Source organism: Pecten maximus, chromosome 15, assembly GCF_902652985.1.
Source record: "Pecten maximus chromosome 15, xPecMax1.1, whole genome shotgun sequence".
NCBI classification, from domain to species: Eukaryota; Metazoa; Mollusca; class Bivalvia; order Pectinida; family Pectinidae; genus Pecten; species Pecten maximus.
In genome coordinates, this window is record NC_047029.1 from 12,863,154 (window position 1) to 12,929,031 (window position 65,878).

Sequence of the window (65,878 nt, forward strand, 5' to 3'; positions counted from 1 at the left end):
TGTTTTATTTCATTTTTCCTACCAAATGATTTAATAAGCATTACCTCGCGTTTGGCATTTGCGTTGAACAACCGGTCGAACGACGGAAGCGTTGACAGTTTTCCCCGCAAAAACAACAAAAAAACAAAACAAAACGAAGCAAACAAAAACAAAAAATAAACAACCGCAATGAGTATCCATATACAAATATTTTATCTTTAAAGAAATAAAAAATATAAAAACAAACAACCTTTTCAGTAAATTTAAGCGCATTCTGCTTCTTCGACAACACCTGCCATACAAATCTTGGTTAAGACACATTTTCAAAATTGCCATGTTGTGCGCTCTGTTTTTATCCATCTTCAGATGTGGCCGAGTGGAGAGTAAGGTCACCGTTAACAGGAATGACATCTCATTGTCAGTATAATGTGTGGAGAGTCAGGTTACCGTTAACAGGAATGACATCTCAGTGTCAGTATAATGTGTGGAGAGTCAGGTTACCGTTAACAGGATTGACATCTCATTGTCAGTATAATGTGTGGAGAGTCAGGTTACCGTTAACAGGAATGACATCTCATTGTCAGTATAACGTGTGGAGAGTCAGGTTACCGTTAACAGGAATGACATCTCATTGTCAGTATAATGTGTGGAGAGTCAGGGTACCGTTAACAGCAATGACATCTCATTGTCAGTATAATGTGTGGATTGTCAGGTTACCGTTAACAGGAATGACATCTCATTGTCAGTATAATGTATGGAGAGTCAGGTTATCGTTAACAGGAATGACATCTCATTGTCAGTATAACGTGCGGAGAGTCAGGTTACCGGTAACAGGAATGACATCTCATTGTCAGTATAATGTGTGGAGAGTCAGGTTACCGTTAACAGGAATGACATCTCATTGTCAGTATAATGTGTGGAGAGTCATTTTACCGTTAACAGGAATGACATCTCATTGTCAGTATAATGTGTGGAGAGTCAGGTTACCGTTAACAGGAATGACATCTCATTGTCAGTATAATGTGTGGAGAGTCAGGTTACCGTTAACAGGAATGACATCTCATTGTCAGTATAATGTGTGGAGAGTCAGGTTACCGTTAACAGGAATGACATCTCATTGTCCGTATAATGTGTGGAGAGTCAGGTTACCGTTAACAGGAATGACATCTCATTGTCAGTATAACGTGTGGAGAGTCAGGTTACCGTTAACAGGAATGACATCTCATTGTCAGTATAACGTGTTGAGAGTCAGGTTACCGTTAACAGGAATGACATCTCATTGTCAGTATAATGTGTGGAGAGTCAGGTTACCGTTAACAGGAATGACATCTTATTGCCAGTATAACGTGTGGAGAGTCAGGTTACAGTTAACAGCAATGACATCTCATTGTCAGTATAATGTGTGGAGAGTCAGGTTACCGTTAACAGGATTGACATCTCATTGTCAGTATAACGTGTGGAGAGTCAGGTTACCGTTAACAGCAATGACATCTCATTGTCAGTATAACGTGTGGAGAGTCAGGTTACCGTTAACAGGAATGACATCTCATTGTCAGTATAATGTGTGGAGAGTCAGGTTACCGTGAACAGGAATGACATCTCATTGTCAGTATAATGTGTGGAGAGTCAGGTTACCGTTAACAGGAATGACATCTCATTGTCAGTATAATGTGTGGAGAGTCAGTTTACCTTTAACAGGAATGACATCTTATTGTCAGTATAACGTGTGGAGAGTCAGGTTACCGTTAACAGGAATGACATCTTATTGTCAGTATAACGTGTGAAGAGTCAGGTTACCGTTAACAGCAATGACATCTCATTGTCAGTATAATGTGTGGAGAGTCAGGTTACCGTTAACAGCAATGACATCTCATTGTCAGTATAACGTGTGGAGAGTCAGGTTACCGTTAACAGCAATGACATCTCATTGTCAGTATAACGTGTGGAGAGTCAGGTTACCGTTAACAGGAATGACATCTCATTGTCAGTATAATGTGTGGAGAGTCAGGTTACCGTGAACAGGAATGACATCTCATTGTCAGTATAACGTGTGGAGAGTCAGGTTACCGTGAACAGGAATGACATCTCATTGTCAGTATAATGTGTGGAGAGTCAGGGTACCGTTAACAGGAATGACATCCCATTGTCAGTATAATGTGTGGAGAGTCAGGTTACCGTTAACAGGAATGACATCTCATTGTCAGTATAACGTGTGGAGAGTCAGGTTACCGTTAACAGGAATGACATCTCATTGTCAGTATAACGTGTGGAGAGTCAGGTTACCGTTAACAGGAATGACATCTCATTGTCAGTATAATGTGTGGAGAGTCAGTTTACCGTTAACAGGAATGACATCTTATTGTAAGTATAACGTGTGGAGAGTCAGGTTACCGTTAACAGGAATGCCATCTCATTGTCAGTATAATGTGTGGAGAGTCAGGTTACCGTTAACAGGAATGACATCTCATTGTCAGTATAACGTGTGGAGAGTCAGGTTACCGTTAACAGGAATGCCATCTCATTGTCAGTATAATGTGTGGAGAGTCAGGTTACCGTTAACAGGATTGACATCTCATTGTCAGTATAATGTGTGGAGAGTCAGGTTACCGTTAACAGCAATGACATCTCATTGTCAGTATAACGTGTGGAGAGTCAGGTTACCGTTAACAGCAATGACATCTCATTGTCAGTATAATGTGTGGAGAGTCAGTTTACCGTTAACAGCAATGACATCTCATTGTCAGTATAACGTGTGGAGAGTCAGGTTACCGTTAACAGGAATGACATCTCATTGTCAGTATAACGTGTGGAGAGTCAGGTTACCGTTAACAGGAATGACATCTCATTGTCAGTATAATGTGTGGAGAGTCAGTTTACCGTTAACAGGAATGACATCTCATTGTCAGTATAACGTGTGGAGAGTCAGGTTACCGTTAACAGGAATGACATCTCATTGTCAGTATAATGTGTGGAGAGTCAGGTTACCGTTAACAGGAATGACATCTCATTGTCAGTATAACGTGTGGAGAGTCAGGTTACCGTTAACAGGAATGACATCTCATTGTCAGTATAATGTGTGGAGAGTCAGGGTACCGTTAACAGGAATGCCATCTCATTGTCAGTATAATGTGTGGAGAGTCAGGTTATCGTTAACAGGAATGACATTCATTGTCAGTATAATGTGTCAAGGTGGAGAGTCAGGTTACCGTTAACAGGAATGACATCTCATTGTCAGTATAATGTGTGGAGAGTCAGGTTACCGTTAACAGGATTGACATCTCATTGTCAGTATAACGTGTGGAGAGTCAGGTTACCGTTAACAGCAATGACATCTCATTGTCAGTATAATGTGTGGAGAGTCAGGTTACCGTTAACAGGAATGACATCTCATTGTCAGTATAACGTGCGGAGAGTCAGGTTACCGTTAACAGCAATGACATCTCATTGTCAGTATAACGTGTGGAGAGTCAGGTTACCGTTAACAGGAATGACATCTCATTGTCAGTATAATGTGACGGAGTGGAGAGTCAGGTTATCGTTAACAGGAATGACATCTCATTGCAAGTATAATGTGTGGAGAGTCAGGTTACCGTTAACAGGAATGACATCTCATTGTCAGTATAACGTGTGGAGAGTCAGGGTACCGTTAACAGGAATGACATCTCATTGTCAGTATAATGTGTGGAGAGTCAGGTTACCGTTAACAGGAATGACATCTCATTGCCAGTATAATGTGTTGAGAGTCAGGTTACCGTTAACAGGAATGACATCTCATTGTCAGTATAACGTGTGGAGAGTCAGGTTACCGTTAACAGCAATGACATATCATTGTCAGTATAATGTGTGGAGAGTCAGGTAACCGTTAACAGGAATGACATCTCATTGTCAGTATAATGTGACGGAGTGGAGAGTCAGGTTACCGTTAACAGGAATGACATCTCATTGTCAGTATAACGTGTGGAGAGTCAGGTTACCGTTAACAGGAATGACATCTCATTGTCAGTATAATGTGTGGAGAGTCAGGTTACCGTTAAAAGGAATGACATCTCATTGTCAGTATAACGTGTGGAGAGTCAGGTTACCGTTAACAGGAATGACATCTCATTGTCAGTATAATGTGTGGAGAGTCATTTTACCGTTAACAGGAATGACATCTCATTGTCAGTATAATGTGTGGAGAGTCAGGTTACCGTTAACAGGAATGACATCTCATTGTCAGTATAATGTGTGGAGAGTCAGGTTACCGTTAACAGGAATGACATCTCATTGTCAGTATAACGTGTGGAGAGTCAGGTTACCGTTAACAGGAATGACATCTCATTGTCAGTATAATGTGTGGAGAGTCAGGGTACCGTTAACAGGAATGCCATCTCATTGTCAGTATAATGTGTGGAGAGTCAGGTTACCGTTAACAGGAATGACATTCATTGTCAGTATAATGTGTCAAGGTGGAGAGTCAGGTTACCGTTAACAGGAATGACATCTCATTGTCAGTATAATGTGTGGAGAGTCAGGTTACCGTTAACAGGATTGACATCTCATTGTCAGTATAACGTGTGGAGAGTCAGGTTACCGTTAACAGCAATGACATCTCATTGTCAGTATAATGTGTGGAAAGTCAGGTTACCGTTAACAGGAATGACATCTCATTGTCAGTATAATGTGTGGAGAGTCAGGTTACCGTTAACAGCAATGACATCTCATTGTCAGTATAACGTGTGGAGAGTCATTTTACCGTTAACAGGAATGACATCTCATTGTCAATATAACGTGTGGAGAGTCAGGTTACCGTTAACAGGAATGACATCTCATTGTCAGTATAATGTGTGAAGAGTCAGGTTACTGTTAACAGGAATGACATATCATTGTCAGTATAACGTGTGGAGAGTCAGGGTACCGTTAACAGGAATGACATCTCATTGTCAGTATAATGTGTGGAGAGTCAGGTTACCGTTAACAGGAATGACATCTCATTGTCAGTATAACGTGTGGAGAGTCAGGGTACCGTTAACAGGAATGACATCTCATTGTCAGTATAATGTGTGGAGAGTCAGGTTACCGTTAACAGGAATGACATCTCATTGTCAGTATAACGTGTGGAGAGTCAGGTTACCGTTAACAGGAATGACATCTCATTGTCAGTATAACGTGTGGAGAGTCAGGTTACCGGTAACAGGAATGAGATACCAGAGCTGTTGTTGGGTAATTTTACAATATCTAGGTACTTTAACTAGTCACACTCACAGAAATATTACCTGACAATATTAACTTACAATGTTACCTGACAATGTTAACTGACAATGTTACCTGACAATGTTAACTGACAATGTTACCAGACACTGAAACCAATGTAACTGTAATTAGATATGGTAACCAAACATTGTAACCAAACTCTGTAACCAAACTCTGTAACCAGACATTGTAACCAGACTATGTAACCAACTACTGTAACCAGACTATGTAACCAACTACTGTAACCAACTACTGTAACCAACTACTGTAACCAACTACTGTAACCAGACTCTGTAACCAACTACTGTAACCAGGCTCTGTAACCAACTACTGTAACCAACTACTGTAACCAGACTTTGTAACCAACTACTGTAACCAACTACTGTAACCTGACTCTGTAACCAACTACTGTAACCAGGCTCTGTAACCAACTACTGTAACCAGACTCTGTAACCAACTACTGTAACCAACTACTGTAACCTGACTCTGTAACCAACTACTGTAACCAGGCTCTGTAACCAACTACTGTAACCAACTACTGTAACCAGACTTTGTAACCAACTACTGTAACCAGACTATGTAACCAACTACTGTAACCAACTACTGTAACCAACTACTGTAACCAACTACTGTAACCAGACTATGTAACCAACTACTGTAACCAGACTCTGTAACCAACTACTGTAACCAGACTCTGTAACCAACTAATGTAACCAACTACTGTAACCAACTACTGTAACCAGACTCTGTAACCAACTACTGTAACCAACTACTGTAACCAACTACTGTAACCAACTACTGTAACCAACTACTGTATCCAGACTCTGTAACCAACTACTGTAACCAACTATTGTAACCAACTACTGTAACCAACTACTGTAACCAACTACAGTAACCAACTACTGTAACCAACTACTGTAACCAGACTCTGTAACCAACTACTGTAACCAGACTCTGTAACCAACTACTGTAACCAGACTCTGTAACCAGACTCTGTAACCAACTACTGTAACCAGACTCTGTAACCAACTACTGTAACGAACTACTGTAACCAACTACTGTAACCAGACTCTGTAACCAACTACTGTAACCAGCTACTGTAACCAGACTCTGTAACCAACTACTGTAACCAGACTCTGTAACCAACTACTGTACCCAGACTCTGTAACCAACTACTGTAACCAACTACTGTAACCAACTACTGTAACCAGACTCTGTTACCAACTACTGTAACCAGACTGTGTAACCAACTACTGTAACCAGACACTGTAACCAACTACTGTAACCAACTACTGTAACCAGACTCTGTAACCAACTACTGTAACCAGACTATGTAACCAACTACTGTAACCAGACTCTGTAACCAACTACTGCAACCAGACTCTGTAACCAACTACTGTAACCAACTATTGTAACCAACTACTGTAACCAACTACTGTAACCAACTACAGTAACCAACTACTGTAACCAACTACTGTAACCAGACTCTGTAACCAACTACTGTAACCAGACTCTGTAACCAACTACTGTAACCAGACTCTGTAACCAGACTCTGTAATAACTACTGTAACCAGACTCTGTAACCAACTACTGTAACCAACTACTGTAACCAACTACTGTAACCAACTACTGTAACCAACTACTGTAACTAACTACTGTAACCAGACTCTGTAACCAACTACTGTAACCAGCTACTGTAACCAGACTCTGTAACCAACTACTGTAACCAGACTCTGTAACCAGCTACTGTAACCAACTACTGTAACCAGCTACTGTAACCAACTACTGTAACCAGCTACTGTAACCAACTACTGTAACCAGCTACTGTAACCAACTACTGTAACCAACTATTGTAACCAGACTCTGTAACCAACTACTGTAACCAGACTCTGTAACCAACTACTGTAACCAACTACTGTAACCAGACTCTGTAACCAACTACTGTAACCAACTACTGTAACCAGACTCTGTAACCAACTACTGTAACCAGACACTGTAACCAACTACTGTAACCAACTACTGTAACCAGACTTTGTAACCAACTACTGTAACCAACTACTGTAACCAACTACTGTAACCAGACTCTGTAACCAACTACTGTGACCAGACACTGTAACCAACTACTGTAACCAACTACTGTAACCAACTACTGTAACCAGACTCTGTAACCAACTACTGTAACCAACTACTGTAACCAGACTATGTAACCAACTACTGTAACCTGACTCTGTAACCAACTACTGTAACTAACTACTGTAACCAACTACTGTAACCAGACTCTGTAACCAACTACTGTAACCAACTACTGCAACCAGACTCTGTAACCAACTACTGTAACCAACTACTGTAACCAACTACTGTAACCAACTACTGTAACCAGACTCTGTAACCAACTACTGTAACCAACTACTGTAACCAGACTCTGTAACCAACTACTGTAACCAGACTATGTAACCAACTACTGTAACCAGACTCTGTAACCAACTACTGTAACCAGACTCTGTAACCAACTACTGTAACCAACTATTGTAACCAACTACTGTAACCAACTACTGTAACCAACTACAGTAACCAACTACTGTAACCAACTACTGTAACCAGACTCTGTAACCAACTACTGTAACCAGACTCTGTAACCAACTACTGTAACCAGACTCTGTAACCAGACTCTGTAATAACTACTGTAACCAGACTCTGTAACCAACTACTGTAACCAACTACTGTAACCAACTACTGTAACCAACTACTGTAACCAACTACTGTAACCAACTACTGTAACTAACTACTGTAACCAGACTCTGTAACCAACTACTGTAACCAGCTACTGTAACCAGACTCTGTAACCAACTACTGTAACCAGACTCTGTAACCAACTACTGTAACCAACTACTGTAACCAACTACTGTAACCAGACTCTGTAACCAACTACTGTAACCAGACTCTGTAACCAACTACTGTAACCAACTACTGTAACCAACTACTGTAACCAGACTCTGTAACCAACTACTGTAACCAACTACTGTAACCAGACTCTGTAACCAACTACTGTAACCAGACACTGTAACCAACTACTGTAACCAGACTCTGTTACCAACTACTGTAACCAACTACTGTAACCAACTACTGTAACCAACTACTGTAACCAGACTCTGTAACCAACTACTGTAACCAGACACTGTAACCAACTACTGTAACCAACTACTGTAACCAACTACTGTAACCAGACTCTGTAACCAACTACTGTAACCAACTACTGTAACCAGACTATGTAACCAACTACTGTAACCAGACTCTGTAACCAACTACTGTAACTAACTACTGTAACCAACTACTGTAACCAGACTCTGTAACCAACTACTGTAACCAACTACTGCAACCAGACTCTGTAACCAACTACTGTAACCAACTACTGTAACCAACTACTGTAACCAACTACTGTAACCAGACTCTGTAACCAACTACTGTAACCAGACTCTGTAACCAACTACTGTAACCAGACTCTGTAACCAACTAATGTAACCAACTACTGTAACCAACTACTGTAACCAGACTCTGTAACCAACTACTGTAACCAACTACTGTAACTAGACTCTGTAACCAACTACTGTAACCAACTACTGTAACCAACTACTGTAACCAACTACTGTAACCAACTACTGCAACCAGACTCTGTAACCAACTACTGCAACCAGACTCTGTAACCAACTACTGCAACCAGACTCTGTAACCAACTACTGTAACCAAATAATGTAACCAGACTATGTAACCAACTACTGTAACCAACTACTGTAACCAGACTCTGTAACCAACTACTGTAACCAACTACTGTAACCAAATACTGTAACCAAATACTGTAACCAGACTATGTAACCAACTACTGTAACCAACTACTGTAACCAGACTCTGTAACCAACTACTGTAACCAACTACTGTAACCAAATACTGTAACCAAATACTGTAACCAGACTATGTAACCAAATACTGTAACCAAATACTGTAACCAGACTATGTAACCAACTACTGTAACCAACTACTGTAACCAAACTCTGTAACCAACTACTGTAACGAACTACTGTAACCAAGTACTGTAACCAGACTCTGTAACCAACTACTGTAACCAACTACTGTAACCAGACTCTGTAACCAACTACTGTAACGAACTACTGTAACCAAGTACTGTAACCAGGCTCTGTAACCAACTACTGTAACCAGACTCTGTAACCAACTACTGTAACCAGGCTCTGTAACCAACTACTGTAACCAGATACTGTGATTTTCTGATAAATTGTTGACATATGAAAATATAAAAAAAAATCGTAAAACTTTGCTGTAAGTACTTTACCGGTGAATAGTACCATGATAAATGCTGTCAGTCACAAGCAGTGAATAGTATACATAAACTGCTGTATACAATTGTGTAGTTCTGTGTGCAGTCTCTTGATGTGTTGTGTAAACTACAGAACAAACACCTATATGATGGTTGAAAAACTTTTATTTGAAAAAAAGAAAGAAAAAAAAATCCCACAAAAGACGTTTCTCACGCTATTATTCGTATGCATACAATCAGATTGTAAAATATCGCAAAATTACCATAAAATATCATGTCGGTGACAGAAGATAGGCTCTTCTGAATGCAAAGTCCTCATTCCCGTCAGTAATGACAAAGCTAATATTTTACAAATGTAAAAAAAACTTATCCATATTTAACAAAGCAAAAACATAGTTTATGTATTGACATATCTTTCCGTATTTAATGGCAATATACACGCTAGCTAATGTACTCGTATACAAGTACACCTGTACGAACGACTACCCTTCGTCAGCGAGGTAAATCCGGGTATCTAAAAAAATAAGCTAGAGCCATTGATCGGCAATTCTTTCATCTTATCCAAGGGTTATTTGTTAACTTGGTTTATCGTCCCATGATCAGCCGGGGTACCTAAATTATGGTAATTTTGATTTTATCACGTCACTTTTAACATTCATATGTGTTTATTTCCATGTAACACAAAAGTAACATAAAAAATCTAAACTCTAATACCAGTAGAGAGATAATACTTGTCATTTTCTGAACGTCAAATACACCATTGAATTAACTGTCTTATTTAATTCATTCATACTATTAACGCTTAACAAAGGTACTAGTATGGAGACTATTAGCTTCCTAGATAATATGTCGTTGGATATTTCTGACGTAAAATAGAATACTCTTGATTACTGTTAAACTAAAACATGCACATACGCTATTTTGTTAAGGAATAGTATGTTTCCTACAATTCCTATTCATTTCTGTAATTTTTCAGTTGTTTTATGAAAATACTTCATTAGGCTCAATTAGATAAAATTGAAAAACAAAACTTTTAACTAATTTGGAGTTTAAATACAGCTAATTAATTATCAAATGTGAAAATATTTTCTTTATATTTAAACAACGACTTTTTAACTTAAATAATCTTACCTGTCTGGATTAGTAACATGAATGTGTGCGTTGTTATATTTTACCTCGACTACCCTCCCAGGGAATTAAACTCCTCAAACACTTAATTCTATAGCTTTTGTTTTTAAACCACTTTTCATTGTCACGGTTGTCTTCCTCCGCCACAACAACAAGTTTCAACTGTGATAATTAAATATACACAGCACATCTAACATATATAATTACATATAAACAACACATCCAACATTTGTTATTACATATAAACAACACATCTAACATATGTTGATATACATAAACAACACATCTAATATATGTTGATATACATAAACAACACATCTAATATGTTGATATACATAAACAACACATCTAATATATGTTGATATACATAAACAACACATCTAATATATGTTGATATACATAAACAACACATCTAATATATGTTGATATACATATCTAATATATGTTGATATACATAAACAACACATCTAATATATGTTGATATACATAAACAACACATCTAATATATGTTGATATACATAAACAACACATCTAATATATGTTAAAACATATAAACAACACAAACACATCTAACATGGTATTACATATTAACAACATATCTAACATATGTCATCACACAAAAACAAAACATCTAACATATGTTATAACATATAAACAACACATCTTACATATATTATTACATATATAAGACATTTTACATATGTTAGAAAAACTGCAATGATACTGCAATCAAATCAGTACCATCTATATATATAATGATAATATACTAATCAAACTCCATTGATGAGCATTTCTCTCTAACAAAGCACATTCCAGACATATTGTCATAATGATCTAAAATTGAGACAGTATTTCAGTTTTTAATTATCCGGTCGTGTTGGAGAAATATCCTTACAAAAATCGGTGATTTCTGATATACAAAAAAAATGTATGTTATCAACATTTCCAAATCAAAACCCTGTTTGATGAGGTTTGACCAAAACAACTTGTATCAATTGAATATGATTTATGAAAAATGCATCATTAACAGCAGTGTTTATCGGCATTGATGAATGTTTTTCATAAACAAGAGGCTTAGAATGCCTGTATCGCACTCCTGCAAAAATTACAATTCCACAGAAGGAGAAAACGATTTCAACGAATATTTGCTATATTTCCCATATTGTGACCCCGTCCCTCAGGTCCCACGAAGGTCAGGCCTATCTTTGATATAAAATTGGTTCCTCTTTTTCAAAAGATTTTCCAGACCAAATATTGACCAGGTACAGGTAAAATCTATATTAAAAAAACAACACAAACCTAAAAAAGATATATTAGTACATACCTGTCATGAAGATAAAAATGAATCTTCGTGTGAGCGACATCGTACCTGTCATTGTCCACATCAGGTAGTGTTCGAAGTTAAACGGACCAAGGTAAATCTCATACCCATTCCAATAGTCGTCAAACATGTATAATTAACTGGAAACGGAGATTTGCTTGTCCTCGGTTGAGATCCTCCATGAATTTTACATTGTATTTACTGGTTCATTGAATACTATCCTTGGTATACGTCTTATCTATAAATCAACAATGCATTATAGATCATTTGTCTTTCGCGAACGGAATGAGTGAACTCCAAGCAAATCATTTGTCAGAAATTGAAAAGATATTGAGGCTAATGAGAGCATTATAAAAATGAAAAAATGATGAAATTTAGAGTTTTGTTCCACAGACAGCACAACGTTCGGCCAATTTAAACATTCGACTTTTAAAAAAAAAATGTTTTGCCAACTCCGTATTATTATTATAGAGAGAAGCATGACACAATAACAATGTTTAAAACACATATTTGTTAAAGAAAATGCATGACATATGATAATATATATATATATATATATATATACTTGGTAAACATAAATGGTATGATTTTTAGTTTAAATTTGAAAATGAGCAAAATTATAGATTATTTTGAAGAAATTAGTTTTGAATATTATCGTACAGGTCAAGCCTGAACTGTTCTAGTATATTTGTTTCTAATGGATAAGCCATAGGGCCTCCCAGTAAAATGTGAACTAATATATATTCTGATAAAGAATGCAAATATGAAATAAATTCAATATCTGAAATAGATACGATTGCACACCACAATTTGTCACGAATAGATTATGTTAGTGAACACTTTAAAATTACATAGTTCACAATATCGGTATAAAAATATCCACAATAATGACATAAGAGTTTAGAATCTACGTTTCTAAGGGAAACGATAATTTTGATAATATAACTTATATTGTCGAGACAGTTTGGGTAATGCAGTGCTAGTTTCCATAGATAGTGTGGATTTAATGAGTCGTGCAGTAATGAAAATCTTGAAAAATCTACATCCTCAGACATTCTCTGAGACCAAGCCATTGTTTCATAATTGGTAACAGATTTACAAACAATTTTCTCCCAATATACTTTGTTAGGAAATGTACCATCATCTAATAACAGTTTTAAAAACTCAAATAATTGATACTTTTTAAGTATTCTAACCATATCTGGTATATAACCATTTTGAACACATTCGTTTGTTTCATACAAAAAAAATATCAAAATAAAAATTTTGCTGGTTAGATTACTTCTTTTCATTCTGCACAACCTACCTAGAAACAAAAGTTTTTTTTATATCTATATATGCTTCAATAGATGTTCATCCAAGTAAGGAGGTACACATATCTGTTCTGGTTCTTTTATCAAGACCTTGGATTGACTTTACAATAAAACGTTGGATTTTTTTCTAGCATCAATATCTCAGTATTTGAAAGTAACCAGATTTCGGACACCAAGATGAATAATGTCAGTGACAACTGGTAATACATTATTATACAGATAAATTGCAATTTATATCTACAATTCTTTTGTTTGAAAATACGACAATTTTGCGTTGTGAAGCTGAATACATGAATGAATCTCTATTTTCGACTGTATGATTCACAAATATGTAACAAATTTTGAAGGCTCGTAACACTAGTTCTCACCAAACAAACATTCTAACTCAGAATATTCCACACTTTACCGTGGTGGCCGAGTAGTTAAGGTGTATCGACACTTTATCACTAGCCCTCCACCTCTTTTATTAAAAAAATAAATAAAAATACATCAAATACATAAACAATATCAACATCTACCTTCAAACTCACTCACTCCCAGTGCCTTTCGGACTAGCCGCGAGTCTCAGTTGATGTAATTATACAACAGGCTATTTTTGTTATCAATCAATTTAACAACGAGATTTTTTTTCTGTTCGTCACCATTGAATAAACCTAAACAAAGTTTGTTAACTTGGTAATGCAACTTAAAAGTACATATTACGTGTAAATCAGATATCAAAATCATTACAGGATATTAAAAAAGAGACCCATGTCACCTTGACCTTTGATCAGTAGATTTATTGTTAAATTTTGACCAACTTTGCTTCATAATGTCATAACAAAATTTTAATCAAAATTTGACCTTAACCTCTGTTTCAGTGACCTTGACCTTTGAGCTGTTGACTCTCTCTTTCTTTAATTTCGACCAACTTTGCTCCATAAATGTTCACCTGTGAAAAATTTGACCCTAGCCATGATCTTTAACCTTGACCTCTTGGTCAGTTGACTTGCTGTTAAATTCCAACCCAAGATTTGAAAAAAAAATCCTTTTCATCTTAGGATGACTCGGTCTAAATTTAGAACAAACCTTTTCATTCCAACATGATTAGAAAGATACTAAGGACATTTATATATTGCCCCTATTGGGCCTCGCCCATCATGCCCTTAAAGATCTAGGCCTACCTTTTTGAAGAAATTGGTTCCCCTTCAACCATGGATGGTTCAGACCAAATAACAGCCAAAATATTTCATTCCTACAGAAGAAGGAATTTAAAAAATCTATACTGAGTAAGATAAAAAGAGGCTAGGAAATCAATACGGCTGCAACGAATGGTAAGCTCTATTCATTTCTCTTTTCACTCTTTTTTGTTTTATTTCAGAGATTGTTTACATGTACAAATTGATATTGAAAACACGGAGAAATTAACAAACATTCCTTTCTTTGTTTGTACTTCTTAAGCACTACTTTGGCGATTTTTGGTTGTCACGCAGACGCCAACACCTGTGGAACGAGATTGGTTCAAGGTTGTTCTTATATGTAACCGGTGAGATAAATACTGAATCATCTGATACTGAACACATAGCCCCTTGTATCCTGTTGATGCCGAGACATATTTTAGTGAGGATTCTTTGAAGACGTTAATGTCTGCAGACAGCATAAGGAATAACTACGGAAGCATTATACGCCAGCCGGATGTACATGTATATAAACACATTAAAATGAAAATGAAAATTCTAATAAATTATTCTCCTTATTTAAAAATGAATTAAAAATACGGTTATAAAACAAAGCTTTTCACAATAAGTGCATACCTTGGCTTAATTGTAAGAATCCTGTAAATATTTTTTTATTTGCAAATCAATAACGAATGTAAGCTGATACATATACGTGGTGTATACACATCCAAGTTTGGTTGGCTTGGTTGGTTTAATTGGCTAAGTTAGCACAAATAAAGAATGATTTTCAAATTCTTTCAAATGAAAATATTAATGGCATTTTCTATGATTAGAATAAGTAATATTTCGAATAATCTACATTTAAGATTCAATATAGACCACAAAACAGATCTATTTATTTAACAGTGAGATAGTAATTATTTGTAGTGCGTAAGACTAGAAGAGGAATTGGTAATTACTAAGGACCAGAACATGTACAGCAATAACTATGCTCTAGTTGGATTCGGGAACATTACGACTTACAAGAATGTATATAAATCCGTCTCCAGTCGTGAACATAATGGTTGTTCGTTAGAGATACATATTCACAATTAAAATTTTCGACACAAATCACCAAGTCTTGGCAAAATATTCGAAACAACCACAGTATTCGAATCAACAATGTTCGAGACATCTGTGTTTATTTTACTATGATAAAGAAAGGAGAAATCTTAAAAAAAAAAAAACCCATACAAAACAACAACAACAACAACAACATTCGATATAGTCCATTTAAACATATTGGAACAAGTAAGTTTTACTCTAAAAGAAATTCGAAATTTTGAGATAGCATGTCGAAATATTTAGATCATAACTCGAAAATGTGAGATACAAAGTGGAAATTTTGAGATAGAAAAGTGGTTGCGATATATACTCTGATAATATTTATTGGTGCAAAATAGTCATATACAATGCGTACCCTTACACTGTACAATATATCACAACTAAAACATACAATTAAGATCACAGTGCAGCTTGTAATTAGAAAAATATCTTATACTAAATCTTCTTCTATTGTTTCTGGGATCTTACTTGATATGCTTCATGAACATAATAGGAAGTGGTGTTTTTTTTCTGTAAGAGTTATTGCCCTTTGAAATTTCATTGCCTGAGCCATTCGGAACTCCTCGGGTATTCTTGAAAGGCCCGAGGTTATCCGATTGTGCCTGAGCTACATGTACAATCACCAATCGCAACATCTCGGGGGTGATTTCCGGCAACTCTCGGAAATCAAGTGGATTTCCGAGAGTTGCCGGAAATTTTCCCGAAATGTTGCGATTGGCATTCGAGGGAGTTGACTTCCGAGAGTTGCCGGAAATTTCCCCGAGATGTTGCGATTGCTACATGTAGACTCGAATTTGGTCAAAGTCTTGGATATATCAGTACTAATACAACGATGAAGATGAAAGAAAGTACCCATGAATCAATTCATCTATTTCTTTATTAAATACCTCAATGTCCATTGTCATATCCTCATATACCATTCTCTCTTATTCAACTTATCATTCTCCGCTGATTCTGTTTTTCTACTTTTCCTTAATTTCTTATATCTCTCATTCTTCCTTTCTTAACAGTTCTATAGCAGTTGCACGATAGATCAGTAATATAATATAATATTTAATTAGGTGTTGAATTTTAGCTAATGATAAGGAATGGAATGATTGTGTGCCATATGGAAAAAAATCTGTTTATGTATAATGTATTGTTACAAATCTTCAGAAATTAAAAACAATGAACAACAAAAATAACAACAACAACAACAAAAACAACAACATTTCAAAGCAACCTATTTTCCAAACTGTCCTGATTCCCTTTTATTTCTATCTACATGCGTACACACATACAAAAACCTACATGTATATTGAATTAAATTTCTTTTTATTGACATTTTCAATATAGGCGTACGGTCAATACACTAGTATCATGTACAAGGGACTATCTTATAGAATGGTCTAAGGGAGGCGACTCTATCATATTATTTAGCATAGCTAAGTTATTTTGTAAAAAGTTGAAACACTCTTTCAAGTATTAACACAGTTATCTGGTATATAAGTCACCGGATTAATTTTTGTTTTGATTGCCAAAATTCAGGCTAAATTGCAAGCCTGCAGATGTTTCTCACATCATAGTGAGGTCATCATCGAAGAAAATGTAGTTTTAGTTTGTCGAGACCGATTTGGTTGGAAATGTATTCTTACAACTGAAATAGTCTTCAATTTCACCAATAAATATATTGAAAAAGTCTCTGACTGAGATTATCTCCTTGCTGTACACCCAAGTTTGCAAGAAAGGGCTCCCTAAATGATTCGAATCCTTACAAGAGTACTTAGTATTAAAGCAAATACCACAAAGGAGGTTAAAATGTTCCCACCGATGCCTTTATTAAAAAGTTTATGAAATAAAGCCGGTCTCGTTACAGAATCATATGCCGTTGAAAAATCTACATACCATATAGATTTCGAGGAAGTTTGTTTAAATATTTATTTATGAATGTTTTCAAAATCTGGAGCCAAATTGGCATGAACTTCAGTAATTTGTTTCAAAGTAATTAATAATTAAGACGTTGATTTAGCAAACTATCAAATCATTTTCCTTGACAGCTGATAATACTAAGACCACGATGATTTTCCGGATCATTAGAGTTGCCACTCCAGAGCAGTGATTGGTGATAGGTTCCGCTAATCTGGTATTTTGTCATTTGATAATAATTTATTAAATTCCTCTCTAAGCAACAGTACAAGAATATTTTATCGTTTAGAATTAATTCAGTGCCAGCACTCATATCGTTTTAAGTTTTGAGATACCAGTTTTTCTTTTTTTTCTTTACGTGTGAACGGAAAATCCGAGGGATTGGCTTTAATAAGTTCAAAGTTATCGATATTCATAGACATGTTTTAGTTATAGTACATCATATTTTGAGGTAAAAATGATTAATAACGTTTTAAAATATCTGTAATACCAAGTTCTGTTGATCCTTCAGACTTTGTTACTTTATATCTTTTTAATACTATTCCAAAATTGTTTAGAATTTGCTAGGTTAAGCGAGTTTATTTTGTTATTTATCGTGTCATGAAAGACTGTTTTCGGTTTCTTTCGTAATTTGTTGTATTCACGTTTTGCCGCAGTAATTTAAAAAAAAAGTGCCTTAATGTTGAATTATTTCGGAATTAGAAGATTTTCCTTCCCAGATTTTTTTACTTCTTTCTTATACGCAAACAGTCATTATATCCATCCAGGGTTTTCGTTCTATTCTCCTCTTTTGGGAGTTACAGTTTTATTTGAAAGGGACATATTTATTCGCAGCCTTTGTTTAGATATCAGTCAATTTGTCAATGATGACAATGATATACGTGTATCTTGTCAGAGACCTATATACTAATTTAGTATAGAAGTCTCTGATCTAGTGAATTATTATGCGAGTTATCAACTTAAGTGTTTAGTTCAATAATTTCATTTGTAGAGTCATTATAATTGTCCTTTCATATATTTAATGTGATTCATTAGACCGTAAATATTTTCCCCTCACAGGGGCTGATTTTATATACACGCCCACTGAAATAATTGGGTGGGATACAAAAGGAAGTATTTCCGTATTTAATATCTGTATCAAAATATATGATCATGAAGTTCCATCAGGATATTATCCCTACTTCTACTTTGAACTATGTATACCAAATCGGGTCGCCCCATTTAAATTGTATTCATTCATGTGTGTACATCCTCTATATTTAGACCTTACGGTCTTTGCAGCTGACAAGACTAACACATGTACTATTCCCACGTATCCCGTTCGATTCAAGACCGTGACTCCTCATGCTAAGTAACATATCCTGCATAGTGACATGAAATCGAGGCTATAAACAACATGGCGTCCTAACGTGCACTTGCTGAAAGTTTAAATCAGAGAGGTAAGTGCAAACATGGTCATTCTACATTTTTTTTGAAATATAAGGTACACACAGGCGTTAAAATCTCAGACTAGGATATGTCATCAGAATTTTTTCTGTAAAACCGATATGTTCTCTCAGAAATCACATTCCGATGAGACAATGTTGGATATCGTCACTCTTGATTTTTTATCCGATCTCTGTTTACTGTCGATGCTAGATATGTAACGCTATACATTTTGTAACAGATTCTTTTAAGATATGTATATAATATGTATTTATCAGCGTTTTCACCCCAGACGACCATTTTCGTAGCATGGAAATTGATAAATGTTGCAGTACTCCATGATTTTCTTGGAACCTATGTTTTTGCCAGTCGCACTGTTAAACTAAGTGTACCGTACCAAATGGCAATGTTTCGGAATCTAATGTAGCCTCTAAGGTTAGTTTCAGGACAAATCAACACCAGAATAGGCTCATTTTAGTCATCCGTGAAACCTACAACACATACCACCTGGACATGTAACCCAGGTTTCCTCTGGCCCTTGTGTCAGGGCCAGACGAAACTTGGGCTTCTGGACATGATACATTTGACAGTGTATACGAAATGTTAACATGACACACGTTATATATATCCATGGATTGTAGACATAATCATTATAAATTAATATATATATATATAATGTCACAGACCTATCAGGGTTTTAAGTGTTGTGTTTAATCGTATGATGGCATAAATATTAATTGCATGGTGGAGAATGACCTGGGAGTGGGAATAGTGATGATACATGTAGGGTATAGGACAAAAGAAAGTCTGTGCAACAGTCGTATCCAGTTAAACCTCTCACACATGCATTTTAAGATACCAATTTAACCCCTGTGCAACTTGGGTTGTAGGCCTATGCATGATGATCGGCACACACAATAACCAAGTGCACAATGGCTATACACAAAAACACTGATACAGTGTAATGGGGATTCCACTGCAACTTTCTGTCAGATATCAACTGACCGTACAAATTTTATGACAAAGGGACCTCAAAACAACCAGTAGGACAAGTGCACCTTGATTTCTTCATGTACTTGTAGTAGGAAGGAGTGATAAAATATGCCCTATCCATACTGGGCCGCATACTAGGATTAACCTCTCACTCTCAAGGGAGATTTTGCTAGCCTGGCCTAGTAAGGTGGCCTATATTCTCTCCACCTTTACACTACTCGATCTTTCACAAAGACAACCACAACCTAGGTTCTTTAGCTTCATATTATAATGGTAACATGAATGAAGTGAAGAGGTTCCTTAGAAGGAACCAATGCTATCATTAAATCTCATCAAGTTTAGTTCCAAATAGGCCTCTCAATCTCCTATAGCTTCTCAAGTTACTCTTGCAGTGGTTAAAGGCACCAAATTTGTTAAAGGAAGGAGTAATGAAAATTAAAATGCCCTAGCTGCCTATGCCAATTCTTTAAACTATAGCTACCTATCACTCTCCTAGCAGACATCCTACCACTAGGATTAAGGGCAGTTCCCTGAGCTGGTAATGTGACATATAGATGCTCTCCACTTTTTCATTCACATAAAATAATATTCTGAACTAAGAGCTTGGACAGGAAAAATTAATGCATTGAAGACAAGACCATGACCAGTCAAACCAGTTCCCATCACCAGGTGTTCAGCTCAGTTCATGATCAGTTCCCGTCACCAGGTGTTCAGCTCAGTTCATGATCAGTTCCCGTCACCAGGTGTTCAGCTCAGTTCATGATCAGTACCTGTCACTAGGTGTTCAGCTCAGTTCATGATCAGTTCCCGTCACCAGGTGTTCAGCTCAGTTCATGATCAGCTCTGCTTCACTAATCCCTCCTTCAGCAGTCTCCAATCCTAAAGCCACAGATGAAAATCTCTGGGAGAGAGAGTTGCTGATCAGGGAGACTCAGAAAGAGAGTTATTACATGAGATTTAAGTTTTTCAGGCAATCAGTATATTATCAACATGCATTCCTTACAACTTTTCTTATATTATGCAGATTTCTATTTATTATTTAATAAATTAAACTCAATTAAGTTACCTAGTAATCCTTTACTGTATTACTTTACATTAAAAAGTCATTATAACTGATCTGTCCCCATCCCCATGGACACACTGTTGTCATGGATATCCAATATTGGCAACCCTTTAAATCACACTTTTTTCTATGTATTTACTATAAATGTACATATTTTAGTGGTCATTGTATTTCAGAGCTTTTTGCATATTAAAAGCTTTCCCTAATATTGATTGTGTTTATGCATTTCAGTTTCTGTATATCATTTCCACATTAAGTACTATGGACTTGAATCACCAATTTCGCCAATTTGAATGTCCCAATATAGGTTATATTTAAAGTATACATTGTATATGCTGTGGCATTGCCTTAAAAGTTATCATACAACCAAAATTTCATTATAGAAATGTCAATTAATTCTCAAGATCAACATGCAGTATTGAGTTTAACATTATAAGTAGCTAATAATATACTGATGTTGGTATTAAAATTGTATGTCGAAATGTTTTCAGGCAGGATGTCGCGGAGTGTGGCATGGCGACGGACCTGTAATGATCTTGTGAACTGGCGTCAAACTGAAGCCCTCAATGCCACCATGTATATCCTGCGAGAGACTGGCCCAACAGGATTTCTGCTTCAGGAGGAGGGCGAGCCAAAACCTTTTAAGGTATTCAAGTCTCAACTTTACACTGACAAATACAGAATACGAGGAGTGAATTATTGTCTTGCTGAGTGCGGGTTATAGCCAAACCCTTGCATGAGGGTTGAGATATCCCTGTCCATGATACAGGCCCATGTTTGATTACATTTCCCTCCTACTCAAAAAAATAGTAACAAATTCTTAGATGTTGTGAAAATTTTTATCGCGTCATTAATGTGTGTCAAAATTGAAGATGTTATCAATGTGTGGAATGGCTAAACTCTACATAAAATGATGGTGTTGCTCTAATGTGAGTAGTGTACTTAATAACACATACCTCACTGTTGTCTTTTGATCCCTACCCCATGTGAGATGGTTTAATCCCATCACTAGCAACCACAAGATTATCTTGTGAAGTACAGGTATTTGAGAAAAAGGGGAACTCATTCCTTAGGAAAAGATTCTTTAGTGGTCGAAAAATCTACAAACTTGTCAACTTAAAAATCTACCCTCAGTTGGGCATGCATTTGTAATATCTAAGGAAACTATTTGATCTACATCAAAAGATGGTTGGCCATGACTGGCCAAAATGAATAAAATTACCTCCCACGTGTAAATTAAAGTCACAAGTGTATGTTCTCCTTACTGATCATAGAGATTTTTTCCGTATTCTTTTGTTTTCCTCTTACATTAAGACCTTGTCTGCTCTTACAGCCAGGCCAACTTGTTTGATGTAAGTCGATATAACATTTTCACAATAATTGTTGTAAAACAGGGCTGCGGTGGCTGGGTGTTTAAATTAAGCGTCTCGACACTTTATCACTAGCCCTCCACCTCTGGGTTGGGAGTTCAAAACCTACGTGGGGCAGTTGCCAAGTTCTGACCGTAGGCCAGTGGTTTTTCTCCGGGTAGTCCGGCTTTCCTCCACTTCAAAAACCTGGCACATCCTTAAGTGACCCTGGCTGTTAATAGGACGTTAAACAAAACAAACCAAACAAACCAAAAATTGTTCTAAAACTTCACAAGTTTATGTTGATTTTATACTTTAAATGCAGGCATACTTGGGAGACCCACACACGTGTACCTGCCCTCAGTTTAAGAAGGATCGAGACTTGTGTAAACACATCTGTTGGCTGTTGCTGAAGAAGTTTAGAGTGCCACAGAACGATTCCAGTAAGTGTTACAGGACCGTTTGTGGTGTATGTGTGTTGTAATTCTCAACAGGTTTTTGATATTTTCAAAAAAAAAATTATAATGATCATAAGGAAATCTTTATCTGGCAAAGTTTACTTGTGACCATGTGATAGTTATCAGGTCAAAGAGTAATAAATCAGAAACAAAAAAATATATATTCAGTGTCTTTGAAGCTTATTCAGATGAAAAGCTCTAGAAATACAACTTCTATAGACAAAAACAACCAGAATAAGGTAGCTTGGATAATGCAAAACTATTAAATGGCATTAAGATAGCTACCAGCTGCTACAAGGCAAGGAGTCATGCCACAAATTAAGTGACTCTGGCTGTTCATTGTGCGATAAACCCAATAAACAAACAAATTGATTGATGAATAATTATATACACCTCATGACATTTCAGTTACTGGTAGTAGTTATAAAATATAGTCCATAGAATCAAAACATTCTTGTTCACTTTAATCAGATAATAATAATATATAATAATAGTAATTTAAATACCTCCATATCAGAGCAACATAGCTGTCTCAAAGGCCGGGTTCACAAATTTTCATCCATGCATGTGACTGTCAAAAATTCTCTTGAATTCATCTTTGTTTTTTTCGTGATCTCCTATCATGCCTGTGGCTGATCGTTGTAAACATAATTTTTTTCTCCTGTTTCAGTAACCTGGCAGCTTGGTCTGGTGGAGCGAGAAATCAACGGTATCCTTCATGGCCACGCCGCAAAGCAGCAGCGGCAGCAACCACAGGGGCCACGGTGGCAGAGGGCGCAGTCTGGTGGCAATGGTGCCACAGGAGGTGGAAAGGAGGCACTACAACAGCGACCAATCGGTGACGATGATGTTTGTCCTATATGCCAGGATGAACTCCTGTCTAAACATCTACCTGTAACATTCTGCAAGTGAGTGAATGTGATCGTAGTATAGATGTCTGATGTTTGTGTGTAGGTGTGATTTAAAAAATCAAATGAGAAATATTAGGTAATGTTTTAAGCTGGACTTTTTTCTGCATGTCGTGTTACTATATTATACTAAAGGTATGGTGATTGATGATGTGTACGACTTACATAAGAACATAAGTAGTCATTCTTTTATAAAAATTGTCATATAAAATCCTTACTTGTAAACAAAATGTGTTTTTTTTTTTTTTTTTTTTTTAAATATATTTAAATAAGGCTGTTCAATTACACATACTGTATAGGACTGAAAAAGCTGTATGTTGTTCTCAATTCTATTGTGATCTTGAAGTTCCTTTGCCTGGAGTTAAAAACTCAATTGTTTTCAACGATTGTAACAGTAAGTACTGGGTTACCCTTAAGTTTATTTTTGTAAGATACCTTTGGCTGGTTTCACTAAGTCAACCATTTACGAAAAGTTTACAAGAATATTATGATATTTAATTTTAAGCATGTTTCACAAAACCAATCATTCACCTTAATAATATATGCTAATTAACTTTATACAATCACAGATTTGGGTGTGGAAACAGTATCCATATCAAATGTATGAAGGTCTGGGCTGATCATCAGAAGTCCTCGGGTGATACCGTCATCAAATGCCCTTTTTGTCGCGAGGATTTTGGACCCTTGGAACTGCTCAAACAGGAAAGCCGGAATGCCATTGGGGCTCCCCAGGGAGGCAGAATGGACCGCCATCTTGGGACAGATTGTCAGAGTTGTCATATATCACCAATAGAAGGGAAATGTTACAGGTTTGTATGCTTCCATTACATATCCTATATATTTTATTCTGTAATTTAGGAAAATACATGAATAATTAAGATGTCTTTGGAATTAATACTGCAGTTGTATATTACCTACACTATATAAATGTATACAGGTGTTTGTGGAGGAGGATTTGTATTTAAATTGTCTACACTACAGGTTTTTGTGTGTATATGTTACAGGTGTGTAGTATATGTTAGAGGTGTGTAGTATATGTGATACAGGTGTGTAGTATATGTGATACAGATGTGTAGTATAATGTAACAGGTGTGTAGTATATGTGATACAGGTGTGTAGTATATATGATACAGGTGTGTAGTATATATGATACAGGTGTGTAGAGTTTACCTGTTACAGGTGTATAGTTTGTATGTTACAGGTGCCGTGTGTGTGTCAACTTTCATCTGTGCCAGACCTGCTTTAATACTGCAACTCACACTCAGCATCCATTTGAGTACCGCCATGTGAGTATGTTGGTCTTTACCATATTTTGATTGCTTATATTAAATGTATTAAAAGTATAATGATGTATTTTTGTATAATAATGTAAAATGATGTATTAAATGTATGATGATGTATTACTGCATATCAATGTAAAATGATGTATAATTATATAATAATGTATAATGATGTATCAAATGTATAATAATATAAAATAATGGATTATTGTATAATAATAAATTAAATGTATACAGTAAAACCTGTCTATTACGAACCTGTTTGATACGAAAATTCGCTTATTACGAACAAAATAATTACCCCCGGCAATCTCCTTCTTTGTTCTTACCAAATAAATATGCTTGATAAGAAATTGCCTGTAGCGAAAATTTGTTTTTAACGAACATATTTTGTGGTCCCACAAGTGATTTTTCACCGGATGTTACGTACTCGGCACTTCTCGGGTGTGTTCGTAAGGCAATGATCGGAAAAGTAGGAGGCCCGTGACGGGTGATTTAATAAGTACCCATAAGTATACACAACTCGTCAACACTTATCTTCTGAACAGTGTTCATATTTATTTCATTAAACACACATTGTAAACGGGTATCTGGTAGTCAGTGTTGTTTTTTACCGACATGGATACACCTCGGAAGCGGAAAGCTATCACATTAGAGACAAAGATTCAAATTCTGAATGCTGTTGATACCAAACGAAAGAAAAAGGATATTTGTATTGAATTTGACATATTCCGCCGAGTACATTGAGTACAATAATAAAAACATGTACACGGATAAGCAGCACTATATGCTACGATTACACACCTCTGAATGTTGAAATGTATATTACGAAATTTGCATATAGCGAAAAAAATTGCATGATCCCTGTGAGTTCGTTATATGGAGGTTTTACTGTAGTGATGTATTAAATGTGTAATGTTTAGAATATCCTCTAATTATAGTGTACATCTATTTACTGTTACATAATGTAATAGACACTTTATATCATTCTGGTGATTGACATTCCTTTGTTCATTTAATTACTTAAGATAATTCTTCTCTTTAACAGAAGCGTAACCAGCATTGGAAGTCAGCACAGAGGATGTATGGAGCAGTGCTTCCCCAGGCTGTAGCGCAGAGTCTAGCGAACCGTGAAATCTCCGAAAATGATTATGACCTCCTCATGCAGCTTGACAAGTAAATATAAAATGTGATATAGTAACACTCACTGACTACAAGTCTTAGTCAAAGACACTACAAACAAAAATGTATTACAGTGGAACACTGACTACAAGTCTTAGTCAAAGATACTGTAGCTACATTTATCCTGCAACTGCCACCGCATTGTCGGAATACACCCACCATATACATTTTTGCTGTATGCGACAGTGACTGAAAACAGCTGTACATGTATTTTGGAATCATAGCACGTGCGTCGGTTCGACTGACCTACTTCAAAGTGAAACTACGTTGAAAAGGGGAACATATTTCTGTCATTTTTGACACTGTTTCACTTCAAAATGATTATTTCTGATGATTATTTTTATGTCTGTTGCAGGATAAATAGAATACATGGTCAGTGTCTTAAAATTTAAGCTGTATTTTTGGCTCAGGACAGAAAGACAAAAGTGGCTCGCCAAGGCTCGCCACTTTTGTCTTTCTTCACCCTCCCCAAATTACAGCTTATATTTTAAGACACTGACCATGTATTCTCTATGTATACGGGGGCTGCGGTGGCCGAGTGGGTAAGGTGTCCTGATACTTTAACACTAGCCCTCCACTCATGGGTTGCGAGTTCGAAACCTACGTGGGGCAGTTGCCAGGTACTGACAGTAGGCCGGTGGTTTTTCTCCAGCTTTCCTCCACCTCCAAAACCTGGCACGTCCTTTAATGACCCTGGCTGTTAATAGGACGTTAAACAAAAACAAACCAAACTCTATGTATACAGTGGAACACTGACTACAAGTCTTAGTCAAAGACACTATAGCTATACAGTATAACACTGACTACAAGTCTTAGTCAAAGACACTATAGCTATACATAGAACACTGACTACAAGTCTTAGTCAAATACACTGTAGCTATACAGTGGAACACTGACTACAAGTCTTAGTCAAAGACACTATAGCTATACATAGAACACTGACTACAAGTCTTAGTCAAATACACTGTAGCTATACAGTGGAACACTGACTACAAGTCTTAGTCAAAGACACTATAGCTATACAGTATAACACTGACTACAAGTCTTAGTCAAAGACACTGTAGCTATACATAGAACACTGACTACAAGTCTTAGTCAAAGACACTGTAGCTACACAGTGGAACACTGACTACAAGTCTTAGTCAAAGACACTGTAGCTATACTGTGGAACACTGACTACAAGTCTTAGTCAAAGACACTGTAGCTACACAGTGGAACACTGACTACAAGTCTTAGTCAAAGACACTGTAGCTATACAGTGGAACACTGACTAAAAGTCTTAGTCAAAAACACTGTTTTTACAGTACAACAGTGATACTTATAGTAATTCCGATTGAAACAGAGGTATATTTTTTGTTCAGCAACACCTCCACCCAACAGAGTGACATTCCTGAGAGTGTAATTAACTCGTTTCCCCTAGAGAAAGTTAGAGAGAATGGTGCGCTGCTGGCCCCGGGGATACAGTGTAGGGTGTGTCTGCGAGGATACCAGGTCGGACAATTCGTGAGGAAGCTACCTCGCTGTAAACACAAGGTAATATTTACTCCCAGGTGCAGTAATACACATACTTCGAGGATGTTACACTTGTGGCTAAGTCATATGGAATTAATTAAACAAGTTCAATAATTTAATAATTATGCCATGAGCCTTTTGGCAAGTGGCATATCAAATTATTCATCTAGTTCAATAATTTTCATATGATATAGCCACGATTGTAAGATTCTATTTATCACATGAAAATACAATAATGTATAAGCAAAAAATTTCAAATTTTCGTATCTATATATGCCCGGCGAAATCCAGATTGGATTGGACATTTACAACTAACCAGACAATCAAACGACGTCACATATTAAATATGACATCACAATGGAGTTCTTACAATATTTATGATACGGCCAGTTATGTGATAAACAAATATCTATAATAATCATACAGGAATATTAGAAGGGATTAAACTGTATATACCATAAGTTCCTATAAGTACTTAAGCATTATATAAAATCATCATATTGCTTGTGATTGCTACAGTTCCACCGGGACTGTATAGACAACTGGCTGCTCCACTCTCATTCCACATGTCCTGTGGATGGCCAATCTGTCTGGGACCCAATTTCTGCCCAGATGGATGAGACAGAACAGCGGACCAGGTACCTATCTAGTAATGTGCATGTTTGAAAATTTATAATACATAGATATTGATAGCATACTCATTGTATACATGTAGCATTCAATTTATATTTTGATGATGTAAGCTTCTTTCAGTAACTATGTAAAAAATTCTGTAACTACATATACATGTATGTATAATATATTGTGTAACTATGTAATAGATTGTGTAACTATGGAATATATTTTGTAACTATTTAATAGGTAATGTAACTATGTAAAAATTATGTAACTATGTAATACATAATGTAAGTAACTACATGTAGTAATATATTCTGTAATTATGTAATACATTATGTAACTATGTAATATATTCTGTAATTATGTAATACATTATGTAACTATGTTATATATTCTGTAACTATGTAATAGATTCCGTTAGAGTTTCTAGCTACTGATAGTATTGATGACGTGTTAACTAATCCATATTACTTGTCATAAGTACCGCATTCAACTATTCTTAGAGCACCCAGACATCCCAAAGAAAATGGCCAGTCATCAAAAAATGAACTAGTCCTAGAGGTGCCTGGAGTTGGAATTGTTCGACAGACGGAAGAATCAGCTGCTCGGGAAAGTGCTCTCCGTGGGTTTGGACGCCGCCTCCCTGGTACACAACCACAGCATAAACCTATACATGGCTCCGACAATAGAAATGTGAACCCTCTACGATCCAGCTTCACACTAAGCGGTGTGAGCCTTGGTAACAGGTACACATAGGGGCAATGGTCAGTGTGGATACAGGGGAGCTAGGGCACGGCTTAAAAGAGTACTGAAGGTTTGAGGGAGAGTTATTAAAGGGATAACGTCAGTGTGAGGGGTAGAATGAGTTATTAAAGGGATAACATCAGTGGGAGGGGGAGAATGAAAGATTAAAGGGATAACGTCAGTGTGAGGGGGAGAATGAGTGATTAAAGGGATAACGTCAGTGGGAGGGGGAGAATGAACGATTAAAGGGATAACGTCAAGGGGAGGGGGAGAATGAAGGATTAAAGGGATAACGTCAGTGGGAGGGGGAGAATGAGTTATTAAAGGGATAACGTCAGTGGGAGGGGGAGAATGAGTGATTAAAGGGATAACGTCAAGGGGAGGGGGAGAATGAATGATTAAAGGGATAACGTCAGTGGGAGGGGGAGAATGAGTTATTAAAGGGATAACGTCAAGGGGAGGGGGAGAATGAATGATTAAAGGGATAACGTCAGTGGGAGGGGGAGAATGAAGGATTAAAGGGATAACGTCAGTGGGAGGGGGAGAATGAAGGATTAAAGGGATAACGTCAGTGGGAGGGGGAGCATGAGTGATTAAAGGGATAATGTCAGTGGGAGGGGGAGAATGAACGATTAAAGGGATAACGTCAGTGGGAGGGGGAGAATGAAGGATTAAAGGGATAACGTCAAGGGGAGGGGGAGAATGAAGGATTAAAGGGATAACGTCAGTGGGAGGGGGAGAATGAAGGATTAAAGGGATAACGTCAAGGGGAGGGGGAGAATGAACGATTAAAGGGATAACGTCAGTGGGAGGGGGAGAATGAAGGATTAAAGGGATAACGTCAGTGGGAGTGGGAGAATGAACGATTAAAGGGATAACGTCAGTGGGAGGGGGAGAATGAAGGATTAAAGGGATAACGTCAGTGGGAGGGGGAGAATGAAGGATTAAAGGGATAACGTCAAGGGGAGGGGGAGAATGAAGGATTTAAAGGGATAACGTCAGTGGGAGGGGGAGAATGAGTGATTAAAGGGATAACGTCAGTGGGAGGGGGAGAATGAACGATTAAAGGGATAACGTCAAGGGGAGGGGGAGAATGAATGATTAAAGGGATAACGTCAAGGGGAGGGGGAGAATGAATGATTAAAGGGATAATGTCAGTGGGAGTGGGAGAATGAAGGATTAAAGGGATAACGTCAAGGGGAGGGAGAGAATGAAGGATTAAAGGGATAACGTCAAGGGGAGGGGGAGAATGAAGGATTAAAGGGATAACGTCAAGGGGAGGGGGAGAATGAGTGATTAAAGGGATAATGTCAGTGGGAGGGGGAGAATGAACGATTAAAGGGATAACGTCAAGGGGAGGGGGAGAATGAAGGATTAAAGGAATAACGTCAGTGGGAGGGGGAGAATGAAGGATTAAAGGGATAATGTCAGTGGGAGGGGGAGAATGAAGGATTAAAGGGATAACGTCAAGGGGAGGGGGAGAATGAAGGATTAAAGGGATAACATCAGTGGGAGGGGGAGAATGAAGGATTAAAGGGATAACGTCAAGGGGAGGGGGAGAATGAAGGATTAAAGGGATAACATCAGTGGGAGGGGGAGAATGAAGGATTAAAGGGATAACGTCAAGGGGAGGGGGAGAATGAAGGATTAAAGGGATAATGTCAGTGGGAGGGGGAGAATGAGTGATTAAAGGGATAACGTCAGTGGGAGGGGGAGAATGAACGATTAAAGGGATAACGTCAAGGGGAGGGGGAGAATGAAGGATTAAAGGGATAACGTCAAGGGGAGGGGAGAATGAAGGATTAAAGGGATAATGTCAGTGGGAGGGGGAGAATGAACGATTAAAGGGATAACGTCAGTGGGAGGGGGAGAATGAAGGATTAAAGAGATAATGTCAGTGGGAGGGGGGAGAATGAACGATTAAAGGGATAACATCAGTGGGAGGGGGAGAATGAACGATTAAAGGGATAATGTCAGTGGGAGGGGGAGAATGAATGATTAAAGGGATAATGTCAGTGGGAGGGGGAGAATGAACGATTAAAGGGATAGCGTCAAGGGAAGGGGGAGAATGAACGATTAAAGGGATAACGTCAAGGGGAGGGGGAGAATGAACGATTAAAGGGATAGCGTCAAGGGAAGGGGGAGAATGAACAATTAAAGGGATAGCGTCAAGGGGAGGGGGAGAATGAACGATTAAAGGGATAATGTCAGTGGGAGGGGGAGAATGAACGATTAAAGGGATAACGTCAAGGGGAGGGGGAGAATGAATGATTAAAGGGATAACGTCAGTGGGAGGGGGAGAATGAACGATTAAAGGGATAACGTCAAGGGGAGGGGGGAGAATGAACGATTAAAGGGATAACGTCAAGGGGAGGGGGAGAATGAAGGATTAAAGAGATAATGTCAGTGGGAGGGGGAGAATGAACGATTAAAGGGATAACGTCAGTGGGAGGGGGCGAATGAACGATTAAAGTGATAACGTCAGTGGGAGGGGGAGAATGAGTGATTAAAGGGATAATGTCAGTGGGAGGGGGAGAATGAACGATTAAAGGGATAACGTCAGTGGGAGGGGGAGAATGAACGATTAAAGGGATAACGTCAGTGGGAGGGGGAGAATGAAGGATTAAAGGGATAATGTCAGTGGGAGGGGGAGAATGAAAGATTAAAGGGATAACATCAGGGGGAGGGGGAGAATGATTTTGGATGATGTCACTAAGCTGTTTGGGAATGTCTTTGAAACTGATAATACATTATAACTATTACAGAATCTGTCATTTCATGCTTGAGACTGGCAGAACATAATAGATATGTCATTTGTCATCACAAGTTTAATCCATGGGAAAAATGGAAGTTGTCCTGTAAGGTAATAAAATTTATTGAATTAAAAGTTGCAATTATACTTAATGATATTTATTTTTCAGTGTGTAAATATTATTTGTACAAATTAAGTCTTATCACGTATAGTTTATATTTTTCTACCATTAAGTGTTTTATAATGACCCTGGCTGTTAATAGGACGTTAAACAAAAACAAACCAAATTTATAATGATCCTAAAACATTTCAGTTCTGAAGGGGCCTCTGGTGGCAGTCATAGTGATACAACTCCAGCTGAGGATCTCCCTGGCAACCGTCTCCTCGGACGTGCCCAGGCCCGACGCTCAACCCTGAATAAAAAACTTGCAATCAAAAGTCAAAGGCCAAAACAGAAGGAGACCAGAACAGTGAAGGAAAAGAAAAGTCCTCAATTTGACATTCATTCTATGCCAGTGGTACCCCAGGAACAGTATGTTGACGATGCCATGGGTCCTATGACCCCTACTCAGAGGACAATTATGAACCACCTTGCCATGCTGAACACTCCAGACGAAGACGAGATCATGGGAGACCTGAATCGCAGTCTTCCATCCACACCACAGCGAGTCCATAGTATCCGTAACTGTATGCTCAGTAGTACGGACCTCAGGTCGCCGTTTGTGCGAGATTTACCTCCCCTGATTGAGTCGGATCAGGAACATGAGTTACCAGACTATCCTACCATTGGAGAGTCTGATCAAGAGACAGTTTCCCTCAACAGTTCTATCTCTCTAAATCATCACAGACCGTTCCAGAGGCATCGACACCAAGAGGCTGAAGCACAGGCTGACTCAGGTTCCATTGTCATGACCTCTGTGAGGTCAACACCAGATGTCAGATCAGTATCGGGGTCACAGAGGTCATTCATAAATGGTACATCTTCCCCCAATGGTGAGAGTAGTGCTGGAGGAAGTGTGGTCAGCGAAGGTCAGCCAAGCATTAGATCCCGGGGCAGACAAGCAGGTATGGACCATGGCCATGATGATAGTACAATTATTAATGACCAACTAAAATAGAACATACAATTAAATATCTTAAGTACATGTAGTATAAGACTCTATGAATGCCCCCCAGGGGAGAGAAAGAACATTGTCTTAATATATGGCTGGTCTTTATATAACAGTTCAGATAAAGAAAACATCAAAGATTCAGAAGTTAGTTAGGTATATTATAAGATCTAGCTGAGTTTTACATCTGTGTACTCCAATGATATGTTCTGATCGGCCATTGCCCTCTCTTTGCCTTGTACTTTTTGTCAATCCTTTCTCATTATTTTATATTTCTGGTCCATATATACTCTCTAAACTACTTTGTGTCTCTGGTCACTATATACTCTCTAAACTACTTTGTGTCTCTGGTCACTATATACTCTCTTAACTACTTTGTGTCTCTGGTCACTATATACTCTCTAAACTACTTTGTGTCTCTGGTCACTATATACTCTCTAAACTACTTTGTGTCTCTGGTCACTATATACTCTCTAAACTACTTTGTGTTTCTGGTCACTATATACTCTCTAAACTACTTTGTGTTTCTGGTCACTATATACTCTCTAAACTACTTTGTGTCTCTGGTCACTATATACTCTCTAAACTACTTTGTGTCTCTGGTCACTATATACTCTCTAAACTACTTTGTGTCTCTGGTCACTATATACTCTCTAAACTACTTTGTGTCTCTGGTCACTATATACTCTCTAAACTACTTTGTGTCTCTGGTCACTATATACTCTCTAAACTACTTTGTGTCTCTGGTCACTATATACTCTCTAAACTACTTTGTGTCTCTGGTCACTATATACTCTCTAAACTACTTTGTGTCTCTGGTCCATATATACTCTCTAAACTACTTTGTGTCTCTGGTCACTATATACTCTCTGAACTACTCTGTGTTTCTGGTCACTATATACTCTCTAAACTACTCTGTGTTTCTGGTCACTATATACTCTCTAAACTACTTTGTGTCTCTGGTCACTATATACTCTCTAAACTACTTTGTGTCTCTGGTCACTATATACTCTCTAAACTACTTTGTGTCTCTGGTCACTATATACTCTCTAAACTACTTTGTGTCTCTGGTCCATATATACTCTCTAAACTACTTTGTGTCTCTGGTCCATATATACTCTCTAAACTACTCTGTGTCTCTGGTCACTATATACTCTCTAAACTACTTTGTGTCTCTGGTCCATATATACTCTCTAAACTACTTTGTGTCTCTGGTCACTATATACTCTCTAAACTACTTTGTGTCTCTGGTCACTATATACTCTCTAAACTACTCTGTGTCTCTGGTCACTATATACTCTCTAAACTACTCTGTGTCTCTGGTCACTATATACTCTCTGAACTACTTTATATCCTAGCCTAGATGAATTGTGGTTTATATCTTGCAATTGACTGTGTGGTGCTGTATTCATTGCTGAGAGAAATTTTGTTATCCTAACCTAATTGCATAGTACAATACAGTATATCTTAACCTAACTACATTTATATGTACACTGCATGCTAGATTACATATACTTTATGTACAAGAACTGTAATATCTCAGATGAGGTCCTGTTTCAGATATCTGACCCCAAGGTCAAGATGTCATGATCATTTGCTAAAATAAAATTTGATCAGTGATTGCTTTACTTGTTAATTCATACATATATCATATGATGAAAAAATGTAAAAGTCACATAAATAAATATCTAGGTCACCAGGTGAAGGATTCACTGAGGTCTGAAGCACAGTGGTTTAGGATTGAACAGGAAACCACTTGACCAATGGTCATAGTCATCAGATAAAAGATCAAGGCCACAGTGGTCAAATTCCATAGCTTTCTGAACTTATTGATTTTTTGTTTGGAGTTTATTCAGACTTGAAACAGAAACTACATGACAAATGGCTAGTCACCAGCATCAGATATATGTTGGTCAAAAGTCAAAGTGGTGATTTGTTTTGTTTTATTTTTCAAGTTGTTCATATTTTGCTATGATATTATGAAGCAAAGCTGTTCAGAGTTTAGCAAGAGACCTTTTAATAAAGGTCAAGGTGGTTAGGTCAAATGTAAAGGTCAAGGTTACATCATCATCAATAGAAAAAGACCATTTAAACATGGATTGACACATAAAATAGCCTTACATTTCGTTGCAATAACCTGGGTTTCTTCAGTTCATTTTAGTCTGACTGCATGATGCTTTTCATTTTAGTCTAAGTGCATGATTCTTTTCGCTTTAGTCTAACTGCATGATTCTTTTCATTTTAGTCTGACTGCATGATGCTTTTCATTTTAGTCTAACTGCATGATGCTTTTTACCAGTATTTTAGTCGAACTGCATGATGCTTTTTATTTTAGTCTAACTGCATGATGCTTTTTATTTTAGTCTAACTGCATGATGCTTTTAATTTTAGTCTAACTGCATGATACTTTTTATTCTAGTCTAACTGCATGGTGCTTTTATTTTAGTCTAACTGCATGGTGCTTTTAATTTTAGTCTAACTGCATGATACTTTTTATTCTAGTCTAACTGCATGGTGCTTTTTATTTTAGTCTAACTGCATGGTGCTTTTTATTTTAGTCTAACTGCTAGATGCTTTTTCGCTGAGTCTAACTGCATGCTTTTGTTTCTTTCTCTTTTTTCCTTTTCCTTGTTTGGTGTTCAGACATAGAATACATGTTGAGCTTTATCTCGGAAGATCGTGGACAAAGCGCAGCATCAGGCAGTAATCGTTCACGGAGCCGAGATCGAGCGGAGCCAGGTCCTACAGACGACGAGACGGCTATCCTAAATCGACTGCAGGTATGTAGGAGTGTGGTGACTCTTGGTAATGTAAACACACCTTTAAGATCTCAAATACAACTTCTCATTTATACTCAGATTTATTTCAACTCAAGTTTAATGTTGTATTTACAGCATTATAAAGACTTGTATGTCGGCAACAGTCCAGACGGTCAATCCCCAGAAGATCGGAGTGCTGGCACAAGGGGGCGCCCTCCACGCAACCCAAGACGACAGTTTGGCGAACATCTAGCTCTACGTCAAACTAAAACTCGCAAGAAGAAGGCGGACCTCAGACGACAAAATAACGACCTTGCTTTAGAGGGAAATGCATTTAGTAATCTGACACTCAGAGATCTCATGTAATTAATGTGGAACATGTCACTGCATACTGAAAATTGTATGAAACTAATTAAAACAGTTGTTAATTAACTTAATATTTTATTGTACTGAAGGCATTGAGATAAGGAAATATATTGCCAATATTAGAAATTTCATTTTTTCTTTTAAAATGTTGATCATTATAGAATTAGAATCAGAAACTAAACTTCTGTTCATTCCTTTTCATTTTTTGCCGAGCAGTATACTTGTATGATAGCGCTTATTCATATACATGTAATTCAATTTGAATTCAAATAAATCAATAATGATATTACTTATTCAAATAATGATATCAGTATATATGATGGTTATTAATTAAATCCAACAAATTCTGGAGAAATGAGAGAGGAGCAGTGGTATTCTATAGAATCAATTTTCAATATTTTGATAAAACCATATTTCTAATTAACTTAATATATGAAATTTTATTAGCATAAATTGTTCATATATGTTACAGACTCCAGCTTACTTTATGTTGTGAAGTCCAAAACAGGAAGGTGTGAAACATTTTTAAATTGTAAATAAATTGGAGAATTTATATTCAGAAAAACTTGTATGATTAATGTTAATTGTGAATTGCTTCATTGTTAACAAGTTTGGTTGTTTGGATGTTTTTTTCACATGAACTATTATACTGAATTTGGATTTGAAGAAGTTTCAATAATTAAAGTCCAAACAGTGTCTGTTGAAAGTGAATTTAAATTGAGTTAATTCTTTGAAGATATCACTAGTTTGGAATACTTTATCTGTTAAGTACATAATGTAGAGTACATGCATGTTAAGTTATATCATAAATTCATTCAAAAAAGTGATATAAATAAAAAATTAATGATATCACTAATTCAATTTAATATGATCATAGAGTTAATTTTTTTTATGTGACTTTTTTCGGGGAATAAGTGATATCATTAATTGATTAAGTCAAAATTCATTTAATGATGTCATTTACTTTAATGATATCATTTTATGAATAATTAATATAATTTATTATACACCTCAAAACATTTTAAGCCTGTGATTTTACATATTACCATGGCAACACACTCCTGGACTCTTGTTGGTCAAAATACATTTTGGTTTAAAAAACTGTGTAACTTGGTCGCTATAAACTGGTTTTTAGTACAAAGGGCCATAACTCTTCAATCCCTTTGATGGATTTTTTTTTTCAAATTTGAAAAAGGGAAATTTGCCAACTAAGTCGAAGATAATTGGTATTTAAAGAATTTAAGGGATGGCAGTTACTATGGTACCATTTTTGAAAGAAATGGGTTGCCATCTACATGTATATACTTGCAATATATATTGTAATCAAATAAAAGCCTCTGATTTGATAAACCTTAAATTGTCTTCCTGGGACATCGATTAAAGGGTTACAATCCATTTAAAAACATTAAAAGCTACCATGGGATGGGAGATGGGGGTGTATTAGTTATCCTCAAGATTATAGTTCTAGTTCAAATTAAAGATATTTGTAGATAAGTACTATAATGAGGCCGTATAGATTGTACTTGTCGACCTACATAGTACACAAGTGTTAAAGGTATATATCATCTGATTCCTATAGTGTGTTCAATGACTGAAGTGGACTATACAGGGTAAATGTAGTGATTTAGTGTTTGGTTTGCATAATTATATTCATATAAATATGGTGCATTGTGATAGATCTATTTGTATATATAAATTATCAATATATTCTTGACTGTTTTTGTTTAAATTATTATTGAAATATAATTTTGTAGTATATTTTTTTCTAATGTCTTTTTACCATAGTTCAACTTCAAAGCTCAAAGGTATTTCTGCTTGTAGGCCTTAGTTTGAATGGCAGAGTGGGAATCTAGGTTTTAACTGTTTGTTGTAGAATGTAAACCTGTACAATCTAATTAAAATCTAGATGGTCATTATCACTACGTTACATGAACATCTAACAACATCCCACAAGAGGTCACGTTCTGATGGCCTTTGAGATGTGTGTATTTCACTTTCAGGGCGAATTGGCATTTTGTCGATGTCATCGAAGCAAACTATTTCGTCACAGCATACATCTGAAGCAAACCATTTCGGCACAGTATATAGCTATATGCTGTATGGGATGAAATGACTTGAAACAAATTGACAGATTATACAAGCTATGCACTCTAGTTATGCTAACTCGGACATATAAAATTCACTTCCAAGATTCTGGAAGTAGTCATTTGATTGGCTAATCCAAAAGGTCACCCTGACGTGACCCCTGATGGGATGTTGTTAGATGTTCATGTAACGTAGTGATAATGACCATCTAGATTTTAATTAGATTGTAAACCTGTACCATGTGCAATCTATTTATTATATCAGTAGTAATATAATACTGGGCAATGAAGGCTCTGGTGTATCTTATCTTTATGTTAGCATCATGTGGAGACATGTTTAGACATCATGTGGAGACAGGTTTAGACATTATGTGGAGACAGGTTTAGACAATATGTGAAGACATGTTTAGACATTATATGGAGATATTTAGACATTGTTTTGGGAGCTGACTTATTCTTCCTTTAACTTTTCTGAAATATTTGACAAAAATTATATCATTCAAAATATCTCTTTTTACTTCCTTTTACTTAAGAATGACTTATGCATTGTTTGCACTTAAGACACAGTGTGTGTGATATACAGTCTTTAAAACAGTATTTAAGATATGTGATATATAATTTCTAAAACAGTATTTAAGATATGTGATATATAATTTCTAAAACAGTATTTAAGATATGTGATATAAAATTTCTAAAACAGTATTTAAGATATGTGATATAAAATTTCTAAAACAGTATTTAAGACATGTGATAAATAATCTCTAAAACAGTATGTATCCTGTGAAAATGTTTCCGTGCGTATTAATGACAATCATTGTTATTCGTGGTACATATATGTATATCAAGCTTAATATTCTCAATTGAATGATTCTAATATGAAATCTATGATAGCTCACTCAACACATTTGTGATAAATTCATCACCTACCTGATCTGGTGTGTTACAGCTGAGATTGCTCAAACAATCAACTCCTCTGTGATAGATCTGGCAGTTAGCATGTGTGTCCTCGTCAAAATCTTATGAAATCTAGTCAATTTCAACAGTATAGATTGGTATAGTGTTAATGTCTACTGTACAGATTGGTACAGTGTTAATGTCTACTGTACAGATTGGTACAGTGTCAATGTCTACTGTACAGATTGGTACAGTGTCAATGTCTACTGTACAGATTGGTATAGTGTTAATGTCTACTGTACAGATTGGTACAGTGTTAATGTCTACTGTACAGATTGGTATAGTGTTAATGTCTACTGTACAGATTGGTACAGTGTCAATGTCTACTGTACAGATTGGTATAGTGTCAATGTCTACTGTACAGATTGGTATAGTGTCAATGTCTACTGTACAGATTGGTATAGTGTTAATGCCTACTGTACAGATTGGTATAGTGTTAATGTCTACTGTACAGATTGGTACAGTGTTAATGTCTACTGTACAGATTGGTATAGTGTTAATGTCTACTGTACAGATTGGTATAGTGTTAATGTCTACTGTACAGATTGGTACAGTGTTAATGTCTACTGTACAGATTGGTATAGTGTTAATGCCTACTGTACAGATTGGTATAGTGTTGTGTTAATGTCTACTGTACAGATTGGTATAGTGTTAATGTCTACTGTACAGATTGGTATAGTGTTAATGTCTACTGTACAGATTGGTACAGTATCAATGTCTACTGTACAGATTGGTACAGTGTTAATGTCTACTGTACAGATTGGTACAGTGTTAATGTCTACTGTACAGATTGGTATAGTGTCAATGTCTACTGTACAGATTGGTACAGTGTCAGTGTCTACTGTACAGATTGGTACAGTGTCAATGTCTACTGTACAGATTGGTATAGTGTTAATGTCTACTGTACAGATTGGTATAGTGTTAATGTCTACTGTACAGATTGGTATGGTGTTAATGTCTACTGTACAGATTGGTACAGTGTCAATGCCTACTGTACAGATTGGTATAGTGTTAATGTCTACTGTACAGATTGGTACAGTGTCAATGTCTACTGTACAGATTGGTATAGTGTTAATGTCTACTGTACAGATTGGTACAGTGTCAATGTCTACTGTACAGATTGGTATAGTGTTAATGTCTACTGTACAGATTGGTACAGTGTCAATGTCTACTGTACAGATTGGTATAGTGTTAATGTCTACTGTACAGATTGGTATAGTGTTAATGTCTACTGTACAGATTGGTATAGTGTTAATGTCTACTGTACAGATTGGTACAGTGTCAATGTCTACTGTACAGATTGGTACAGTGTTAATGTCTACTGTACAGATTGGTACAGTGTCAATGTCTACTGTACAGATTGGTATAGTGTTAATGTCTACTGTACAGATTGGTATAGTGTTAATGTCTACTGTACAGATTGGTATAGTGTTAATGTCTACTGTACAGATTGGTACAGTGTTAATGTCTACTGTACAGATTGGTACAGTGTTAATGTCTACTGTACAGATTGGTACAGTGTTAATGTCTACTGTACAGATTGGTATAGTGTTAATGTCTACTGTACAGATTGGTATAGTGTTAATGTCTACTGTACAGATTGGTATAGTGTTAATGTCTACTGTACAGATTGGTATAGTGTTAATGTCTACTGTACAGATTGGTACAGTGTCAATGTCTACTGTACAGATTGGTATAGTGTTAATGTCTACTGTACAGATTGGTATAGTGTTGTGTTAATGTCTACTGTACAGATTGGTATAGTGTTAATGTCTACTGTATAGATTGGTATAGTGTTGTTGTCTACTGTACAGATTGGTATAGTGTTAATGTCTACTGTACAGATTGGTACAGTGTTAATGTCTACTGTACAGATTGGTACAGTGTCAATGTCTACTGTACAGATTGGTATAGTGTTAATGTCTACTGTACAGATTGGTATAGTGTTGTGTTAATGTCTACTGTACAGATTGGTATAGTGTCAATGTCTACTGTACAGATTGGTATAGTGTTAATGCCTACTGTACAGATTGGTATAGTGTTGTGTTAATGTCTACTGTACAGATTGGTATAGTGTTAATGTCTACTGTACAGATTGGTATAGTGTTAATGTCTACTGTACAGATTGGTACAGTGTTAATGTCTACTGTACAGATTGGTATAGTGTTAATGTCTACTGTACAGATTGGTATAGTGTCAATGTCTACTGTACAGATTGGTACAGTGTTAATGTCTACTGTACAGATTGGTACAGTGTTAATGTCTACTGTACAGATTGGTACAGTGTCAATGTCTACTGTACAGATTGGTATAGTGTTAATGTCTACTGTACAGATTGGTATAGTGTTAATGTCTACTGTACAGATTGGTACAGTGTTAATGTCTACTGTACAGATTGGTATAGTGTCAATGTCTACTGTACAGATTGGTACAGTGTTAATGTCTACTGTACAGATTGGTACAGTGTCAATGTCTACTGTACAGATTGGTATAGTGTTAATGTCTACTGTACAGATTGGTACAGTGTCAATGTCTACTGTACAGATTGGTATAGTGTTAATGTCTACTGTACAGATTGGTACAGTGTTAATGTCTACTGTACAGATTGGTACAGTGTTAATGTCTACTGTACAGATTGGTATAGTGTTAATGTCTACTGTACAGATTGGTACAGTGTTAATGTCTACTGTACAGATTGGTATAGTGTTAATGTCTACTGTACAGATTGGTACAGTTTTAATGTCTACTGTACAGATTGGTACAGTGTTAATGTCTACTGTACAGATTGGTATAGTGTTAATGTCTACTGTACAGATTGGTACAGTGTCAATGTCTACTGTACAGATTGGTATAGTGTTGTGTTAATGTCTACTGTACAGATTGGTATAGTGTTGTGTTAATGTCTACTGTACAGATTGGTACAGTGTCAATGTCTACTGTACAGATTGGTACAGTGTTAATGTCTACTGTACAGATTGGTACAGTGTTAATGTCTACTGTACAGATTGGTATAGTGTTAATGTCTACTGTACAGATTGGTACAGTGTTAATGTCTACTATACAGATTGGTATAGTGTTAATGTCTACTGTACAGATTGGTATAGTGTTAATGTTAATTGTTTGGTGACTTGCCTCTTTATGACAAAGATGTATACTTGTAAAATCTCTTCACTAGTCTTCTTGCTCTTTTTTTCCGTATTATTGTAGTTTTAAGATAAATATACTTGTTGTTCTGTAGTATTGGGCCTACTGTTTCCAATGTGTTCTGTTTCCCTTCTCATAGATCTTAATACAATTATATTGATGATTTTTACCTGTATAAACATGCTCAATGTAACTAGTTTATTAAATGTAGAGCCCAATTCCTTTATTTCTTAAAGCACCAATATCCAGTTTATTAAAGTTACTGGGATTAATGTTAGCTGTTTTTAATTTATTTACAGAAATTTGTGTATACACATATCAATATCTCCATTGTGTATTAAGTCAAAAATGTTTATATTGAAAAATATGATTTCTGTGTTGTAGTCAGTTCAATGAATTATCTGTCTGTGTTAATTAGTACTTATAAAATGCCAGATTGAGTTTGTATAGGAAATATGTGAATGTTTGTAAGTACATTTTCAGAGGATCCAAGTTTAGTGAGATAAAGCTGGAAAAGTGATACCAAACATACAATAGAGAGCTTGTTTTTTGTAATGATTGTGGAGGCTATAGAGAGCTGGGGCATTTGTTTTATTGTTTTATGATGGGGGAGGGGCATTTTATCTACATGATCACAACATCATAGCTTTACCTACCATAATATTTTAAAACTTCATAATTGCATTACTGTATAATTTGTGATATTTTTTCAGTGAAGAAGCTGATCTTTATTCAGAAAATGCTGTATTGAAATATATGTACATTTCATTGTGATGAATATAACTCTAAAAGAATGTAGGGTTTATTGATACTGTAAAAGTGGATATTTTCGCGTGTGGAAATTTTCGCTTAGCCAGCTTCCAAAGTGTTCACGGTGTGGATATTTTCGCGCCGTCAAGATATTTTTGCGCTAACTTGTATCTTTTATATTTAGTATATTTATGTATTAATATATTCGCGTGTGGAAATTTTCGCGGAGATTTACTGATAGCGAAATAAGCGAAAATTTCCACACCGCGAATATTTCCACTTTTACAGTATCTCTAAACACTACTACAATGATACACATATACATGTATATCTGGAAAGAGTGACAATTTGTGTGATAAACAACACATATTGTTTATATCTATTTTTCAATGTTTCTACATTTTCCGTTAACTTTGTCACAATATCCTCCACTTCCTATGTCAAGTTGTACATTATTGAGTCGATTACGTTTAATGCCCTGTAAATGTGGGGATATAGCTCCACAAAAAACAAATATCATATTGTATGTCTTTCAAACAAAATTGTTGTTTTTTATATTGGTCTGTAACGGGCCAACTCTGGACCCCAGCCCAGTGGTCCGTGACCACCCAGGAGTCTGATCATCCATATGTCTGTGACCACACAGGGGTCTGTGACCATCCTGGGGTCTGTAACCACACAGGGGTCTGTAACCACACTGGGGTCTCTGATCACACTGGAGTCTTTGCTCACCCAGGAGTCTGATCATCCATATGTCTGTGATCACTCAAGAGTCTTTGATTATCCAAAGGTCTGTGGCAACCCAGGGGTCTGTGATCACCAAAGAGGTCTGTGATCATCCATGTGTCTGTGACCACACAGGGGTCTGTGACCATCCTGGGGTCTGTAACCACACAGGGGTCTGTAACCACACAGGGGTCTGTGACCATCAAGGGGTCTGTGACCACACAGGGGTTTGTGACCACACTGGGGTCTCTGATCACCCTGGAGTCTTTGCTCACCCAGGAGTCTGATCATCCATATGTCTGTGATCACTCAAGAGTCTTTGATTATCCAAAGGTCTGTGGCAACCCAGGGGCTGTGATCATTATAGGTCTTTGACAACCAAGGGGTCTGTGATCACTCAGAGGTATATGCTCAGCAATAGGTCTGTGGTCACCCAAGCGTCTTTGATAACCCATAGGTCTGTGATCCCCAAGAGGTCTGATCACCCATGGGTCTGTGATCACCCATGGGTATGTGATCACCCATGGGTCTGTGATCACCAAGAGGTCTGTGACCATCCAGAGGTCTGTGATCACCCAGAGGTCTGTGATCATCTAGAGGTCTGTGATCACCCAGAGGTCTGTGATCACCCAGAGGTCTGTGATCATCTAGAGGTCTGTGATCACCCAGAGGTCTGTGATCACCCAGAGGTCTGTGATCACCCAGAGGTCTGTGATCACCCAGAGGTCTGTGATCACACATGGGTCTGTGATCATCTAGAGGTCTGTGATCACCCATGGGTCTGTGATCACCTAGAGGTCTGTGATCATTATAGGTCTGTGATCACCTAGGGGTCTGTGATCATCCATATGTCTGTGATCACCAATGGGTCTGTGATCACCAAGAGGTATGTGATCACGCATGGGTCTGTGAGCACCAATAGGTCTGTGATCACCCAGGAATCTGTGATCACCAAGAGGTCTGTGATCACCTATAGATTTGTGATCACCAAAAGTTCTGTGATCACCAAGGGATGTCTGTGATCACCCATGGGTCTGTGATCACCCAGGAATCTGTGATCATTATATGTCTGTGATCACCCAGAGGTCTGTGATCGCCCACGGGTCTGTGATCACCCAGGGGTCTGTGATCACCCAGGGGTCTGTGATCACCAAGAGGTCTACAACCTTCTATTTATTGTTACTGTTTTTGTAGTCTATCGGGCACTGCAAGTGTTACAGCACCTTCTATTATTAAATTATTAAACAAGTAGCTGTCTTTTGTTTTGTATTGTGTTTGCACACCCATTCTTTTGTAAACTTTTGTCTTCTAGAAAACTATATGTAACTGAGTGCTGATATTTGGCCAGTACTTTGGATAGGGTACAATGATGAGCCTTCGTGCACATGGCCTTTACATGTACCTACATTGGTCTAATATGTTAAAAAAAAATCCAGACCTAAAGACCCAATGTTTTAAGGTACCCATAAAGTTTCCACATATAAAGGACCTTTTCTAAGGTCACAGCTAGGGATCAACCCAGTTAAAAACTAGTCCTCACAAGATTGATTCAAGTTTGTATTTAAGACCCATGGTACAGGTAATTGACAAGTGGTTATTACCTGTAATTGAAGAGATTTTCTTGGTAAAAATGAACTTGATCTAATTTCAAGGTCACAGATAGCAAGTGTGTTAAAATACTGATTGGCTTAAAAAAATGAAAATCTAATTCGCTATTTAACTTTAACTGGAAATCAATAAAACTTGGGGGGGGGGGGGGGTTAAATATATTTCAATTAAGTATAAAATATGTCGAAATTGGTATGTTGAAATAGCTGCCAATTCCTGCCCTCTGATAGGTCGAGAAACTGGTAAACAGAGGTATTTACAGGGGACTGTGGATTCAACTGCATGGGTTTCTTCGCCAAAGCAACCGTACCGAGGCTTCTGATTGGTCGAAATCTAGATATTGTTTGATTTCGATGACAAATGGTATATAGGGGAATTAAGGAACTGTGAATACAACTGTATGGATTTTGTTGCCTAAGCAACAACAGGAAAGCTCCAGATTGGTCGATATTGGGATATTAATTTTTTTATTTCGATGAAAATTGTTATATATATATAGGTATTAGGGGACTACAAATACAATTGCATGGATTTTGCCGTCATAGCAACCACACACACGTTTCTGAATGGCTGAAATTGAGATATTGCTTGGTTGTAACCAGCCTGGTCCTTATTTTGAGAATGTAACCTAACCCAGATTTCACCTACATGTACATATGTAGATGGACTGAACAAACTCAATAATCGGTGACCAGGTAGCTCAATTGGTAGAGCATCCGGCTAGTGTTCTGAAGGTCCCGGGTTCGAATCCCAGTTTGGCCTCTATATTTTCTCCTCTCCAATTACACATAGATTTTGCTAAAAATAGTAAATTACTAATCTAGTGACATGTTATTTTCAAATGTCTAACCGTCACGTTCTGTTTTAATTATACGTAATACCGGATTTTGAAATGTATTTCAATTACAATGTATTAGTAAGTTTCGTTTTAATCAAATAGAAATATGTTTGTGCTGATTAGGCCTTGTATAACATGTAGCGTAGGACGATAGATACATAACAACAAAAACACAGTTTTTTGCGTAAATTCGAGATTCATGGACACTTTTCGAGAAAAGTGTTTGGCTCTGAAAAGAGCCGTTGTTAGGATTCAGGACTGCGTCTCAGTTACTCTGTATCTTCGTCTTCTGATCCAGAAACAACATCCACGATTTCGCCATACAGATCCTTCCGTAGTCCGGATATGTCTTCAGCTTTTTGGTGGGCATAGTCGTAGTACATGTTCCGTAGGCCTTCGACAACCGACATTCGGAGTCTGTAGCTGTAGCGGAAGGTTCGTAGTCCGTCTCGCTTGGCTCCGAGGTAACGGGACTGCAAATCGTCTAGCTTGTAATTCAGTTGTACTAACTGTTCACAGGCTGTGCGAAATTTACGCTCACTGTCCAGCAGGGTGAAGCGTTGGTCGAGTCGGGAGTTCCGTGATATGGTCTTCATTATTTTCTCAAGTGAAATGTTGGTAGCAGAATGTCCATCGGTCATATATACCCGCAGTCGAGTGTCATAGCACAAGGAGAAACTCGTGTACACACGTATATGCATTCTGACGCGTGTCAGCGCATTTTGTTTATTGAGTGAAAGGCGACCTACCCGGCCTTGTATAAACAGCCGATTACCGTTACGTGGACACGGTCCGTGCACATCACACTGTGTTGACTACATCTGTGATCAGAATGCGTGGACAATTGAAACTTGCTGTTGTTGACGAAGCTATGGTAACGTAACTATGACGTCATAGGACAATAAGACAATCAAGATTGTCGTAATATAGTAAAGTTGGCGGCTTGGCTGGAGGTGTACGGATCGGGCGTTTAAAATACGTATCAAATCAATATTATATCAATTAAATGAATTGTGCTGCTTTTATTGGACGTATACTTTACATACATGTATCGTTATACACTTGTAAGCTATCCGTTTTCAATACACTGCATTATTGTCGAGCCACATTAATCGATCACATTGTATGGTTCATGCTACTGTTCGTGCAATCAAAGGACGTAACACTTGTTGTCTAAACTGGTGAACAGCGGATTTATATCAACATACACATTTTGTGTCCGGCCCTTGTGCAGTCGGAATCTATCGTATCCAACTCCATTAGATTACCGACACACATTAAGTAAAAGTTGGTAATTAATCTACGAATATTGTGTACGGTCATTGTGCTGTTGGAATCTATCGTATAAAACTTCATTAGATTACCTACATATGTAGCGGGACAGGACTTGGTCGATCATCGGTGACCAGGTAGCTCAATTGGTAGAGCATCCGGCTAGTGTTCTGAAGGTCCCGGGTTCGAACCCCAGTTTGGCCTCTATATTTTCTCCTCTCCAATTACACATAGATTTTGCTAAAAATAGTAAATTACTAATCTAGTGACATATTATTTTCAAATGTCTAACCGTCACGTTCTGTTTTAATTATACGTAAAACCGGATTTTGAAATGTATTTCAATTACAATGTATTAGTAAGTTTCGTTTTAATCAAATAGAAATATGTTTGTGCTGATTAGGCTTTGTATAACATGTAGCGTAGGACGATAGATACATAACAACAAAAACACAGTTTTTTGCGTAAATTCGAGATTCATGGACACTTTTCGAGAAAAGTGTTTGGCTCTGAAAAGAGCCGTTGTTAGGATTCAGGACTGCGTCTCAGTTACTCTGTATCTTCGTCTTCTGATCCAGAAACAACATCCACGATTTCGCCATACAGATCCTTCCGTAGTCCGGATATGTCTTCAGCTTTTTGGTGGGCATAGTCGTAGTACATGTTCCGTAGGCCTTCGACAACCGACATTCGGAGTCTGTAGCTGTAGCGGAAGGTTCGTAGTCCGTCTCGCTTGGCTCCGAGGTAACGGGACTGCAAATCGTCTAGCTTGTAATTCAGTTGTACTAATCTGTTCACAGGCTGTGCGAAATTTACGCTCACTGTCCAGCAGGGTGAAGCGTTGGTCGAGTCGGGAGTTCCGTGATATGGTCTTCATTATTTTCTCAAGTGAAATGTTGGTAGCAGAATGTCCATCGGTCATATATACCCGCAGTCGAGTGTCATAGCACAAGGAGAAACTCGTGTACACACGTATATGCATTCTGACGCGTGTCAGCGCATTTTGTTTATTGAGTGAAAGGCGACCTACCCGGCCTTGTATAAACAGCCGATTACCGTTACGTGGACACGGTCCGTGCACATCACACTGTGTTGACTACATCTGTGATCAGAATGCGTGGACAATTGAAACTTGCTGTTGTTGACGAAGCTATGGTAACGTAACTATGACGTCATAGAACAATAAGACAATCAAGATTGTCGTAATATAGTAAAGTTGGCGGCCTGGCTGGAGGTGTACGGATCGGGCGTTTAAAATACGTATCAAATCAATATTATATCAATTAAATGAATGGTGCTGCTTTTATTGGACGTATACTTTACATACATGTATCGTTATACACTTGTAAGCTATCCGTTTTCAATACACTGCATTATTGTCGAGCCACATTAATCGATCACATTGTATGGTTCATGCTACTGTTCGTGCAATCAAAAGGACGTAACACTTGTTGTCTAAACTGGTGAACAGCGGATTTATATCAACATACACATTTTGTGTCCGGCCCTTGTGCAGTCGGAATCTATCGTATCCAACTCCATTAGATTACCGACACACATTAAGTAAAAGTTGGTAATTAATCTACGAATATTGTGTACGGTCATTGTGCTGTTGGAATCTATCGTATAAAACTTCATTAGATTACCTACATATGTAGCGGGACTGGACTTGGTCGATCATCGGTGACCAGGTAGCTCAATTGGTAGAGCATCCGGCTAGTGTTCTGAAGGTCCCGGGTTCGAACCCCAGTTTGGCCTCTATATTTTCTCCTCTCCAATTACACATAGATTTTGCTAAAAATAGTAAATTACTAATCTAGTGACATGTTATTTTCAAATGTCTAACCGTCACGTTCTGTTTTAATTATACGTAATACCGGATTTTGAAATGTATTTCAATTACAATGTATTAGTAAGTTTCGTTTTAATCAAATAGAAATATGTTTGTGCTGATTAGGCTTTGTATAACATGTAGCGTAGGACGATAGATACATAACAACAAAAACACAGTTTTTTGCGTAAATTCGAGATTCATGGACACTTTTCGAGAAAAGTGTTTGGCTCTGAAAAGAGCCGTTGTTAGGATTCAGGACTGCGTCTCAGTTACTCTGTATCTTCGTCTTCTGATCCAGAAACAACATCCACGATTTCGCCATACAGATCCTTCCGTAGTCCGGATATGTCTTCAGCTTTTTGGTGGGCATAGTCGTAGTACATGTTCCGTAGGCCTTCGACAACCGACATTCGGAGTCTGTAGCTGTAGCGGAAGGTTCGTAGTCCGTCTCGCTTGGCTCCGAGGTAACGGGACTGCAAATCGTCTAGCTTGTAATTCAGTTGTACTATCTGTTCACAGGCTGTGCGAAATTTACGCTCACTGTCCAGCAGGGTGAAGCGTTGGTCGAGTCGGGAGTTCCGTGATATGGTCTTCATTATTTTCTCAAGTGAAATGTTGGTAGCAGAATGTCCATCGGTCATATATACCCGCAGTCGAGTGTCATAGCACAAGGAGAAACTCGTGTACACACGTATATGCATTCTGACGCGTGTCAGCGCATTTTGTTTATTGAGTGAAAGGCGACCTACCCGGCCTTGTATAAACAGCCGATTACCGTTACGTGGACACGGTCCGTGCACATCACACTGTGTTGACTACATCTGTATCAGAATGCGTGGACAATTGAAACTTGCTGTTGTTGACGAAGCTATGGTAACGTAACTATGACGTCATAGGACAATAAGACAATCAAGATTGTCGTAATATAGTAAAGTTGGCGGCCTGGCTGGAGGTGTACGGATCGGGCGTTTAAAATACGTATCAAATCAATATTATATCAATTAAATGAATGGTGCTGCTTTTATTGGACGTATACTTTACATACATGTATCGTTATACACTTGTAAGCTATCCGTTTTCAATACACTGCATTATTGTCGAGCCACATTAATCGATCACATTGTATGGTTCATGCTACTGTTCGTGCAATCAAAAGGACGTAACACTTGTTGTCTAAACTGGTGAACAGCGGATTTATATCAACATACACATTTTGTGTCCGGGCCTTGTGCAGTCGGAATCTATCGTATCCAACTCCATTAGATTACCGACACACATTAAGTAAAAGTTGGTAATTAATCTACGAATATTGTGTACGGTCATTGTGCTGTTGGAATCTATCGTATAAAACTTCATTAGATTACCTACATATGTAGCGGGACTGGACTTGGTCGATCATCGGTGACCAGGTAGCTCAATTGGTAGAGCATCCGGCTAGTGTTCTGAAGGTCCCGGGTTCGAACCCCAGTTTGGCCTCTATATTTTCTCCTCTCCAATTACACATAGATTTTGCTAAAAATAGTAAATTACTAATCTAGTGACATGTTATTTTCAAATGTCTAACCGTCACGTTCTGTTTTAATTATACGTAATACCGGATTTTGAAATGTATTTCAATTACAATGTATTAGTAAGTTTCGTTTTAATCAAATAGAAATATGTTTGTGCTGATTAGGCTTTGTATAACATGTAGCGTAGGACGATAGATACATAACAACAAAAACACAGTTTTTTGCGTAAATTCGAGATTCATGGACACTTTTCGAGAAAAGTGTTTGGCTCTGAAAAGAGCCGTTGTTAGGATTCAGGACTGCGTCTCAGTTACTCTGTATCTTCGTCTTCTGATCCAGAAACAACATCCACGATTTCGCCATACAGATCCTTCCGTAGTCCGGATATGTCTTCAGCTTTTTGGTGGGCATAGTCGTAGTACATGTTCCGTAGGCCTTCGACAACCGACATTCGGAGTCTGTAGCTGTAGCGGAAGGTTCGTAGTCCGTCTCGCTTGGCTCCGAGGTAACGGGACTGCAAATCGTCTAGCTTGTAATTCAGTTGTACTATCTGTTCACAGGCTGTGCGAAATTTACGCTCACTGTCCAGCAGGGTGAAGCGTTGGTCGAGTCGGGAGTTCCGTGATATGGTCTTCATTATTTTCTCAAGTGAAATGTTGGTAGCAGAATGTCCATCGGTCATATATACCCGCAGTCGAGTGTCATAGCACAAGGAGAAACTCGTGTACACACGTATATGCATTCTGACGCGTGTCAGCGCATTTTGTTTATTGAGTGAAAGGCGACCTACCCGGCCTTGTATAAACAGCCGATTACCGTTACGTGGACACGGTCCGTGCACATCACACTGTGTTGACTACATCTGTATCAGAATGCGTGGACAATTGAAACTTGCTGTTGTTGACGAAGCTATGGTAACGTAACTATGACGTCATAGAACAATAAGACAATCAAGATTGTCGTAATATAGTAAAGTTGGCGGCCTGGCTGGAGGTGTACGGATCGGGCGTTTAAAATACGTATCAAATCAATATTATATCAATTAAATGAATTGTGCTGCTTTTATTGGACGTATACTTTACATACATGTATCGTTATACACTTGTAAGCTATCCGTTTTCAATACACTGCATTATTGTCGAGCCACATTAATCGATCACATTGTATGGTTCATGCTACTGTTCGTGCAATCAAAAGGACGTAACACTTGTTGTCTAAACTGGTGAACAGCGGATTTATATCAACATACACATTTTGTGTCCGGCCCTTGTGCAGTCGGAATCTATCGTATCCAACTCCATTAGATTACCGACACACATTAAGTAAAAGTTGGTAATTAATCTACGAATATTGTGTACGGTCATTGTGCTGTTGGAATCTATCGTATAAAACTTCATTAGATTACCTACATATGTAGCGGGACAGGACTTGGTCGATCATCGGTGACCAGGTAGCTCAATTGGTAGAGCATCCGGCTAGTGTTCTGAAGGTCCCGGGTTCGAACCCCAGTTTGGCCTCTATATTTTCTCCTCTCCAATTACACATAGGATTTTGCTAAAAATAGTAAATTACTAATCTAGTGACATGTTATTTTCAAATGTCTAACCGTCACGTTCTGTTTTGATTATACGTAATACCGGATTTTGAAATGTATTTCAATTACAATGTATTAGTAAGTTTCGTTTTAATCAAATAGAAATATGTTTGTGCTGATTAGGCTTTGTATAACATGTAGCGTAGGACGATAGATACATAACAACAAAAACACAGTTTTTTGCGTAAATTCGAGATTCATGGACACTTTTCGAGAAAAGTGTTTGGCTCTGAAAAGAGCCGTTGTTAGGATTCAGGACTGCGTCTCAGTTACTCTGTATCTTCGTCTTCTGATCCAGAAACAACATCCACGATTTCGCCATACAGATCCTTCCGTAGTCCGGATATGTCTTCAGCTTTTTGGTGGGCATAGTCGTAGTACATGTTCCGTAGGCCTTCGACAACCGACATTCGGAGTCTGTAGCTGTAGCGGAAGGTTCGTAGTCCGTCTCGCTTGGCTCCGAGGTAACGGGACTGCAAATCGTCTAGCTTGTAATTCAGTTGTACTATCTGTTCACAGGCTGTGCGAAATTTACGCTCACTGTCCAGCAGGGTGAAGCGTTGGTCGAGTCGGGAGTTCCGTGATATGGTCTTCATTATTTTCTCAAGTGAAATGTTGGTAGCAGAATGTCCATCGGTCATATATACCCGCAGTCGAGTGTCATAGCACAAGGAGAAACTCGTGTACACACGTATATGCATTCTGACGCGTGTCAGCGCATTTTGTTTATTGAGTGAAAGGCGACCTACCCGGCCTTGTATAAACAGCCGATTACCGTTACGTGGACACGGTCCGTGCACATCACACTGTGTTGACTACATCTGTATCAGAATGCGTGGACAATTGAAACTTGCTGTTGTTGACGAAGCTATGGTAACGTAACTATGACGTCATAGAACAATAAGACAATCAAGATTGTCGTAATATAGTAAAGTTGGCGGCCTGGCTGGAGGTGTACGGATCGGGCGTTTAAAATACGTATCAAATCAATATTATATCAATTAAATGAATGGTGCTGCTTTTATTGGACGTATACTTTACATACATGTATCGTTATACACTTGTAAGCTATCCGTTTTCAATACACTGCATTATTGTCGAGCCACATTAATCGATCACATTGTATGGTTCATGCTACTGTTCGTGCAATCAAAAGGACGTAACACTTGTTGTCTAAACTGGTGAACAGCGGATTTATATCAACATACACATTTTGTGTCCGGGCCTTGTGCAGTCGGAATCTATCGTATCCAACTCCATTAGATTACCGACACACATTAAGTAAAAGTTGGTAATTAATCTACGAATATTGTGTACGGTCATTGTGCTGTTGGAATCTATCGTATAAAACTTCATTAGATTACCTACATATGTAGCGGGACTGGACTTGGTCGATCATCGGTGACCAGGTAGCTCAATTGGTAGAGCATCCGGCTAGTGTTCTGAAGGTCCCGGGTTCGAACCCCAGTTTGGCCTCTATATTTTCTCCTCTCCAATTACACATGGATTTTGCTAAAAATAGTAAATTACTAATCTAGTGACATGTTATTTTCAAATGTCTAACCGTCACGTTCTGTTTTGATTATACGTAATACCGGATTTTGAAATGTATTTCAATTACAATGTATTAGTAAGTTTCGTTTTAATCAAATAGAAATATGTTTGTGCTGATTAGGCTTTGTATAACATGTAGCGTAGGACGATAGATACATAACAACAAAAACACAGTTTTTTGCGTAAATTCGAGATTCATGGACACTTTTCGAGAAAAGTGTTTGGCTCTGAAAAGAGCCGTTGTTAGGATTCAGGACTGCGTCTCAGTTACTCTGTATCTTCGTCTTCTGATCCAGAAACAACATCCACGATTTCGCCATACAGATCCTTCCGTAGTCCGGATATGTCTTCAGCTTTTTGGTGGGCATAGTCGTAGTACATGTTCCGTAGGCCTTCGACAACCGACATTCGGAGTCTGTAGCTGTAGCGGAAGGTTCGTAGTCCGTCTCGCTTGGCTCCGAGGTAACGGGACTGCAAATCGTCTAGCTTGTAATTCAGTTGTACTATCTGTTCACAGGCTGTGCGAAATTTACGCTCACTGTCCAGCAGGGTGAAGCGTTGGTCGAGTCGGGAGTTCCGTGATATGGTCTTCATTATTTTCTCAAGTGAAATGTTGGTAGCAGAATGTCCATCGGTCATATATACCCGCAGTCGAGTGTCATAGCACAAGGAGAAACTCGTGTACACACGTATATGCATTCTGACGCGTGTCAGCGCATTTTGTTTATTGAGTGAAAGGCGACCTACCCGGCCTTGTATAAACAGCCGATTACCGTTACGTGGACACGGTCCGTGCACATCACACTGTGTTGACTACATCTGTATCAGAATGCGTGGACAATTGAAACTTGCTGTTGTTGACGAAGCTATGGTAACGTAACTATGACGTCATAGAACAATAAGACAATCAAGATTGTCGTAATATAGTAAAGTTGGCGGCCTGGCTGGAGGTGTACGGATCGGGCGTTTAAAATACGTATCAAATCAATATTATATCAATTAAATGAATGGTGCTGCTTTTATTGGACGTATACTTTACATACATGTATCGTTATACACTTGTAAGCTATCCGTTTTCAATACACTGCATTATTGTCGAGCCACATTAATCGATCACATTGTATGGTTCATGCTACTGTTCGTGCAATCAAAAGGACGTAACACTTGTTGTCTAAACTGGTGAACAGCGGATTTATATCAACATACACATTTTGTGTCCGGGCCTTGTGCAGTCGGAATCTATCGTATCCAACTCCATTAGATTACCGACACACATTAAGTAAAAGTTGGTAATTAATCTACGAATATTGTGTACGGTCATTGTGCTGTTGGAATCTATCGTATAAAACTTCATTAGATTACCTACATATGTAGCGGGACTGGACTTGGTCGATCATCGGTGACCAGGTAGCTCAATTGGTAGAGCATCCGGCTAGTGTTCTGAAGGTCCCGGGTTCGAACCCCAGTTTGGCCTCTATATTTTCTCCTCTCCAATTACACATGGATTTTGCTAAAAATAGTAAATTACTAATCTAGTGACATGTTATTTTCAAATGTCTAACCGTCACGTTCTGTTTTGATTATACGTAATACCGGATTTTGAAATGTATTTCAATTACAATGTATTAGTAAGTTTCGTTTTAATCAAATAGAAATATGTTTGTGCTGATTAGGCTTTGTATAACATGTAGCGTAGGACGATAGATACATAACAACAAAAACACAGTTTTTTGCGTAAATTCGAGATTCATGGACACTTTTCGAGAAAAGTGTTTGGCTCTGAAAAGAGCCGTTGTTAGGATTCAGGACTGCGTCTCAGTTACTCTGTATCTTCGTCTTCTGATCCAGAAACAACATCCACGATTTCGCCATACAGATCCTTCCGTAGTCCGGATATGTCTTCAGCTTTTTGGTGGGCATAGTCGTAGTACATGTTCCGTAGGCCTTCGACAACCGACATTCGGAGTCTGTAGCTGTAGCGGAAGGTTCGTAGTCCGTCTCGCTTGGCTCCGAGGTAACGGGACTGCAAATCGTCTAGCTTGTAATTCAGTTGTACTATCTGTTCACAGGCTGTGCGAAATTTACGCTCACTGTCCAGCAGGGTGAAGCGTTGGTCGAGTCGGGAGTTCCGTGATATGGTCTTCATTATTTTCTCAAGTGAAATGTTGGTAGCAGAATGTCCATCGGTCATATATACCCGCAGTCGAGTGTCATAGCACAAGGAGAAACTCGTGTACACACGTATATGCATTCTGACGCGTGTCAGCGCATTTTGTTTATTGAGTGAAAGGCGACCTACCCGGCCTTGTATAAACAGCCGATTACCGTTACGTGGACACGGTCCGTGCACATCACACTGTGTTGACTACATCTGTATCAGAATGCGTGGACAATTGAAACTTGCTGTTGTTGACGAAGCTATGGTAACGTAACTATGACGTCATAGAACAATAAGACAATCAAGATTGTCGTAATATAGTAAAGTTGGCGGCCTGGCTGGAGGTGTACGGATCGGGCGTTTAAAATACGTATCAAATCAATATTATATCAATTAAATGAATGGTGCTGCTTTTATTGGACGTATACTTTACATACATGTATCGTTATACACTTGTAAGCTATCCGTTTTCAATACACTGCATTATTGTCGAGCCACATTAATCGATCACATTGTATGGTTCATGCTACTGTTCGTGCAATCAAAAGGACGTAACACTTGTTGTCTAAACTGGTGAACAGCGGATTTATATCAACATACACATTTTGTGTCCGGGCCTTGTGCAGTCGGAATCTATCGTATCCAACTCCATTAGATTACCGACACACATTAAGTAAAAGTTGGTAATTAATCTACGAATATTGTGTACGGTCATTGTGCTGTTGGAATCTATCGTATAAAACTTCATTAGATTACCTACATATGTAGCGGGACTGGACTTGGTCGATCATCGGTGACCAGGTAGCTCAATTGGTAGAGCATCCGGCTAGTGTTCTGAAGGTCCCGGGTTCGAACCCCAGTTTGGCCTCTATATTTTCTCCTCTCCAATTACACATGGATTTTGCTAAAAATAGTAAATTACTAATCTAGTGACATGTTATTTTCAAATGTCTAACCGTCACGTTCTGTTTTGATTATACGTAATACCGGATTTTGAAATGTATTTCAATTACAATGTATTAGTAAGTTTCGTTTTAATCAAATAGAAATATGTTTGTGCTGATTAGGCTTTGTATAACATGTAGCGTAGGACGATAGATACATAACAACAAAAACACAGTTTTTTGCGTAAATTCGAGATTCATGGACACTTTTCGAGAAAAGTGTTTGGCTCTGAAAAGAGCCGTTGTTAGGATTCAGGACTGCGTCTCAGTTACTCTGTATCTTCGTCTTCTGATCCAGAAACAACATCCACGATTTCGCCATACAGATCCTTCCGTAGTCCGGATATGTCTTCAGCTTTTTGGTGGGCATAGTCGTAGTACATGTTCCGTAGGCCTTCGACAACCGACATTCGGAGTCTGTAGCTGTAGCGGAAGGTTCGTAGTCCGTCTCGCTTGGCTCCGAGGTAACGGGACTGCAAATCGTCTAGCTTGTAATTCAGTTGTACTATCTGTTCACAGGCTGTGCGAAATTTACGCTCACTGTCCAGCAGGGTGAAGCGTTGGTCGAGTCGGGAGTTCCGTGATATGGTCTTCATTATTTTCTCAAGTGAAATGTTGGTAGCAGAATGTCCATCGGTCATATATACCCGCAGTCGAGTGTCATAGCACAAGGAGAAACTCGTGTACACACGTATATGCATTCTGACGCGTGTCAGCGCATTTTGTTTATTGAGTGAAAGGCGACCTACCCGGCCTTGTATAAACAGCCGATTACCGTTACGTGGACACGGTCCGTGCACATCACACTGTGTTGACTACATCTGTATCAGAATGCGTGGACAATTGAAACTTGCTGTTGTTGACGAAGCTATGGTAACGTAACTATGACGTCATAGAACAATAAGACAATCAAGATTGTCGTAATATAGTAAAGTTGGCGGCCTGGCTGGAGGTGTACGGATCGGGCGTTTAAAATACGTATCAAATCAATATTATATCAATTAAATGAATTGTGCTGCTTTTATTGGACGTATACTTTACATACATGTATCGTTATACACTTGTAAGCTATCCGTTTTCAATACACTGCATTATTGTCGAGCCACATTAATCGATCACATTGTATGGTTCATGCTACTGTTCGTGCAATCAAAAGGACGTAACACTTGTTGTCTAAACTGGTGAACAGCGGATTTATATCAACATACACATTTTGTGTCCGGCCCTTGTGCAGTCGGAATCTATCGTATCCAACTCCATTAGATTACCGACACACATTAAGTAAAAGTTGGTAATTAATCTACGAATATTGTGTACGGTCATTGTGCTGTTGGAATCTATCGTATAAAACTTCATTAGATTACCTACATATGTAGCGGGACAGGACTTGGTCGATCATCGGTGACCAGGTAGCTCAATTGGTAGAGCATCCGGCTAGTGTTCTGAAGGTCCCGGGTTCGAACCCCAGTTTGGCCTCTATATTTTCTCCTCTCCAATTACACATAGGATTTTGCTAAAAATAGTAAATTACTAATCTAGTGACATGTTATTTTCAAATGTCTAACCGTCACGTTCTGTTTTGATTATACGTAATACCGGATTTTGAAATGTATTTCAATTACAATGTATTAGTAAGTTTCGTTTTAATCAAATAGAAATATGTTTGTGCTGATTAGGCTTTGTATAACATGTAGCGTAGGACGATAGATACATAACAACAAAAACACAGTTTTTTGCGTAAATTCGAGATTCATGGACACTTTTCGAGAAAAGTGTTTGGCTCTGAAAAGAGCCGTTGTTAGGATTCAGGACTGCGTCTCAGTTACTCTGTATCTTCGTCTTCTGATCCAGAAACAACATCCACGATTTCGCCATACAGATCCTTCCGTAGTCCGGATATGTCTTCAGCTTTTTGGTGGGCATAGTCGTAGTACATGTTCCGTAGGCCTTCGACAACCGACATTCGGAGTCTGTAGCTGTAGCGGAAGGTTCGTAGTCCGTCTCGCTTGGCTCCGAGGTAACGGGACTGCAAATCGTCTAGCTTGTAATTCAGTTGTACTAACTGTTCACAGGCTGTGCGAAATTTACGCTCACTGTCCAGCAGGGTGAAGCGTTGGTCGAGTCGGGAGTTCCGTGATATGGTCTTCATTATTTTCTCAAGTGAAATGTTGGTAGCAGAATGTCCATCGGTCATATATACCCGCAGTCGAGTGTCATAGCACAAGGAGAAACTCGTGTACACACGTATATGCATTCTGACGCGTGTCAGCGCATTTTGTTTATTGAGTGAAAGGCGACCTACCCGGCCTTGTATAAACAGCCGATTACCGTTACGTGGACACGGTCCGTGCACATCACACTGTGTTGACTACATCTGTGATCAGAATGCGTGGACAATTGAAACTTGCTGTTGTTGACGAAGCTATGGTAACGTAACTATGACGTCATAGGACAATAAGACAATCAAGATTGTCGTAATATAGTAAAGTTGGCGGCCTGGCTGGAGGTGTACGGATCGGGCGTTTAAAATACGTATCAAATCAATATTATATCAATTAAATGAATTGTGCTGCTTTTATTGGACGTATACTTTACATACATGTATCGTTATACACTTGTAAGCTATCCGTTTTCAATACACTGCATTATTGTCGAGCCACATTAATCGATCACATTGTATGGTTCATGCTACTGTTCGTGCAATCAAAAGGACGTAACACTTGTTGTCTAAACTGGTGAACAGCGGATTTATATCAACATACACATTTTGTGTCCGGCCCTTGTGCAGTCGGAATCTATCGTATCCAACTCCATTAGATTACCGACACACATTAAGTAAAAGTTGGTAATTAATCTACGAATATTGTGTACGGTCATTGTGCTGTTGGAATCTATCGTATAAAACTTCATTAGATTACCTACATATGTAGCGGGACTGGACTTGGTCGATCATCGGTGACCAGGTAGCTCAATTGGTAGAGCATCCGGCTAGTGTTCTGAAGGTCCCGGGTTCGAACCCCAGTTTGGCCTCTATATTTTCTCCTCTCCAATTACACATGGATTTTGCTAAAAATAGTAAATTACTAATCTAGTGACATGTTATTTTCAAATGTCTAACCGTCACGTTCTGTTTTGATTATACGTAATACCGGATTTTGAAATGTATTTCAATTACAATGTATTAGTAAGTTTCGTTTTAATCAAATAGAAATATGTTTGTGCTGATTAGGCTTTGTATAACATGTAGCGTAGGACGATAGATACATAACAACAAAAACACAGTTTTTTGCGTAAATTCGAGATTCATGGACACTTTTCGAGAAAAGTGTTTGGCTCTGAAAAGAGCCGTTGTTAGGATTCAGGACTGCGTCTCAGTTACTCTGTATCTTCGTCTTCTGATCCAGAAACAACATCCACGATTTCGCCATACAGATCCTTCCGTAGTCCGGATATGTCTTCAGCTTTTTGGTGGGCATAGTCGTAGTACATGTTCCGTAGGCCTTCGACAACCGACATTCGGAGTCTGTAGCTGTAGCGGAAGGTTCGTAGTCCGTCTCGCTTGGCTCCGAGGTAACGGGACTGCAAATCGTCTAGCTTGTAATTCAGTTGTACTATCTGTTCACAGGCTGTGCGAAATTTACGCTCACTGTCCAGCAGGGTGAAGCGTTGGTCGAGTCGGGAGTTCCGTGATATGGTCTTCATTATTTTCTCAAGTGAAATGTTGGTAGCAGAATGTCCATCGGTCATATATACCCGCAGTCGAGTGTCATAGCACAAGGAGAAACTCGTGTACACACGTATATGCATTCTGACGCGTGTCAGCGCATTTTGTTTATTGAGTGAAAGGCGACCTACCCGGCCTTGTATAAACAGCCGATTACCGTTACGTGGACACGGTCCGTGCACATCACACTGTGTTGACTACATCTGTATCAGAATGCGTGGACAATTGAAACTTGCTGTTGTTGACGAAGCTATGGTAACGTAACTATGACGTCATAGAACAATAAGACAATCAAGATTGTCGTAATATAGTAAAGTTGGCGGCCTGGCTGGAGGTGTACGGATCGGGCGTTTAAAATACGTATCAAATCAATATTATATCAATTAAATGAATTGTGCTGCTTTTATTGGACGTATACTTTACATACATGTATCGTTATACACTTGTAAGCTATCCGTTTTCAATACACTGCATTATTGTCGAGCCACATTAATCGATCACATTGTATGGTTCATGCTACTGTTCGTGCAATCAAAAGGACGTAACACTTGTTGTCTAAACTGGTGAACAGCGGATTTATATCAACATACACATTTTGTGTCCGGCCCTTGTGCAGTCGGAATCTATCGTATCCAACTCCATTAGATTACCGACACACATTAAGTAAAAGTTGGTAATTAATCTACGAATATTGTGTACGGTCATTGTGCTGTTGGAATCTATCGTATAAAACTTCATTAGATTACCTACATATGTAGCGGGACTGGACTTGGTCGATCATCGGTGACCAGGTAGCTCAATTGGTAGAGCATCCGGCTAGTGTTCTGAAGGTCCCGGGTTCGAACCCCAGTTTGGCCTCTATATTTTCTCCTCTCCAATTACACATAGATTTTGCTAAAAATAGTAAATTACTAATCTAGTGACATGTTATTTTCAAATGTCTAACCGTCACGTTCTGTTTTAATTATACGTAATACCGGATTTTGAAATGTATTTCAATTACAATGTATTAGTAAGTTTCGTTTTAATCAAATAGAAATATGTTTGTGCTGATTAGGCTTTGTATAACATGTAGCGTAGGACGATAGATACATAACAACAAAAACACAGTTTTTTGCGTAAATTCGAGATTCATGGACACTTTCGAGAAAAGTGTTTGGCTCTGAAAAGAGCCGTTGTTAGGATTCAGGACTGCGTCTCAGTTACTCTGTATCTTCGTCTTCTGATCCAGAAACAACATCCACGATTTCGCCATACAGATCCTTCCGTAGTCCGGATATGTCTTCAGCTTTTTGGTGGGCATAGTCGTAGTACATGTTCCGTAGGCCTTCGACAACCGACATTCGGAGTCTGTAGCTGTAGCGGAAGGTTCGTAGTCCGTCTCGCTTGGCTCCGAGGTAACGGGACTGCAAATCGTCTAGCTTGTAATTCAGTTGTACTATCTGTTCACAGGCTGTGCGAAATTTACGCTCACTGTCCAGCAGGGTGAAGCGTTGGTCGAGTCGGGAGTTCCGTGATATGGTCTTCATTATTTTCTCAAGTGAAATGTTGGTAGCAGAATGTCCATCGGTCATATATACCCGCAGTCGAGTGTCATAGCACAAGGAGAAACTCGTGTACACACGTATATGCATTCTGACGCGTGTCAGCGCATTTTGTTTATTGAGTGAAAGGCGACCTACCCGGCCTTGTCTAAACAGCCGATTACCGTTACGTGGACACGGTCCGTGCACATCACACTGTGTTGACTACATCTGTGATCAGAATGCGTGGACAATTGAAACTTGCTGTTGTTGACGAAGCTATGGTAACGTAACTATGACGTCATAGAACAATAAGACAATCAAGATTGTCGTAATATAGTAAAGTTGGCGGCCTGGCTGGAGGTGTACGGATCGGGCGTTTTAAAATAGTATCAAATCAATATTATATCAATTAAATGAATGGTGCTGCTTTTATTGGACGTATACTTTACATACATGTATCGTTATACACTTGTAAGCTATCCGTTTTCAATACACTGCATTATTGTCGAGCCACATTAATCGATCACATTGTATGGTTCATGCTACTGTTCGTGCAATCAAAAGGACGTAACACTTGTTGTCTAAACTGGTGAACAGCGGATTTATATCAACATACACATTTTGTGTCCGGCCCTTGTGCAGTCGGAATCTATCGTATCCAACTCCATTAGATTACCGACACACATTAAGTAAAAGTTGGTAATTAATCTACGAATATTGTGTACGGTCATTGTGCTGTTGGAATCTATCGTATAAAACTTCATTAGATTACCTACATATGTAGCGGGACAGGACTTGGTCGATCATCGGTGACCAGGTAGCTCAATTGGTAGAGCATCCGGCTAGTGTTCTGAAGGTCCCGGGTTCGAACCCCAGTTTGGCCTCTATATTTTTTTTCCTCTCCAATTACACATAGATTTTGCTAAAAATAGTAAATTACTAATCTAGTGACATGTTATTTTCAAATGTAAACCCTTTTTTCGGGTTGGATTTTAATTTTTTTAAAATTGAAATTGATTTTTAAAGGTTAAAAGATTTTTAAAATTTTGTTTTTTAATCCCAAAGTTTTAAACCAAAATTGGGGTTTATTTTAACTGGTTTCAAAAAAACAGGTTTTTCAAATTCGAGTTTTTTGGGAAAGTTTTTTAAAGCTTGGGAAGTGGTTTATTGAATTGTTTTTTTCCCCAGGCAAAACCAAAAATTTTATTTGGGGCGGCTTAAAATTTTCCCCAAGGAGTTGTAGGGAGTTCTTGTTTTTTTCAGAAAGGGTCAAAGTCAGTTAGATTCTCAAGGGGTTTTCCCCGTTAGTGCGGCAGGGTTGTTGGGGGGTTTGGTTTTTCCCCGGTAAACGAACGTTGCAAAATTTGCATTTTAAAGCGGGGTTTTGTGAATGGGGGGATGGTTTCATACTAGTGGTTAAATCCGGTTAATTTGATGGTTTAAAAGAAATCTTTAAATATTAGTTTTTGAGAAAAAAGTTTGAAATTAAGCGTTTCAGGAGGCGGAAAATGTAAAATTTATTAAAGGTTTTGTTTGACGTTAAATTTAATGGCAAAAACAAATTTTGGGGTTTAATGACCTGTTTCCCTTTCGAAAAAGGTAAAATTTTAAATGGGGCGTTTTAACTACTTTTGTTTTGACGGGCCCAATCATTCGGCCATAAATTTGATGTATGTTATGGGGAACTAAATTTTTAAATTTGAGGGAAAAATCTTTGGGCCCTTTTAAACCCGTTAAGGGGTAAACCCTTTTTAAATTTTTTAATTTAGATTGTTTTAATTAATAAATTTTTCAATCCCCAATTTGGGTGACGTAAATACAAAATTTTAGTCAATCAAAGTTTAAGTTTGGTTTTGAAAATTTGGATTGATAATTAATTAAAAAAATAAATGTTTTTAAAGCTAATTTATAATTTCTCGTAAACGGATTGAAAGTTTTTTGGTTATTGATTTTTTCATTGAAAATTCGATGACCGTATAGGGGTAGTTTTTTTTTCCCCAAAGAAAATTTGGCCTAAAATTTTTCGGTTGATTAGCTGGTGGCCCCCCGGGCGGTCGGCGAATCGTATTGGTCATTTTAAAGGTGTGAAAATCCCTCCTTCCGGAAGGGTGTCGAAAGGGGAAAATTTTTTGGGTCCAAAATTTCGGGATGTGCGAGCTTGGTTCAAAAGGGGCCCGGTTTTAAGCAAAGAAATGGAAACAGTTTCATATGCATTGTGCAGATTTTTCATGGGAAAGGTTTCTTTGAATTGGCGTCTTTGTTTATGAAAGGGAATTCTTAAAAACCCGGCCGTGAGTGTACTGGGAAAAGGTAAAAAAGCTTTAAACGGGAAAATTTTTTTTGGGTTTAAAGGCAAAAAGGGGAAACGCAATAACCTACCTAATTGAAAATTTTAAATTGTGTTTAGGGTTTAGGGGGGTTTAAATAAAAGGTTTAATTTATAAAGGAGGGTTAGATTAATACATCAATTGTTTTTCCTTTGGCATGGTTTTAACGGCTTAAGTGGGAAAATAACAAAAGGTTTGCCTTTGTGACGGTATTGTCTTTATAAAAACTTTTAAATAACCTAAATTTTGGGTGGTGTAATCGGAATCATGTTTCATTGTAGACTCTATAAAAGCCTTTGTACAAATGGGCCTTTTTTTCCTAATTTTTTGCTAATTGGTAACCCCCAATTTCATGGTTGCACATTTCCCAACTAATTTTTTTTGCCGGTTTAAATTTAATCTAAAAACTTTTATTTAAAAAATGGGTTGTATAAATTTCCGAAATAATATCAAAACATTTCTTTGTTATGAACCTTTTGAAAGTTTTTTAAAGGGTGGATTTTAAAAAATAAAATTGTATTGGGTTTGAAATTCAAAACGTTCCCTTTAAACCTTTTTTGGATTGGTTTAATTTTTTGATTTCGTTTTAAAAAGGGTTTCAAATTGGACTTCCCCGGTTCTGCGGGGTTGTAATCCAAACATTTTTTTGGTTCAAACCCCTTTCGGAATTGTTGTTGAAAAGGGTTGCACGCCCGGGGTTCGTTGTCAAAGTTCCAATGATTCCCCCTTCCAGTGTGAGCTTTGTAGTCATATCTGTTAAATTTTTCAAAAAATTTGCCATTTAAGGTTCAAACCGGGGGCCGGTTGGGAGGATTTCCGGGTTTGTATCCTTCGGTCATTTTGAAAATTACCCCAACCGGTTAACCCCATGGGGACATTTTGTTTTAAGGAATGAAATGCTGAACGCAAAAACGAAGTCTTAAACAGGGCCTTTTACAAAGGGGGGTTTAATTTGTTTAATAAATGAAGGACCGGGCCCTTTAAATAGCTAAATTTTCGTATAATAATTGGGGCCCGTTAATGGCGTAAATTACAAATTAATGGTTGTAACTTTTCTCTTTAGGAATAAATTATTTAAACTTGAGCTGTTTTATACACGTGTTAACAGAAATCATTATTTAAAAAGGGCCATTAAGAACAATTTTTTAAAAAATGGATTTCTTCTCAATTATTCCGACCTTAATAAAAAATTTCAAGCCATTGTCAAAAAAAGTAAAATGTTTTAAACTAGGGAATGGTGGTTTAATCGGGTGGCCCGTGGTTTTAAAATTCCCCCTTAAATTCCAGATTGTAAAATGTAAATTTATAATTTAGGTTTCTTGGTTTTATAACCTATATTTTTTTAA

At 37.9% G+C, this 65,878-nt stretch overlaps 1 protein-coding gene across 2 annotated transcripts; it reads left to right on the forward strand.

Annotated features, from left to right (window-relative positions):
- The first annotated feature begins 18,846 nt into the window (after positions 1 to 18,846).
- On the forward strand, positions 18,847 to 37,527 carry LOC117344164. Of its 2 annotated transcripts, none has more exons than XM_033906818.1 (13): positions 18,847 to 18,905; positions 21,439 to 21,593; positions 22,622 to 22,739; positions 23,425 to 23,662; positions 24,232 to 24,471; positions 24,864 to 24,948; positions 25,991 to 26,118; positions 27,486 to 27,657; positions 28,156 to 28,274; positions 28,758 to 29,000; positions 32,064 to 32,815; positions 35,503 to 35,639; positions 35,754 to 37,527. In XM_033906818.1, exons 2-13 carry the CDS (start codon positions 21,444 to 21,446, stop codon positions 35,982 to 35,984), a joined length of 2,613 nt encoding a protein of 870 aa, XP_033762709.1. In that variant the 5' UTR covers positions 18,847 to 18,905; positions 21,439 to 21,443; the 3' UTR covers positions 35,985 to 37,527. The 2 variants fall into 2 exon arrangements, with proteins under 2 accessions (XP_033762709.1, XP_033762710.1); XM_033906819.1 differs by having other exon boundaries at positions 35,536 to 35,639.
- The last annotated feature ends 28,351 nt before the right edge of the window (positions 37,528 to 65,878 follow it).

Bases quoted from the DNA above. Each gene is read 5' to 3' on its own strand.
- LOC117344164 (XM_033906818.1), top strand. From the start codon at position 21,444: ATGTCGCGGAGTGTGGCATGGCGACGGACCTGTAATGATCTTGTGAAC. The intron at 22,740-23,424 runs GTAAGTGTTACA...CTCCTGTTTCAG, and splicing joins AGTGCCACAGAACGATTCCA to TAACCTGGCAGCTTGGTCTG. The intron at 35,640-35,753 runs GTATGTAGGAGT...TTGTATTTACAG, and splicing joins CTATCCTAAATCGACTGCAG to CATTATAAAGACTTGTATGT.